At 39.2% G+C, this 72089-nt stretch overlaps 3 protein-coding genes across 8 annotated transcripts in view; 2 read left to right on the top strand and 1 right to left on the bottom strand.

The window, feature by feature from the left end:
* Window positions 1-16279, top strand: part of babam2 (BRISC and BRCA1 A complex member 2) — a 73988-nt gene extending 57709 nt beyond the window's left edge. For both annotated transcript variants that reach the window (XM_088434092.1, XM_088434093.1), the window contains 5 exons: window positions 6427-6526; window positions 14274-14344; window positions 14477-14559; window positions 14655-14808; window positions 15586-16279. In XM_088434092.1, coding sequence (XP_088290218.1) covers window positions 6427-6526; window positions 14274-14344; window positions 14477-14559; window positions 14655-14808; window positions 15586-15649 — 472 coding nt within the window. In that variant the 3' untranslated portion in view covers window positions 15650-16279. The remainder of the gene's footprint in view (window positions 1-6426; window positions 6527-14273; window positions 14345-14476; window positions 14560-14654; window positions 14809-15585) is intronic.
* Window positions 16280-44754: 28475 nt separating this feature from the next.
* On the top strand, window positions 44755-53260 carry fosl2 (FOS like 2, AP-1 transcription factor subunit). Of its 3 annotated transcripts, none has more exons than XM_088433844.1 (5): window positions 44755-44923; window positions 45363-45482; window positions 46699-46953; window positions 48121-48228; window positions 50848-53260. In XM_088433844.1, exons 3-5 carry the CDS (start codon window positions 46714-46716, stop codon window positions 51391-51393), a joined length of 894 nt encoding a protein of 297 aa, XP_088289970.1. In that variant the 5' UTR covers window positions 44755-44923; window positions 45363-45482; window positions 46699-46713; the 3' UTR covers window positions 51394-53260. The 3 variants fall into 3 exon arrangements, with proteins under 3 accessions (XP_088289970.1, XP_088289969.1, XP_088289968.1); XM_088433843.1 differs by lacking the exon at window positions 44755-44923 and adding an exon at window positions 44930-45076; XM_088433842.1 differs by lacking the exon at window positions 44755-44923 and having other exon boundaries at window positions 44930-45482.
* Window positions 53261-55278: 2018 nt separating this feature from the next.
* Window positions 55279-69173, bottom strand: mocs1 (molybdenum cofactor synthesis 1). 3 transcript variants are annotated; one of them, XM_088433690.1, is made up of 12 exons: window positions 68725-68865; window positions 68503-68625; window positions 66329-66437; window positions 65269-65436; window positions 63411-63575; window positions 61960-62021; window positions 60976-61087; window positions 59779-59891; window positions 58398-58508; window positions 58200-58320; window positions 58082-58129; window positions 55279-56781 (listed from the first exon to the last, which is right to left on the bottom strand). In XM_088433690.1, the coding sequence occupies exons 3-12, from the start codon at window positions 66393-66395 to the stop codon at window positions 55820-55822; spliced, it is 1929 nt and encodes a 642-aa protein (XP_088289816.1). In that variant the 5' UTR covers window positions 66396-66437; window positions 68503-68625; window positions 68725-68865; the 3' UTR covers window positions 55279-55819. The 3 variants fall into 3 exon arrangements, with proteins under 3 accessions (XP_088289816.1, XP_088289815.1, XP_088289817.1); XM_088433689.1 differs by lacking the exon at window positions 68503-68625 and having other exon boundaries at window positions 68725-69173; XM_088433691.1 differs by lacking the exon at window positions 68503-68625 and having other exon boundaries at window positions 56632-56781; window positions 58064-58129; window positions 68725-69173.
* Between the last annotated feature and the right edge of the window lie 2916 nt (window positions 69174-72089).

Genomic DNA, 72089 nt, shown 5'->3' with positions numbered 1-72089 from the left:
GAGTCATTGTTGGACACCTAACTGAGTCAATTAGGGCCTGGATCTCTTTAGATGTTGCCCTGAATTCCTTGTCCTCTGGATGGGCAATTGCTGTGCTCTGATGTTTGTATTCTAGCTACTACTGGGAAGGTTCAAAAGGGTTTGTTTTCTTCATTTGTGGATAAAGGATCTCACCGTGGTTTGCTGAAGTTTCAAAGCTTTAGGAATGCCTCCGTAGCCCTTTTCAGATTGAAAATTACTTTATTTCTCATTCGTTTTTGACTTTCTGTGACATTCTGTTGAAGCATTTTGAGATCTTTTGGCTGAATTCATTTTGTTAGACATTGATTTTTTCTAATCGAACAAGTCTGGATGCTAACAGCCTCTGGTGTGGTTAATAAAAATGTCTTGGATTTAATAAGTGCTCTAAATAGGAGAAACAATAAAGTGCACAAACCTCTCCTGTAAAACAAAATGTCACGTTTTTCTCACTAATTAATTCCCATAATAATTAGAAACCTAGTGTACATGAGAGCACAGATTCAAAATTTTAAATAGGATTGTGCTTGCTTTGTGGACATTGAAACCCATCTCCTGAATGATTAAATAAACTAGAAAAAGACATTTAGACATGATAGTGTTCTTCAGGGCTTGTTAGAAAGGTCTTTGTTCAAGCTTAACTGCCCCATTTTGTGGACAGTGACGTCCTTTTGGAATCAATTGCAATGGTTTTTGTGAGCCAGATCCATCTTGGCAAATTGAATTGTGGTCACCCAAATATTCTTTTTGATGAGTGGACCAAACACTTCGAAATGTTTTAGGAAATCTTTACGGAAGAACAAAGTGTGAATGGGAGCACAACTCAATTTAAGTTCCTGTTGTTGTCAAACTCGGATGATACAATACGCTTGCGCAACAATCATCGGTTTGTTTCAAGCAAGCCATCATTAAAACTCTCAAATGGACCAAGTGTTTTTCTCGAGATGGATTGCTTGTGTGGCTCTTGCTACAACTATCTTATGAGCAAACACATCGATCTTTTCATGTTCACGTCTCTTACCTGATTGTACCAAGCCCATGAGATGAGTTGGACACATTTCTCCTTCCCTGAGAAAACCTGCTGTATTGCATAAAAGAATTGAGTGGGCACCGTCTCTGCCCCCAAACCAGATTTAGGAGCCCGGAAAACTCAACACAGAGAGACAGTTTTAGGCTGCAGTGCACTAATGTTTGTGTATCTGCATTTGCCTTCAGGTGCCGGCTCACATGTTTGTGAGTTCTGGATGCTTAGGTGTGTGTGTGTGTGTTTATGTGTATCTTCCTGTGTGTGGGTGAACAGTCTTGTGCGTCCCATCTCCAGGGTCTGTCGAAGTGTTTTCCAGCCTTTGAAAATCGTTGCATTTCGATCAAATATTTTCCAAGGTTTTGTAAACATCTTGACATAGTCTGAAAATTGTCAGTCTGATTAAATAAATTTTGTGCTAACAGCAAACCCATATGACGCTACTCAACGCCGTTGCAGACACTTATGTAGCTCGCTCTCAGCCACTCAAGACGTCCTGTTACTGTCCCTCTACCTTGTCTCCTTGAAAACTTCTGGATTGTTTTATTTTAGTGTCTTTTCACGCAGAGCATTTCGTCATTGCAATACCTTATCAAGATCTCTCTTGAAGATATCTCTCATCAACGTGTTTGTGTGTAATGATAAACTTGGTTTTTGGTGTTTGGTTTTGTTTTTTCCAAATATTCACTCTTTTTTTAATTTAACACCAGCAAAACAACTGGGAAAAGCCTGTACACCATGTTGCATCACCTTTTAACAACATCTAAAAGGTTGTTTGGGAGCTGAAGACCCTAATTGTTGAAGCTTTGTGGATGGATTTTTTTCCTCCCATTCCTGTGTTATGAAAAGCTTCAATTGCTTATCCGTCTATTTTCATATTTTGTGCTTCATAATATTCCGCACATTTTCAAAGGGAGACAGGTTTAGTTGCCCCATGAACAACTGAGCCTTTCAGTAATGCTCCATTTTACCCCAAATATGACTCCCGGCTGTTTCCCAATAACGTGTTTACCTGTAAATTGTTTTAAACAAGTATTATTGGAGCATTCCTTAACCCTCCCAGTCTTCCCTTGTCCCTTTTGTCCCACGTAAGAAGTTTACTTTTCTCCCCCAGAATTTCACATTGATTGATCTCAGGGCCATTTAACTTTACAACTTCTATTGTACTTGAAAAGCGGATGGCTTACGGAAATCTCTCTTTCACAACTCCTTCTGTTTTACAATTTTCTCTGTTCCTGCTTAACACAATTACGTGTGAGACTAAAACCTGTTGTTAACGATATACTAATCACCATGACTAATTAAGCAGCAATCACCCAAAACCGCGTCGCAGGAAATACAGGACGTGAAAAGTTTGTTTCAAGTACCACCAGTACTTGAATCGTAATTGTTTAACTTTACTACTAGGATGAACATTTTCATTTGTTATTATTTGCCAACTGTTAGTCATACAGGCATATGTGATCCTAGGAGGCCACCATAGTTTTTTTAGGAAATGAAGAAGGTAATCTAAGTGGAAATGTTGCTACTTTGAAACGTCATCTGAATTTACTCTTTTGCTTTATCTTTAACATTGGTTGAATCATGATTCATGTCTACCCCCTCTGCAACTGAGCTTTTAACTGCTCTCGCTCTGTCACTGTATGCACACATATCACACACACACACGCACAAATCCCCCCCATAAACAAACAAACTGAGCCTCGTCACCATGCACCTGAGTCACAGAACATAATCTCTCTGGTTGATGAAGTCACAGGCAACACTGTCACATTGAGCACGGGTGTGTGTTTGTTTTCATATGTTCATGCACCCAGCTACTGTAAATATGTCATACAGTAAGCCACATTGCTCAGAGGGGTCGTGCCAGGCACTACGTTTGCATGACTCCAGCTTGTGTGGGTACTGGGGAGAGCCGGGTTACCAGTCAATACAGAAGTGAGGACTCTTAACAGGACCGCATGGAATGTAAAGCGGTTTTCTAGCCACTCATTCTTAACACTCATGTACATAAGGGCAGTATATATATATGATTTTTTTTGGGGGGGGAACATTCAAAATCAGAGCTGTAGTCACAGTCAAGGGGCAACTGAAGGTCCCACATCGTAATCTACAGTTATGTTCATAAATTCACACTCGAGGGGCATGTAAACTCATGCGCATGACTGTATCAGACAATCTTTTCCAATCATCAAACACATACAAAACATGAATGTCAACAGAAGTATTAGGGCTGCAGGTATCAAAGAGTGTTTCCCTCACCACTTCGCGCTTCATCTTTTGCACCCTCAGTTCTTTGGGGGTTTTTTTCATAAAAAAAAAAAAAAAAAAGAAGCTCTATTGCGGAGAGGCGTGCTGGGAAGGTTTCTTGCAAGCCAAACAGACGAGTTAACTATAAACACACATGCCAAGTGCACTCTTCAGACTTCGACCTAGAGCCCATAGTTGACCAAACAATTCAATTTATTACAACTTGTCACATCTTCCCCATGCTCTGTTTATCCTTATATTATTCCTCCCGCCGCACATTATTACTTGCTTGTGAGGTGACGTCTGCTGGTGGCAACGTTGTAAAATAGCTTGGACAAGTCTGGCGAGACAATCACTCTATCAGCTAATGGGCACTCCTACAAGATATGTGATTATCTACCGCCGCAGCATCGACCAATGAGGAGTGGATTACAACGTCTGCCCTCATTGGTCGATATCCAATGAGGGCAGTTTCCAGTCATGGAACCTTTCTGATGCACCGCATACCCCAGTGGCACAACCGCTTTCCCATGTGAACCAGGTCTTTAAAGCCTCATTGTTTCGAATTAAGAATATCCATTTACTGGTGTAATGTGTGCAACATGCGCACTACGGTGTCTCAGAGACACCATACTTCGGAAGCATACGCCAAGCGATTGATGGAGCGAGGGAATACAATTATAGTTCACCATTGGTTTCAGTGCACAATAGCGTAGAAGCTACAAAATTTGGGCAAATATGTGAACACCAGTTAGTTAGCCGGGGCTTCCACAGACATAATCAAGGAGGCCACAACTGGAAGTGGGAGGCCCATCGGCACCGACACAGGACAACTGACACAAGAGCTGCAAAGTACAAACGCTATGGCCAAAATCCTAAACTTCCATACTTTGCTGCGTGGAGCAGAGAACCTTCCTCTCCTTCTTTTATTTAGAATTGGCATACAAAGCCTCAATTTCCTCTATTTACATGTTTTTATTTGCAATTAGCATATAAACCAAACACTCGCTCCGATGCACACAAGATACAAACGGACAGCCAAAACGTGACTTGAATTTCATTGGCAAAAGTTTTCCTCCTTTGGATTTCGTAGCTAAAAAAAAACAGTTATATGAAAAAAAAATGTTGATTTGTAAGAACACATTTATTTGCACCTTACTGAAATTAATAGTGAGTTTTTAAAATGAATACCCGTCTAAATATTGTTCTAAATACTGTTCCTTTAAATGATTATGTTTTCAACAATTTAAATGGTTAATTCTTGTTCAATTTCATTCAAAATTATGACAAAACACATAAGTATGAATGTATTGATTGGCTTAGTCTCTCAGCAAATTAGAAGTTATTACTACGGGGGGGGGGTCATCAAAACAGCAGTTTTTAAAACACAGGATCGCTGTGGCGATGACGTGACCATGTTTAAGTCAACTTAGTCCTGTTCTAAAATTACATGTTCAAATTACACAGAAGTGTCTTCAATTTGTAGCCTTAAATGACTGATGATGAGTCAAGGAACTCTTTTTAAGATGTCACACTTTGATATATGTTGTAATTGGAAAGCCGTTTAAGGGTTTGCCATGTGCTGTATATTTACTTTTTATTCTCTTGGGTTGAAGGCTCAGACTGAAGTGTTTGGTTGGTCTCATTTTAATTCATGTCATTAAAATTAAATATTACAGTGGTTGTTATTATTTCATAACAGGTCATGTGAACTGACCTTGAGTTTGTTTTTATATTTTCATAGACCTCTATTAATCGTTCAAATGACCGCTGTCTAATTAGTCTCCTTTTGAAAGAGGGTTGTAAAAGCAAAGCATATACCCCTTTGACACAAATGAGTGACAAACAAATCACTGTGTATTTTGTTCCGAGGTCTGCATTTCCATTTGAATGATGCAACGCTATTCTTAGAGCTGTGGGTGGATAGATGGGCATTATTTAGATTTTCCCCTTTCAAAGGCTTGTCTTTTCACTGCTGTGAGCAATTTCCAATCGAATGTTGGTTGGTGTATGGCAAATGCACAGGCCAATGCTAATTATATGCACAAAGCCTACTGTAAATAAATAGCGTCTTAGAAATTCTCAAGAAGAGACAAGAAGCTGCTTTCATAGCAGCTTGGATTGCGATTGAAAAAGCCCCTTTAGACTGGGTTGCAAACAGGTTAAACTGCAGGGTGTGATGTGATGTCATGGCAGAGCAGAAGATGAGGAACCAGCACTTTTGACAAAGAGGTGTATTCAGAGTTGCATCAACTCTCGTCAAAACTATGAGTCCACTCATTACTGACCTATTGCTGAACTCTATTACAACATGCTTCCCATAAAGATTTGAGTGATGACGCTAAGGTAAAACAGATGATTCTGCACTCCACCTTCCTCCCTGTACTCCCACAATCATACTTTATTTGTGATACGTTGCAGTTCTCAGGAACTTTGGTGTGACCTCAGGTTTACAGGGAATCCAGATTAGGAAAAGTCTATCTGTGAACATACGGTAATATGCCAATGATTTGCTGATCTTGGGGGAATTTTGCGGGATCATGACTGGCCTGTGACTAACGTTTACACTAACTTTCCTCAAGGTACATGTGATGTGACATTTAGCCTAGTGTTGTTTATTGTTACATTATTACATCCTTCTACAGACCCTTAACTCCAACTGTCCACATTTCCTCAGCTTTATAAATGACATATTCTTTCTAAATGGCCTGTGACCATCCTGGCATAATGAAGAATATGATGAAAATAGAAAGCAGCAGCAGAAAATGCAATAAAAGCCAGTAAGCGGCTCTTTCAGACCTTTAACTCGTCCTCGGGGTATTCCATTTTTATTTTGCCCCAGATGAGAGAAAAATGAGGGAATGACAACCTCGGTCGGTTAGTCATTGGGGAACTACAGCAGCAGATTTCCTTATTAAATGAGCATAGGCTGATTAATGGACACATATGATGTCAGTACAAAAAGAGTGCAGTACAGGGGAAACAAAGGTAGATGCTGAGTCTTTTTCATCCCTGGGTGTTTGTGTCCAATGCATAGTGCTTTATCAAGTGAAATGCTTAAAGTGAACGTCACTTAATGTAATGTAGGAATCCCAATACGTCTAACTAGAGTCTTGTCTTTTTTGTTCAAACAGTGCTTTGGGAGGTGCCTCTGCACTAAATATCCCAGCATTCCCCAGCGGAGGATGCTTGATTGACTATGTCCCCCAGGTGTGCCAGTTACTCACCAACAAGGTAAAGAATGCTTTCACTGTACGCAATATTTTTTTCCTAACTACTTGCATTAGCACTTATTACGACAAATTTGCAAGCACCGCTTGTGAGTCAAAGCAAAATTCTTCAACACACCTCTAGTGTGCCCAGCAAAACAAAATGTGTCAACAGTCTCGCGTAGATTCTGAGATACAAGTCAATAATGGTTAAATAGACCATATTTCTCTCGCTTTCAGTGATTTAAGAAATTCATTTTCGTGAAATGAACATCGGGAAAGGGTTCAAAAATCACTTTTCTTAACAAAAGGTACTCAACTAAGGAGTCAAGTATTATCAATATGGCTATATATAAATAACATTTTCGATATCAAACAATTTTTGAACAAAATAGCTTTTGACAGCTGAAAACGACAAGAAAGTGGACTCTAGATGCTGCTAGAGAAATCCGGAAATCACATTGTAATTTTTTTTTTTTTTTTAGAAAAGCACTGCTAATATTTAGTGCAGGAGCCTTTGTTTGCAATTACAGAGGTCAAATGTTTCCTGTAGTTCTTCAACAGGTTTGCACATACTGCAACAATGATTTTGGCCCAAATCTTCTCCAGATCTGTAAGGTTTCAGGGCTGTCACTGGGCAACACAAAGTTTCAGCTCCCTCCAAAGGTTTTTTTTTTTTTTTATTGGATTTAGGTCTGGAAACTGGCTAGGCCACTCCAAGAACCTTGATCTGCTTCTGCAATGTTTGTCCAATCAAGCTTGTTTTTTGTCAAGCCCATGCTTGTGTTGTGCATTCATGCACGCGTGTCCCTCATCTGCTCATGTGGGCGCTCTGGCCAGCATCCACTGGCCGTCTGAGCGCTCCTTGGTCTCTGTAGGTTGACAGGTAGGTCTGCCGTGTAGACTGGATGTAATGCCATTTATCCCCAGGGGAAGTCAACCCCACCCCCACCTAATGCATAAACACGCACACACAAAGTGAACATTGCTTCAGCTGTATCCTTTCCTGTTTACCTGGATTCCCATGTGAGGGAGTCCCCGAATGACCCGAGTCCCTTTAGCTGTTTTTAGTCCAGCAACATTTGAACTGACCAAGAACACGCCACGATCTGTGGTAACGCTTGTATTGCTATGCAGCATGATTGCAAAATATTTTGTTTTGCAATACTAAAGAAATGAATGTGTTATCAGTGCTCATACCTCAAATTTACTGCTGTCAGAAACAGTTCCTGCCAGGCTATTTTAGCTCAAGCCACATATATACACCCTTTTTTAGTCGTACAATACAGCCCCCCCCCCCCCCAACCCCCCCCCCCCCCCACACACACACACACACACACACACACATGCACACACACACACTCAATTCGTGTGCATGCAGACTTAGCAGGAAGTGAATTTATCTTTACTGTGAATCTTTATTTCTCTTTGTGTGAACGCGAGAAGAGAAATGTGAACAGGATTTGATCAACATATATACCTTAAGACGACAACCATAATAAGCAAACTGTAAAAAGGACCAAGCCTCTTTCTTTTCTCAAAGTTCAAAACCTGTTTCCAATGTTAATGTTTAGCCAGGACCAAAGTGACACAAGACAAATAAGTTAGCCTTTGGTGTTTGCTGGTTGGTTGTTATTGCTGCCTTTGTTTGCCATAGCGTTGTCTTAAAAGCCAATGAAGAGGAATAAAACAGTAAATATAATTTGCTCATTCGTGCCCCCCCTTTTTAACGGTAACTATGTTTTTGTTTTACATTTGTGAAGTGCATAAGAAATAGAATAATAAAATGGGCTGGCCTCATTGTAAATGAAACATCATGGAGGTGTCGCAGATTGAGTCCTTTTTGGCCTCTCACTAGAGCACAAAATGTTCTTTTTTCGAGGAAAGGTAGGAGGAAATTGACCGATTATGAATGTATTCTGCAGACATGACAAGGCATGAAAGAGATTTGCTGTTGGAAAAAATGTCAACGAAGGTGGGGTGTATGACAATACCTTTAAATCCAGTAATATGTAAAAAAGAAAAAAAAATTGTAATAATTTTTACAAGAAGAATAAAAGTACACAGTGTATCTAAATTTACATTGCATTATAAAATACATTTGTCCAGCATTAGGACAGTAGAGTATTTACAGTATTTGTGCTGGGTATTGTGTCTTAATAGTGGCTTTGCAATATATTGCGATACACCAAAGATGGATGTATTCTTATTGTGATATATTGGGCAATGTTTGAAAAAAAATCGATACATTAAAAATGACTGAAAAAGACAGCAGGAAATTATTAGAAAAGACAATTATATTTATTCGTTTTCAGAAGCCACCCATCATTGCCATCTATGAGCACACTTCATTCTTTCTTTTTAAAAAAAAGCATGTCCACATTTTTTTTTTAAATTTCAAGCATGCCCTTGACTGTGTTCATATGTCCCCAGCAGTTGAGAATCCTCTTTTAGATGGCACTCATGTGGCAGGAATACTGAGGTAGCACTTTGCCACATCTGCCAGCATAGGATGCTGGTGAAAGTGCTCATCATCCATGAACAAAACAGATCTCGCACTGGTGAAAAAAAATACAACAAAAATCAAAGAGAAATTGATCGTTATAATTCGTCAAAGAGAGTAAAACCTCAACTTACGGTTGCTTCTGTACAGGATTTTTTTCTTCATAATTACGAAAATATAGCATATCAAAACATTTAAATACATATTAGCATATTAATACGATTAGCGTATAAATTACTGTATTTTTCGGACTATAAGCCACGACTTTTTCCTCATGATTTGAGCACTGCGGCTTATAGTCCAGTGTGGCTCATCTGTTGTTTTTTATTTACTGTATGTTTGCTACCTACCAGGAAGCAAATGTGTGGATCTGTTCGAGGTTTCAATTTATGGAACAACTATGAAATAGAACTGAAAAGATGTGAACAAATGGCTGTGCTCAAAAAGAGTTTTAAAAAATGTATTATTTAAAAAAATGTCTAAATTGAAAGGGAGAATGTATAAAATTGTGGGTAAATTTGGACATGTAAATTTTATATACAGTACCCAGTATATATGATTTTATTTATGTAGTTATGATTGTATGTATGAATTATGTGCAATGTGTATCTATGTTCACTAATCTATCAAACAAAGGGAAATTAAAAAAAAGATGCTTTTGAAGTACTATAAATATCTTGGGACTAAATATGTAGGTATGTTCATTTTGTTAAGCAGAGGATGTTGCTGTTGGCAGACAATTAATTAAATAACAAAAATGTAAATAACAAATTAAATAACAAAAAAAATAGAAACTTCCATGTACCATCATTTTGCGGAAATATCTAATTTTATTACCTGTGGCTTATAGTCCAGTGCATCTTATTCGTGACAAAACAAAACCTGAAATCTCAAAATTCCCATCTGAATTAAACACCACGAGATTCTCCTGTTCGTTAATATGGCTGCTCGTTGATGAGGAGTAGGCGGCGGATATTACTGCGGAACATATACAGGAACTTAGATTTACTTAGAATTACCGTGGATAACTTGAACACTGCGGAAGCCTGAGGTATGACTACAACAGCAAAAACGAAGGAAATACTACCTTCGTATCAAAGTTTCATTTGACCTGTTTGGAACATGGCCTATTCGAAAGATAACATATTGTAACATTTAATGTGGTGTTTTTGAAGCGTTTCGAATGATTCACATGTTAAACACAATTTCTAACGTGACAAAAATCATGATACGAAAGCCACTCCAATGTGGATGGAATTGAAAAAAGAAAACATTTCATATATATATATATATATATATATATATATATATATATATATATATATATATATATATATATATATATATATATATATATATATATATATATATATGCGCCCCAGATCTCACCAGCTCTAACATACTCATGTAAGGACTGTGACGTCAGCTATAAGGTCATTGGTGGTGAGGATTTTTTTGTTTTTTTTTTTGGCAGAGAAATGTCTTCACTCAAAAGGAGAGAGTTCCGGTGGTGTTATTTCTACACACTCCTATAACAGACAAGTGCGCACACACACAAAATCACAAGTACAAACATCGTACAGTCAATAGATATGCGTTGGATGCAGTCATGGGTGCGGGCAGACGAGAATACCTGCAGAACAACATCACCCGTGTTGCGTCACTCAAAGCTCGGGGCAGCCAATAAACCAACAAATCACTATGAGATGGAGGTGTAATTTTTTTTTTTTGGAGTATGGGTGTGAAAGTTATACATGGTCACTTCCTTGGATGCAGGCATATACACAGGCAGTCGCTACAACAAGTCTAGACATCTCTGTTCAAACCTGTTCAAAATGGCAGGCTTTTGTGGCATTAGGAAAATGAAATAAAGATGTAGGAAACAATTTCTGCATTCTTTACACCATTAATGTGACCTATAAGCTACTGTATGCAACTCGACAAAACTAAATAAATTAAGTGAAAAATTCAAATGTACCATTACACTTTCGTTTTAATTATTACTTGTTGATGACATACTGGAACCGAAACTGGGCCAAGGAATTTACTGTTGAGCAGGCGGGGTGCTGATGTAGGTCGTGAACATAATTGTCGGGGGCTCAGCCAAACGACCCAAGTGTTTAAATGAAGGACTTTTTGCTCGTGTGCAGGTGCATGCACAGTGATGTCATGTAAAAGTATTTTTGATCTGCAAGTTATCTGCCATTAACTGTAAGCAACTATTACATTCGTTACCCGTGTTAATGTTCCTCTAAGCCACAGTATTGTTGACATTCTGGGCAGGTTCACTCTGAATGCTACTCAACTTGTATTTTTCTCAGATTTACACGAGAGCCTTTTTGTTTTTTACAACCCTTTACTGTCACTTCCAAGACTAAGGCTGTCAAACTAGTAATAAACATGTCGTAAATGCTCTTTAAATGGCTAGATTTTGTACAAAATACAATGCAAATACTGTATACAAGATTCCCTTGCACATCATGAACTGCTGCTCATTGTTAACTGAATTCAAGGTTCATTGTGACATGTTCACATTTGAATTATGCAAATTTGTGCTGCGGTTGACTGGTGATCACTATAGAATAGGCATGTTCAAACCCAGTCCTCGGGGGCTGCTACCATGCATGTTTTTGAGGTTTCTGTCCTCCCAGCACACCTGATTCAAATGATCAGATCATCGGCAAGCTCAGCAGAAGCCTGATAACGATGCTGATCATTTGAATCAGCCGCATTGGACAATGGAAATCATGCAGATAGTGATCCTCAAGGACCGGGTTTGGACATGCCTCCTTGAGAACGTACCCCAGCTTCAAACCTTAAATCGGTCTTGATGATAATCCTATGATCTAGAATGAGTATAATTGTGGATTTGATTTTACAATATTCATTGGCGGTTCTAGAACGTGTTACCTGGAGTGGCAGGGGGGTAAATAGAGCCGTCAAAGATTATACATACAAACAACTGACCATTTTTTTCTTGAAAGAGGTTTGCAGGTAGCTTGAAAGCGAATGGTTAAATTGGGGAAACATGATACCAATCAGGGTTGGGCAGGAGTTGGGGCGGGAGTAAATTCCAACTCCTGCCCTCATTGGTTGATGGTCGACCATTGGTTGACCACAACTTTGAAAGAAGTCATAAATAACAGCAGTCAGTCCTCAGCAGGAATAACATTGTTAGTGATGTACATGAACGTGAATCTCACAGATTTGTGCTACCTTAATGTTACCTTGTCCTGGGTCTTTTGCTGCATTCTGTGTGTCTTGTTACCACAACTACAAATCAAAGATCAGCCTTACTGCTCAGCTTGAAACACTACCACATTTTAAGCATTTGCTTTTTTTTCTTTTTTTATTTGGCATCTTTAAGTTCTTAACATTTCCCTTCTACTTGATTCAAATTAGTAGTGCTGGATAATGCGGTTTGAAAGCGTATTGCAATATATTGTGAAATATGGGACAGCGTTTGTTAAAAGGCTTTCTATGACACATATATTAGCAATGCCTGAAAAACAGAAAACATTTTCATAAAATAGATAATAACAGAGAAAAATCTATTTTTCTTTTTTATGTCATGCATCATTGACTTCTTATCTATGAGCACACATTAAACAGTTTGTTTGTTTTTTTTAAAGCAGTATGTCCACTTTTTTTTTTTTACATCAAGCATGCACTTGACTGTTATGTCCCCAGAAAATTGACACATATCATAATGAAGATTTATCCTATGTAATTCAGAAACACACATTCTTAACCACAAATACACATCAGCACAACATGAAATGTGATGGTAAATTATAGAAAGTAGAATTTTGTTGACCTTTTTGGTCAGCTCCAGGGCTTTTGCTGCCGTGCTCTCATAGTCCTTCGTTAAATTGTTTGAAAACATGTCCGTTATTGGTAGTTGAATGCTGCCACTAGCATTTCTTTTTAATTTCCATAATATAGTCTGCCTTATTGGACCCTACTTCGGATGTGCATGTTGTGGCTGGATGGTGATGTTGCATTTGCGTTGTCAAATCGGTCCGTCACCACTTGAACATATACGTATGTTCGCAATGAAAACCCACGGCAACCTTATCCAAAATGCTGTTATCAGTCTTTCATTTTTTTTAAGGCTGAAATGTTTTCAAGTGGATGATTTTGCCCTCTCATTGTCCACAACTTCGTACTCGATTTCGTCATGCTTAGCTAGTTTTGCTCTTAAACCAAAAGCAGAACACATCAGATCTGTGATGTCACTTGCATTGGTGAGAAAAAAAAAAGACGAGAACCAAGAAGAAATTGATATTTACAATTTGTCAAGTACTTCATTATAAAGAAAATATTACAACATATTACAAAATAAGGCGTGCTAAAATTGATACACAACATATTGGAAACAGAAAGTGGTATTGTGATACTTAATCGTGTCACTTCATATTGCAATACATCAATATTTTGATATCATCACCCATCTCTACAAATGAGTGTGTCTTCTTCAGCCTTGTGGTAAAGTCGTGTTTATTTGTATAGCCCGGATTCACCATAGTCTCAAAGGGCTTCACTGGTGAAAAATGGAATCATACAGAGCATCACAAATACACAACAGCATCCCCTGAAAAAAAGCGCAGAGAAGAGGAAGAAAAATGTGAAAAACTACATCTGGGAAAAAATAGAAACCGACAAAAGGCATCGCAAGTGGGAGGAGCCCCCTTCCATGCTCAACAGGTTGCACTAGATGCCAAGTGCTATTTTTTTTTTTTTGCCTCCTCCACTCACAAAGATGATGTTAGCGTGATGTGCCTGTGCATCCCTTCAGGTTTACAATAAAATAAGCTGCCCTAGGCAGAGGAATTCTTTGATCATTTGTTCATACCAGAGGTACTGAATAAATTATGAGTACTCAATGGATGTGTAGTCATTTCTGATAGATAGATTTCATAGGCAAAGTAATAGTGGCAGTTGGGGTGGTGAGGCATTGACCCCTCCTCGGATCCATCACAGACTGAATTCATTAATGGGGTTATAAAATGTTGTTCGCAACTATAGATCATTATTATTGTATTGAAAAATAAATTATGTCAAATTCTTTAAGAGAACTGGTTCTTTTTAAAAATTACAATTGTTGCATATAAAAATATTGATATTGAATAAATTATTTAAAAAACCTTTACACGTTTATTTCAGAAGACACGTTTTAGACACTTGAGATCAAATTAATCCTGTAAAGCTTCATCAATAGTGTTGCTGTTTTGCTTTGAAAGTAATCCCTCCGTTTTGTTCTGTAAAGGTGCAATATGTCATTCAAGGCTACCAGAAGAGGCGGGAGTACATTGCTGCATTCCTCAGCCACTTTGGAATGTGAGTTAACAAGAGAGGATCACGTCCTCTACTCAAAGCTTCAGTGGCCATTCATTTGTCTCTGCCTCTAATCTTTTACTAGACTCCATGGTGTCTATATAATCAGTGTGTCTGTGTGTGTGTGTTTTGCAGGGGAGTGGTGGAGTATGATGCAGAGGGATTTACAAAGCTTACCCTTCTACTCATGTGGAAAGACTTTTGCTTCCTAGTACATGGTGGGAGCATCACAAAAAACACTGCACTCGATTGTGGAGCTGTGATACCTCTTCCTTATCAATAAATGACCTCATTTTGTTCTTCTTCTTTGTAGTGGATCTCCCACTGTACTTCCCCAGGGACCAACCTACCCTCACCTTCCAGTCCGTGTACCACTTCACCAGCAGCGGGCAGCTTTATTCACAGGTGCAGAAGTCATATCCTTACAGCCCACGCTGGGACGGCAATGAAATGGCCAAGAGGGCAAAGTAAGGGCGAATGCCATTATGAGTTCAGCTCTGTTCTGCTATGATGGGAAATGCTTGCTTTGAGATTATTGAAACCACGTGGTTCACATGGTTTTTCCACCCTGCATTGTGACATTTTCAAAGAATAAATTACAGTATCTATGTCGTATTTGTTTAACACTTGTGCATGCGCTTTGCAAACTATGCACATTCAATTTGTTTTTCCTAATTTTGTAAATGATTTTCAAGGCGTAATAATTGAAGTTATTTATGTTTTGTTTTGTTTTTCCACTCAAATTGTTCAGTGGCATCAGTTCTATCCATACATATGGTTTAATTTTTACCAGGACAATATAAGGACAAAATAGTGAATTTTAAGAAAAAAATTAAAAGGTTTGGATCAAAAGACATACACATTTCTGTTCTCGAATATCCCATATGACACATTAGATTTTTAAATAAGAAAATAACTCACTATTTTTTTTTTCACACATGCGCATTTTGGGAATAATCACAGTTATAGTGAAAAACTAATGCATTCCATTTTTAAGTAAAATTTTGACTGATGGAGATCGGATCTCAGATTTTGTAATCAATGTATGCACAAATCCAGGTAATTCCAAATGTGCTTGTATTGTGTCAATCCACAAATAAATTCAACACACTTTTATAACCGTTAACTATTGATGGTGTCTTACGGGCTTGTTTGCATCCATTCCATCATTGACGAGTGGTGTTGCGTGTTTTATTTGAAAAAATTTTACTCTTAACCCTCGTCTTCCTCCCTCCCTTCCCCAGGTCTTACTTCAAGACGTTCATCCCTCAGTTCCAAGAAGGAGCCTTTGCCAACGGGAAACTCTAGTTCCCTGGGGCTCTGTTGACATGCCTGTGGTTCTGTGAATGTGTCGGTACATGCCATGGTGTTCCTGTGTGCACGCTGCATAGATAGGTTCACTGAAAATCCTACAGCAACTTATGCCATAAATTGGGTAGATATGTTGTGCTAAAAATGTTGTAATTTGCTGTAAATATATGATCAGCACATCCATCATTAAAACAGTGTCACTTTTCTACTAATTACTGTAAGTTCATGTTTATAGCACTTCTAAATTCTTGTGAGAAAAGGCTCTACAAACTATTATGAGGATTTCCGTATGTTAGCAGGAGAGCTGTAATGAACGTGCAAATTGTACATTTTCTGACTTTGTACATGGGCTAAGCCTGTCTACTCCTTTTCCATTAGTGACCTGCCATAGCAAAGTTAGCCAGAACCCGCTCAAGGGGTAGCAGTCAAGAACGGTTCAGTAGGTCGAACTTTAGATCGATTCATGTTAACCTGAGTTCAGATTAACCTCAAACTACCCCTTTTAACGATTAAAAAGTTCATGAACTAAATATTGTAATGTTAGAAAAAATCATGTATTGCAAAAGAGACTCAACAAAGAAGTCAGTAATTATTTCACAAACTAAAAAGCAATTGTTCAATACCTTGTCATTGTCTTAAGACTTTTCTGTGGCGACTTCTCAGAATACAGGTCGAAGTATTGCTCACCATAATGTCTACTGAATGTGGCGGACATTTTGGCAGGAGCAAGTGTCTCACAAATATGGAATATTTTTTAAAACAAAATATTACTTTGTGTTCTTGCAGTATTTATATTGTGTTGTATGCAGACATATGCAGCACATTCTACCTGCACCCTTGGACTTTTTGCTTTCTAGTTGTCCAAAAACAGAATTTGTGACATTGATCGGGTATGACCAGACTGCAACAGTCCCGGTTTTGAGTCTCATGGATTTCACCTGCTTCATACTTTTGTCTCTCTTTGACACAGGTCTAGTCCTGGAATACCATTTTTTTTAAGTGCATATAGAAAGCCTATTGGGCCAATGTCGTTTCAACTGAGAAAAAAAAAAGGTGGTATCCCCTGCCACAGTGCCGAGAGTTAACGGGATGCAAAATTACTTGCCTGTTTTCGAACACAAAGTGTCACTTTAGTATTTTTTATGTTCACTTTTGTATACAAGGTTTTGAAAGAAAAAATAAGTGCTTGCATTCAATGATCAATAGCTGTGCTGAAAAGCAAAACAAAGCAAGTACTGCACTCACTTGTAATAAGCAGTTGACTCAAGGTCCGTCCAATCATCTGCGTCACAGTCGGGCATCTAAAAAGTACATAGAAACACTCATTCAATGCACCAGAATGTATGAGCAAATTTTAGGGATACTTGGAAATATGTTGTCATTTATTTGATGAACAAAAACGACAACAGCCACACGCCAACTCAAGTTACAGGGGCAGGGGGTATAAATTCTCCTGCAGTGGCACAAAACTCGTAACCCTAAGCCTCCTTGCTTATGCTGCATTCAAGGAAGTTTGGAAGTTGGATTTATCCTCCTCAGACTGTCCCATTTCTGACTTTAAAGCATTGGAGCATCCCCAGCACATCACACTGCCACCACCATGCTTTACTATTGGCATCATGTTCTTTATCTAATGTTTTTACGCCCTATGTAACAAGCTGCACGTCTTCCAAAAAGCCTTTGTGTTCTTTTGTGACAGCAGTTGTTTTGGCCTGGGTATTCTCCCGTGGATGCCATTTTTGCCCAGTGTCTGTCTGTCTGTCTGTCTGTCTGTCTGTCTTTCTTTCAAATGTCTTTTTGGTGATTTTACGAAACCTCAATGACAGAAATGTAACAGGATCATGTACAAATAACGGATTTCCATGTGTGGAAACAAAAAACCCTAATTCCCCAGACAGCATACAATTATTCATGCACACACAACATATTCACACATACAAGGGGGTAATAAATAAAATAAACATACACATATGCATTTATATAAACTTATGCATACATAATCGTGCCTGCATTCAAAAAAGCAACCCACAATAGACGCATACACACAGGCCAAGGTAAGATGTTTATTAAAATAAAGAGATAACAAAAAAATAAATGAAAAGGTTGCTCAGAAACAGCAGTATTAGGATTCTCAAAAACGGTCAGAAAAGGGTGCCAGGTCCTGTAAAATCCATTGGTAGAGCCTGGGACTGTGAATCGTATCTTGTCCAAGTCCATACACAGCATTACATCCCTCATCCAGTGTGCATGAGAGGGGGGAGCCGGATCCTTCCATTTTAGTAAAATACACCTTTTAGCAATTAAGGATAAAAATGAAAGCAGTTTTTTAGAAGAACCAGATAAGCTCAGGTCTGGGGCATCTCTAAATATGGCGGTTAAAGGGTTCTTTCTTAAAGTGGAATCTGAGGCCGGCAGTTCTGTCGATCTTTTTTTAGGTTTTTTTTATGACCTGGATGAGTTGTCATCTCACTCTTTGAATAATCTCGGATTGACCACTCCTGGCAAGGTTTGACGCTCGATGTTCCCAGTTTTCTCCATTTGTGAATAATGGCTCTGACAGTGATTTGTCGGAGCCTCACAGCCTAGCAAATGGCGATGTAACCTTTCACAGTTGTTCCGGAATTTTTGGGGATGCCTACTTTGTCTAACAGATTCTGTTGAGATGAGTTCTTGATTCAGCAAAGGTAGTGGCAATCCATTTTGGGTGTAGCCTGTAAATTTGAACTTAATTTTCCCAAAACTAGTTAGTCCCTAACCTTTTTGTCACCACGGACTAGTCAGCGCTTGGCATTGGCGAATATAAAGTTAAAATTAACAAAAATCTACACAAATTACATTGGATAAATCAATCAAAACTGAATTACAAATGCTATTCACTTCGAAACAAAAATATCATGAAATGCAAATCAGTACTTATTAATGCAAAACCTTTGTATATGCAAACATATGGCAAAGGAAAATATTTGGCACAAAGGAAAATGCGAACGAGCTAAACACATACAAGGTAGCGCTATATAAAATGCTTAAGGTAAGGACTAATACTGCCGACCCCCATGTTACAATGCCCCCGACTTACGTTATTTTCATGTTGTGATGTGGAATACTGAGTTTTTTCATTCCCTCTTCATGATATTTTCCTGGTTTTGTGCCCAAAACAACAGTCATGACCCTAGGGGCTTGGCTGTATTTGTGGTGATTTGTCTTCATCTGCTGGCATTTTTAGGTAAAAAAGTAAGAAGATGATTTATAAGGAAACGATGCTGGAGATAACCCTGATTAGGGAATATGGGTCTAACAAGCAAAGCAAAGGTAAATAAATCCTTTTTTTATTTTTTTATTTATGATGTTTTCTGATTGTATGCATGTATAATATATATATATATATATATATATATATATATATATATATATATATATATATATATATATGCATACAATCATTATACATGCATACAATCAGAAAATTACACACTTACTATACTATTTTGGTACCAATTTTCAATATGTATGTACAATTTTGATGCTTTTACCTGGGGTTCTAAACGCATTAGCTGTTTCACATAGGTTTGGATTGCCCGTCATACAGCGAATTCGCCTTACAACCCCAACTGTATTAGCTAGCATGTTATCCACACGCACAAGTTATTAGAGCAACAAACTAATTTGGGGCATATTATCATAAATGACAACATTCTTACAAAGAAAGTACAACTTACAGACAGTCAGGGACCAGATTTCACAGAGAGACAGAACAACGTGTGTGTCAGAGACAGTGACTGCTCTCAACCAAAGCAACACTGTCCTTCCTCACTACAAAATGTAATATCAACAGCAGCCAGAGGCAGCGCCAAAAATCAGAGATCAAGCCAAACAAGCACAAATAAAGCACATTCTTTAAATGTTAAAAGCTAAAGTAAGTGCCAGTACCAGTAGATCCACAGACCGGTATCGGGGCGCGGATCGGCGGTTGGGGATGTCTGGCGTAGGGAGTAATTATGACATACATGATGAGCAGCATCACACAATTGTTGACATCTTTAGGATGCTGATACAATTTTCTTTTTGAAAATGTCCAAAGGTTTATTTTGAAACATGGGTCACTGTGACTCATTTTGCTGTGGCGGGTCACATCTACATTGTATTGTCCTAGCATTGCACATAATACAGCTAAAGTCATGATGCTTTAGCAGTAGCTCTGACGGATCAGGCTCAACTGGTTCTAGCTGGTCGTAAACAATAATGGGTCTTTGCCGTCAAGGATATTTTTGATCGAAACTGTCATGTGGTGGCATGTAAAATCTCGCTACTTTGCCCTCAAGAGTATCTAGCATTATGGCCGGAAAGAGATATGAAGGCCTGTATGGATTAAATTAAGATCCCTCTTCACCAGCTACAAACGTTCATCCAAAAAATGTTTGTTAGCATTGAGGTCAAGTTCTTCGACGCCAAATTCATTGTATCATACTTTTGTGGCCACAATCATGCTGGCAGGAATAAGGTTTTTCTTCCTTCCTTATAATGTATTTGTAGATAAACATCAATCATCAAAGTGTTTTATGTGCTCCTAATGATTACATAAGGTGTATTCACTGACATGTTGACTCTACCACCGGTTACTGAACAATTTTCACACACAGTAAAAAAAGTTGCATCTGATAGTGCCATTGAGTTCTCATTGATTGATTACTGTAAAATTCAGGCTATAGAGCGCACATACCACACATATGCTGTAAAAACAGGAAAGCACAAACTGCCAATGTTATGATGAAATACGCTATGAGAAATAAACACAAGAAGAAACTACAAGATAACTTTGAAGTGAAAATGAGTGACACAAGAAAAGCATAACTTTACACCATTAATTGTAGTCCTTGTAGCAAACTTTGAAGAACACTGTTCTAATGACTTTTAAATGTAATAACAATAATTGCAATCAATGAATTACAAGCATAATTAAAGCATTATTAATTTAATTGTGTCAATCACACCCTGAAGTGGACACTGGTTGGATGTCATTGTGTTTGCCAAAACCTGAAGGGCACCTGTTGTGGGTGAGAGAGCAGGTTCAGGAGCAAAAGAAACTTGTAAAAATGGAAGATCAATTCAAATATATATATATATATATATATATATATATATATATATATATATATATATATATATATATATATATATATATATATATATATATATATATATTACTTTTTTAATGTTTGGCAATCAATTGCTACCTAAATTTACATACAGTACATATGTATATATTACATATTTAATTTACATACATTCTTATTATTTATTACATATTTATTTACCACATTAATTGAGTAATTTTAGTACTGTATTACAGAAGTAGTCCATTAGTAATTCTTACTTTATTTACTAGTAGTCTATTACTAACCCTAAAGTAATCTTTTAGTATGACTTTAGTACTTCATTCTCTTAGTACCAGCCATTTTTAGCCCATCCTTTAGTCCACGGGTATTAAACTCTAGGCCCAGGGGCCAAATCTGCCCCCGCTCCTGTCATTTTATGTGGTTCACAAAATCAAATCATGTAAATGTCCATGACCCTTGCTAAACTCCGTTCCAAAATTTGAACTTGTAATGTATAATAAACTACAGTCGAGATTTTGCAATATATTTTTGTTTTGTAACCTCAACAATAAATCAACAAACTGTTATACTTTACTTCTGATTTCCAAACTACTAATCCATCAATTTTTTATGTACAATAATTATCCTATGAGACGATCAGTGCCCAATGAGGGAAGTTGTAGCTTCCCGTGACAAAAATGAGTTTGACCTCCCTGCTCTCGTCAAACACTTGAAAACCATCATAAAAAATACAAGCACCTTGGATTGAATGCCTTGAAAAACATAAAAGCATGTCTTTTGGATTGAATGAGTCAATTGTTCATTTCGAGTGCAATTTACTCTATGTTCTCATAAACATTGCTCTTCCAATGTCTAAAGGTGTACTTCAGTGTGTACACTTAAAATCCACCAACGTGAGTGGAGAACTGTTCTTCTCAAGCCCTCAAGTGCATTTGTTTAATAAGGCGCAGAGGTTGTGTGTGTGTGCGCATACGCCACGTGAGGCAGAGTGTGCGCGCTTGCTTGTTTTCGTCATTAAATATGAGGGTCATAGTTAGGGGTCCTTCCTGTCCTTAGGCGCAGCCTTTTGCTATATTTATTGTTGTAATGCAGCAACTGTCAAGTCTAATTGAGAACTATAGGCTGAATGTTTGTGGGGCATTTAATAACATCAAGGCTCTTAATAAAAGAATTAAAAAGCAAGATTCTTTTTGTCTTTTTTACTGCCCCGCTCCATGTTTCTCGCTCTAACCTTTGCTGGCCCGATTACAAAACATCGCCTTTGTCAGCCGAAGGGACGGACCGCTCGGCTTTCGGGAGAGTCGGCTTTGCCACTTGGAGGGGAGTTCAGAGTGGGGTCAGGGGGTTGGGTGCGTTTGACTTGACAGTCGACTTCAGACGTCGCATCACAAAAGTTAGCATCTCATTTGCAATACTGATAAGTCCACAACCTGAACTTAGTAAAAGTCAATCCAGGGTTTTACGTTGGATGAAGGAGGAGTGATTCAGGCTTTAACGTTTCTTTGTGTACGAACTGACTTTGCGCTGCGAGAACTTTGTTGGCCTAGTTCGTTTCGTAAGGGTGGGGTGGTGGTGGGGGGGGGGGGGGGGGGGGGGGGCTTTCTCTCTTAAAGTTCATCGCTGAGTTTGACGTTGAGCCAAGGTGACATAATCCCTTTAAGTAACTTGTAAACAATCCCCTGCAAAGTGTCTTTAATTATGTCACCTTTGCGACGCTTAAGTCACATTTGCTTAGCCTTCCTCCCTCAAACGCGGATCACCTTTTTTTACAAACGAACACGGATTCATCCGCTGTAATGATGCTGCGGAGGTGCAGCTAAAGTTACCTTTTGAAGATGCCTCCCAGCCCCTCCTCAATTGCATTGCAGAGGTCTGCCAGCCCTTCTGGCTAATACTCCGCAAATCCATTAATCCAGGCACCTTTAACAGATCTCGATGGCAGTCGGATGGAATCATTAAAGGCTGGAATAATTAACTTGGGATCTTTGGACGTGGCCTGATTAAATTGATGAGCGCGTGTGGTCTGTCAGACTTCACGCTTAGTTGGGCCCATGGAGGACGCGATGGTCATTTTCCCCTTGAAGGTTGCAAAGGAGATTTTGCCCTGTTTTTGTTTTATGTTGCGAGACTTCCTCTTCTCTTGGATGGCTCGAGGTGGAGAAGGCTTTCAGGCTGGTGGAAGGAGATTCCAACAGTTAATTAATGAGTGATGTTTTGCAGCCCAGAAGCAGGTGTTTTTATAGCTCAAGGGAAGTGGCGACGATGAACATTAGCATTAGATGAATTTTAAGTGCGCTGGTGACAGCGCTCTAAGCAGCTAGCTTGGAGGCAGTGAGGACCTGCCAGCCTCAAGTAGTGACAAGTGTGTGAAACAGGATCACTTCAAGCTCGGGAATGAGTAGCATTCTGTGCAACAAGCCGACTGTTGGCATCGCTCACCCCAGCTTCACCCCCAAAGTGGGCTTCAAGGTCTCACTCCCTGACACTGCTCGACCTCCAATTAGTAATACGTTTACGGTATCACTCAAAGTTTAGCTCTCGAAAACACAAATGGCTGGCAAAATGCTGATTTTAATTCAGATTTCTGGCTAAAATACCAAATTTGCATGTTGTCTTTAACTTAAAAAAATAGGAAGAGGCAAAAACAAGCATTTTTGTTTCCAATCTCTTTTTTTGAGCAGATTTTGCTTACCTCTGATTCCAAAACTCGGTAAATATGTGACAAATACGCTTAAAATTTGACATCACGGTCATTCCATTTCTCTGACAGATAAACTACAATGTGGCCCACGATAAAAATGAGTTTGACACCCCTGTATGCAAGTCAAAAAAATAATCAGCAGATTAACAAAAATATGCTATGTTAGAATTAGTGGGTGTTTCCAAATTTATGACTGGTGTTCTGTACAATTTTCAGGAAGGAAGAATAATCCAGTCAGCACATTTGTTTCACAGCTGTGATGTGCCAGTCTTGGTTAATTGAAGACGCTAACTCAGCGTTGTCAAACCTACGGACTGCGGGCCCACAAATGGAACAGCAAACTGAGTGCAACTTAATTTAGTAGTAGTGCGGTTCTCACTCATTTATATTTTATAATACTGTAAATAAAAGAATATACACCAAACATAAGTACCATGTACCATATGCAATTTCACGTCTTACCAAATGTACACAAACTGTGTAGATTAAATCAACCATTCAAGTGAACTACCAATGATATTCCCTTCAATGCAAAATGAGGTACAAACGAAAATGCTAATGAGCTAACACGAAAATGCTAACGAGCTAACATATACAAAGCAATTTGCAACACTAAATAACATGCTGATTAAAACTAACATTAGCTAGCATATTATTTATAATGACAAGTTGGACTCACAAATGACTAACTCTGGGCATATTAACGTAAATAATATTCCATCAAAGAAAACGATTAGTAGGCACTCGTGGGCCAGCTCTCGTAAGGACAGACAACAACGTGTTGCGTTGACACGAACTGCTCCCAAATGGACTACTTGCCCATCTCAAACGCACCGCCAATAGTGGCCAGAGGTGGTGCCAAAAACCAAGGCACATGCCTCTCACTGTTAAACAATTCCAAAACAATATTACTTATTTTGCATTTGAAATAATGCTATTCAAACATATATGTGGAGGATGTTGGTCAGTTTTGAGTTGTAAAGTTAGAAGTCAACCCCCCTATATTGCAAATGAGGGGAAAAAAAACTCGACTTGTACTCGGAGAATTACGGTAATGCAGTTGACGCTTACAGAGCTGAAGTCTCATGCACTTTTCTCTGATCAGTTTGGACCCTGCAATGTTCAAATTGTACAAATTTAGTGGATTATTTTTCACTAAAATGTTCTTCCAATTATAAAATGGAAGTCTCCGAAGGGATTCAAATAATGCAGAGATGTATGAAATGATACTATAGACAGAGAGGAAGTTTGTGAGTGAAAATCCTGAATCACCTTAAGAAGGTTAGACGGTAACCCATAGAGAAGGAGGTAATCAGCGGGAAACTGGGAGCGTCCGAAGGGCCTGAATATGTCGACTTCATCTAGACTATTTACGTTTTTGGGGCCTCCGTCATTGCGTCCGAAGCCTTCTAGATTCCTCCGTTGAATCCCTCATTTTGATTTCATTTCATTAGAAATGACAAAAGAGCATACATGTGAAAGAGGAGGCTGCAATCGCAAACTCTCGTGACTGTGGGGTACTTTGTGTTTTGTCTGGATGTATAAATTCAGAGTGACATATGGGGAATTGTGCCCCCCCCCACCCCCCTCATCTTTTACCCCTCACTGAAGAGAAGTGTGTGTGTGTGTGTGTGTGTGTGTGTGTGTGTGTGTGTGTGAGGAGGGGTGGATTTCTGAGGCTATGTAGCATTTGCCATGCAGCGTAGGGTTGTTGATGCGAGCCATGTTGAGGATGATGGAGCTGAGAGGCTTAACTAATTTTGGAAGAGAGAGCAGAAGGAGGAGGTGGGGGGGGGGGGGATTTGGGGTCTTTTGTTGCTGTCTGTTTGATCTGAGAATTTGAAAAAAAAAATGGCCCAGAGATGTCATGAAAATGAGAGAATTACTGCTCGGGTCCCTCACTCTACTTTTTAATCAAACTGAAGTAGCACAGGAAGTCTAATGCACTCTCAAGTCAAAGCGACCACACACACATATGCAAACTCTGTCTTGCTTGCAGATAATAATGTGAATCAAGCTTAACGCTGATGCTTAATTGCTAATTAGCCCTCATACACGAGAAGCCAGGAGAGTGTAGCTAAGCTGATCTAATTGCTCTGCACTCTTTTACCTTGTACTGTAGGTTTTGCTTTTTTGTACTAGATGTGCTCACCGTTGATGGCTTTTAATGAGATAAAGACAGATTTTCGTGGAAAAGGGCAAAGTGGGCGGGGCTTTGTCCTCATCTTCCCCTTGAGTCTGATCACAGGCGCTTGATTCTAAACCTTTCACGGGTTAACTTAAGCACATCCTGCAGGTGTTTTTCTCTGGAATGCAACGAGCTTGCCGCATCGCTTTTATGTGCTTGATTTTCATAAAGACAAGATTTTTTTTGCCTGGAAATTTGAGCAGGCTACCTTGGAGACTTTATTAACAGTTGTTCCCCCAGCCAGTGACCCAAGTGAGGATAAGCAGCTATAGAAAATGGTTGGCTGGATGGATACACACCGGTATATTTGATTACTTATCCAAATATTAACTTGTATTTTGATTTTTACGTTTTGGCCCATCCGTCCAGTTTAAAAATCAAACTTGGACCTGCAGCAAAATATTGGTATCGTCCTTTGCTTCCTGTAAGCAGTGCCTTAATGAGCCTGAGTTGTCTTTCGTTTCTTGTCGCGTTTTCTCACTCCTGCGGCGCAGTCCTCTCGCCTCCAACACCGGCGCCCCCGCCCCCACGCCCACACACCGTCCTCCCGCTACCTGAGGAGCTGTCAGTCTGGATCGAGGTGCTGTCGGTTCAGCCTGTCAGACTGAGAGACGTGTTCTGATCGGCCGCGGACACTGATAGACCTGTCAGGTGAGATGACAGCCACAAGTGGAGACATGCACCGACAGGTACATATAATGTGACAAGCCTTCTCAGCCCTCCACCAACACTGCTCCCTCCTCCTCTCCTTCCGAATAATAAATATCCATGCAATGGAAGTTAGGACGAGAGTTGAAGGAAACTTTTGATCTGAGCACATGTGATGTGGCCACGTGATTCCAGCATCCGTTTGGCATCCACTTTAGAAATCCAGGCATTCAACTTAATGCAGGAGTTTAGAATCATTTATTTATTTATTTCAATCCATGATCTTGACCATTTATTCTCACAAGGGTCGCTGGGGTGCTGGAGCCTATCCCAGCTGACTTCTGGGAGTAGGCGGGGGACACCCTGAACTGGTTGCTAGCCAAATTGCAGGGCACACAAAGACAAACAACCAATGACACCCACAAAGACAACCAAGGGTAATTTTAAAGTGTCTGATGTGCCTACCATGCACATTTTTGGAATGTGGGAGGATCATACTACCCCAGAGAAAACCCATGCAGGCACAGGGAGAACATGCAAACTCTCCACAGGAAGGCTGGAACCAAACCCACGACCGCTGCACTCTGAGCTGACTGTGGTACCCTACCTACCTACCTATCAACAATAAATATTGCGGTTCCATATGTGTTCACCAATCAGCTCCTTTGCCCGTTCACGTTAGACCAAAAGTGCCTTGTTGTCCTCATTGTCTGATAGTATTTTGGCAAGATTTACACAACATGGTTCAAGTGAAGAAAATCACATAAAGTAAATGTAAACTCAGCGTAAGCATGGATAATTACGTACATCTGCTCTAATTATGGTAAATTAGAGTTCTGTAATAAAGCAAAATAATTGCCAAGACTGGCCAGAGGAGTGATGTGAAAGATACTATAATATGAGGCAATGGGTGAAACCGAATGTTATAAAAAATACATTTCAACTGCGTTATTTTTGTAATGCCTGATGTTGCCTCTTGTGGAGTTATAAGTACCATCAATTTGGACTTTTGTACCTGTTGGTTGTTTTGTGTTCCAAAACGTATCGGTACAGTGTGTCTGCATATGACACAGTATACACATACAGATATACCGGTACATAAATAATATATGGTATAGATACTGTAAAAAAAGAATGTAGTATGGATTCGCAATAGAATTATTTACTTGAACCTGTAGTGCAATGCAACCATGCAAGATTTCCTTATCACAGTTCAGTCTTTGGCTATGTCTAGTGTTTCAAAAGTGCCTTCAGCACACATTCACCTCCATCACACTCCAAACTTTGTTCTCTGAGATTATTTTCCAATCAGCAAAGTTTTCTAAAGACAGCTAACTCACAATGACCATTCACGATGAAAGCAAAAGTCAAACCAGTTATGCTTGCTTTTCCTTTCCCTAATCTGCACCACAATTGTTTCCTGAAGAACCATATACCCGTACTAAATATTGAGTAAATATATAACTACAACACATTTCTTTTCAATTATGTCTTTTTTTCCATAAATTGACCTAAAAAAAATATCATGAGTTTATTTAGGACGGAAAAAGCTGAAATTCTTTGGTTTCCTGACTTCAGAAGACATCGGAAGCTCAATGTGGTTGTCCCAGGCTGGTTTGGTCACCTATGATCTGTGATTTTTTTTTTTTTTTTGTACCGGTCGGATGTAATGACAAATTTCCTGAACAGCTTTGGCTTATGGTTGAGAAATTAGTGTTGAATTCATGGGCAGCTTTGGTGGAAATTCCTGTAGTCGGCATGCGAATTGCGCACTGATAATCATGCTGAGAATTATTCATAAACACACATTTGTGTACAATATTTGAGAGGAACTAGGCCTTTAAAGTAAAAGCAAGATTTTTTGCTTTGTTTTGTTTTTTGTGTCACTGTGGTTCAAGAGGTGAAGCGATGTCACCTCACTGTCGACAATCAAAACCAGTCAGTCGTCTGACCAAAGCTATCCAAGGCATTGAAGTGAGGTCAAAGGTTAGATATGTGGCTCCATGTTCATTCCCCTTACAATAGATCATCAGGAATAGAAGGATTATTGTTGTTTTCCAAATATAAAGCTAACTGCTTTAGAAGATAGCTGAGGTCAGTTGGAAGAGAGAATCGAGAATCAAGCCCCCGCCAAAGGTCCCGAATGGTTTTTGAATGACAATTTATTTGTGTTGCATTGTGGTTAGCTTAATTACTCGCGACCCCTTTATCACAAATATTTGCCATCACATTACATCGGTATCAACATCAACACATCACCATTCAAATGCATTCAAATGGAGTTCAAACTCAAACAGAAAAAGGAAATTGATGCATTCAACATGAATAAATGTCAGAACAAAAACAACAACATCAATAATAATATTAATCATAATAATAGGGTAGCTCGGTGAAGCAGTACACATCCACCTCACAGTCCAAGAACCCGAGTTCAAATCCACCTCAGTCCGGTCTTCCTGTATGGAGTTTGCATGTTCTCCCTGAGCCGCCGTGGGTTCTCTCCGGACACTCTAGCTTACTCTCACATTCCAAAAACATGCATGGCCGGTGAATCGGACGCTTTAAATTGTCTCTAGGTATGATTGGGTGTGTGAATGGTTGTTTGTCTGTGTGCGCTGCAATTTGTTGACAACCACTTTAGGGTGTCCCCCGCCTACTGCTTGAAGTCACCTTGGATTGGCACCAGCAGGCCTGCGACCCTTATGAGGATAAGCGGCTACAGAAAATATATGGATGGATATTAATAGTAATTGTTTATAATGACATACTATAATTGTTTGATTAAAAAACAACAACATAGTTTCAGGTTTCTGGGATTAACCTGCAAAAAATTAGTTACCTTCCAAATTAAGTCAATGATTCACAAAACCGCTCTGCAAAATAAACAGAGAGCAGAGCCTACTAATGAGGAGCAAGGTATCAATGGATTATTGATAATAATTGAAAAAAAAAAATCAACCCGTGTTTGTCATGGATTTTAAATTGTGTGAATTGGACAGTCTTCCAACAAATTTTAAATTCTGAGATAATGCAAGCAGCCATACACAATAGAAATGGCGGCTGCTATTTTCCACATCTTCTACATCTCGGTAGAGATGATCTCTACCTGCTTCTGCAAACCACCGGGTCATACCCCTAAGGAGGTTGCAGAAAAATGTAAACAACAGTCAGTCTTCTTGTGGCATATTGAAAAAAAAAAGGCAAAGGTTGAGATGTGTGGGAAGAGGGGGGTTACGGGGAGGACCGAAGGGTGGTGGTGGTGGTGGTGGTAGAAGGTGGGGGTGGGGACATAGGGGATGGCTCGTGCCAAGTGACACAAACCCCCCTTGGCAGCCTAATTAAATTTTCCACTTTTCCACACTCACATTAAGCCTCCATTGAGCTGGAAGGAATGGACGCAATGAAGGATTCCACCCCATGAAGAAGATCAAGCGCCTTTTCCCTCACCACTCCTCGCTGCTTTATTTTAACATTGAATCCTTCAACTGCTACAATATTTGCTATATCTCCAACCTCGAATTAATTCAATGACTGCTTTCTGTGTGGTGCTAAGATGCCATCTTGTAAAGAACGGATGTTTTCATTCAGTTAAGAATGCATGTACGTATTAGGATTCACACTACATCACACAAGTGACAATTTTTGGGGTTTTTTTGGAGGGGGGGTCACACACACACAAGCTTATGTCACGGACATTAGTTTGGAGTTCTTGAAAAAATTATGGATTTTCGACAGAGATGCCCATTTTGGGGTTTTTACAAAACAACATCCTCAATGTCTCCACTTTCATTTCCCAGCAGCCAAAAGGTTCAAATTGTAATTAAAGTGCACGAAAATACAGGCTTATTAGATGATGCACACCATTAAAAGATCAATGTCCCAAAATAGCGTGTTTTTCTCAAAACTTGGGTTTCCAATTGAAAAACTGATGTAACATTTTTGTTTTGTTGTAACAATTTTTAAGACGCATCAATATACTATATATTATTTTAAAGGGGTTTAAGTGTAGAATTAGCAGTGGTGGGACGTCAGGGCCAGCAAGGCCTTCTCTACTAGCCTAAAATAACCTGATATCGTCATAACTATAATGAACTATAATAATTAGAATAACTATAATAAAATTCAATTTCATTTTACAATTATTTTTTCTAAATATATATATTTTATATATAAAATTATTCTCTAAATTCTGTTCTTTTCATGTCATTTTATATCCATTTGGTTATGCTCCTTGCAGTGCTCTAGTTTTATGTTAGAGTTTTTAGCCAATTAGAATTCAGCCAACTTGTGTCGCTATGCTGTGTGAAATCTGCCTTTGCCAGACGCCAGGGCATTTGCTTCAACTCTGCGCTGGACCAGATGGATATGTCAGTGGCCCTAATGCTTAATAGACAGCTGTAATAGTCAGTCGAGCCATAAGTTCGCCATCTAGAGGCCTCACGTTGAACGTGACTGGGTGCTTACTGCACGAAGGCAGTGCTATATTGAGCCACCATGTTTAACGTTGGAGGTAGTTCAATAAAGTTATTGATTAAAAAAAAACAAAAAAACATGTTGCTCAACTGTAAGCTAACGGCAACCATGAGGCATAGCGAAGCCAGGCCCGCGGACATTTAGCAGAAAATTCAAACCTATAGACAAACAAAACGGAAATTGGACCTACGCGACTTTCCGCATTGCCATCCCTGTCAATACAAAAGGATTTATTATTGGAAATGAAACGCAGAAACTCTTCAAGCAAGTCATTGAAGTCTTTCTGAGGAAAGAAAGAAGAATGGATTTTGCATTGAAAGAAGTGGGACACACGTTTTGGTGAGTCAAGCATTTGATTTATTTTTTTTTCATTTTTAACATGTTTTCGTAATTTTATTTTGTTCACATTCAATTAGTGTTAAAGAAATAAAATGATGTTCTTATATTAAAGTGCGATTTGTAATTTAGCGTACAACCTTGTTAAAGCTTGCCTGCTTTTGGTGTCACGTTCTGTCTAAGTTTTTCCTGTTGTGGCTTTGTTTTGTGGAGTTTGACTTATTTTGCTTTTGGGTTTGTGTTGTTTTTTCCTGGCGTCTGTCGTTAGTGTAATTTGTGTCACCCGTCATGAGCGTGTTCCATCTCTAGTGTAGCTCTAGTGTTTCGTGCTTCGCACACCTTCTGCGAGTAATAAATGGTTTTATTGAGCCCATCTTATCCTGCCTCCCTGCGTTTTGGATCCACCTTCCCACATCCGTCGCCAACATGCCGCACCGACATGACATTTGGTGGACTTCATAAAACTTTGTGGACAAATAATTTAAAATTATGATGAATTATTTTTAAGTTCTGGCAGTATCATGTATGATGAGAAGTTTCAATTGCTGATGAGGGTTTATTGATGTTTAAATGCTCCGGATAATCACCTGTGTAGCCCGGTAATACGTACGTGTGCTTCTGAGCAGACTGAATCACTGAAGGCTTTAGTCTGAAACGCTTAGACCGCCACTGAGAATTAGTATATATCAATAACTCAATTTTTACTTTGTGAAAATGCACACACACACACACATATGTATATATATATATATATATATATATATATATATATATATATATATATATATATATATATATATATATATATATACGGTGTATATATATATATATATATATATATATATATATATATATATATATATATATATAAGGTATATATATATATATATATATATATATATATATATAATATTTAATAAATAACAATAATGTAAGTAACATATGTAAATGTAAACCAAAGCATTTTAAATATGGTTACAGTCAGTTCATTTCAACATTTTTGGTGTTTTATTGTGTTTTGACATATATTGTCAAAACATTTGTAAGTACTAATATCTGACATGCAGAACATAAAATGACCACAAAAAAAAGAATATTTTGAAAGTCCCAGAATAGAGAAAATAAATTTAACAACATCAAAATGGACAGTAGAGAAAAATATCAACAAGTTTCTTGTCCTTGTCAGTTTCTCATTGAGTTTGATTGCTTGCGTCCACCTGTGCTTGTTAACCAGGACCCTCTTATCATCCAATCAACTTCATCTAACTCTGTGTGTCTTGTCCAGGTGTTCCTCATTAGTTCCCCGTTAGTTGACTTGTCTTCAGTATGTTGCTTTTTTTCATTTCTTCTCGGTTCTTTGTGGTTTGTTCTTGTTGTCCTGATTGTGTTATTGTTGTTCCTTACCAGCGTTAATGTTTCTTACTTTTATTCTCTTGTTGTTTTGGACTTTTGTGTTCTAGTGTTTTTGTTATTCCAAGTCCCTTGTTTTCTTTTCTTTCCTGCGTTCAGGTTCTTAACTTCAACACCCGACATATTATCAACTGTACGTGCGCATGTATGTGTAAGAGAGAATATGTACAGGAGCAATTGTAGAAAAGCTCTTGAATCCATATATACTCTGGTTATGCTTTTCAGGGTTCAATTTACAATTAAAAAGTCAGTTGGTTCTGTTTTGTTTTTGCATTTAAAGATGACCTGGTTGAGAGTTCAAGTTGCAAAAGGCAGCTGATTTTAATGGAGGAGAACTCAAGCAAAACCAATTAACATTCCAAGCTGCAAGACTCTCAGAACAACAGACTCGTAAATTACATGGACAACCTTGTTGACGATGTGAACTCAACTTGCCTATTGTGTGTGCGCTGGGAAGCGTCATTGTCAAATGTTATTCCACTTGCTGTGGGCTGCGCATAAGGAAAACAAAACTGAGAAAGTGCAGTGTGTCACGTTAAAGCTCGTTTCAGTCAGGAGGTCGGCATAGTTTTTCTCTAATATTGGTGTTCTCCGCTTTTCTTTCTTGACAAAGAAGTCAAAACGGAACATTAGGGTCTTGTTTATTTGCACGTTGCAAATGGTGATGCTGACCACCCAGAGAGTGCTTAGAAGTGCCCCAATCTACCGGACTTTTTTTTTGTTCACTTCTTCCACATTCTCCAACATTTCCTCTTTCTCTCTCCGCACTGATTTCCATTCTTCTTTGTTTCAGAACCACAGTTGTGCATGTGACACACTTCCTGCCATTGTTTCATTGGCTGATACCTTTTGGCTTGTGAAATTCACTTCTGAGACCAGAAAGGTGCTGCGTGTTCAGCACAGGTAATTTCATGTTTTTTGCAACTGTTCCATTGCAGCCATTTGGAGTAAAAGAGCTGTTAGATTATAAATTACAACAATATGGCGCCCTGCTTCTTTATAACCTCTTGGGACACGATGTCTGTCCCTTGCCCCATATATATTGTCGAAATCTTGTGCGCATCAGTTGAGGTTGAGGCTCAGATGAGGTCATTTGGTTTATTTTCCCACTCTTGCAGCCTATGGGCAAAGACACATTTTGTTGCCACATGATGGCCCTTAATAAGATGTTTCTACTCCTAACCACCCAGCTCAAAACAAATCCAGGCCTGCCCGTTGCTTATTATGCTTTTTATGTTACATTTACGTTATGTTCCCAACAGCCACGGCAGCGCCGCTTGCCTCCACGGGATTTGGGCAATACTACTGTATAACAGGCTCAAGACTTTGCGTGTGTTCTAGTATGACACAGTTCAAAGTGTTAAATGGATAACCCCGCCTACAAATTAATCGCCGTGGCCTCCATGTCACGTGACTGTGTGCTTGCGTGTGCGGAGGTTCAGTTGAGAGTATGTTTGCCATGTGGTTGTTTGCTTGTTCAGTCGTACACGTCGCTAAACTCGGTTCAGAAAAAAACTAAGTCTTTCGTGTTCTCTGTTGTGTTTGTGTTGTATGTCCATTCCGCGTCCTTATTTTGAGTTTAGAAGAGAATCGCGGGTTTAGACTTTTGTTATCGTTGAAGACTTGTGCCATTGTTGTTGGCCGCTCGAGGTCCCCACAGACCATATACAGGGGTTGGACAAGACACTTTTATGTACTTTATCTTACAAATCCAGTTTTATCAAAAATATTGATCCAAGTTTTATTATATTGGTATATACTTCATGTGAATAGGTTGTTCTTGCTACTCAATTGTATGTTTTCCATTATATACCCGATTTATTTGATATTCTGAACAACCCCTGACCCAGGAGCTTTGACCACCAAAACTACTAAACTTTTGGGTTTTTTGAGAGCTACCACATCGAGGACGAGGACACAATTTGAAAAACAAGGGAAAGACCTTTCACAAAAGGAGTTCGGCGGTCCAATCTCTCATATAGAAATCGACAATCATTAAACCGCATTTTGAGGAAAAACAAGCGAACTATGGTAACTAAGTTGAGTGTAGAGTTAAAGCAGCTCTAGACAATCGAGTTTCTACCAAAACCATTCATTGTGAGCTCCATGAGGCTGGATTCGATGGAAGAGCCACCATCAGGAAACCTCTGCTTTCTTCTGGAAACCTTGAGAAGCGGATGATGTGGTGCCAGGACCATAAAACCTGGTTTCCAGATCAGTGGAAGCAAGAAATAGTCTCTGATGTTATTTTCAAACTGTGCCTGGATCATCTCCATGTCTCATCTTTGTGTATTATCTACCTATGTATATATCACCTGCCATCATTTAACCGTCCTAAGTCAACTGACCTCCCCAAACCAGAGTAAAGTCTCTCGACCAACACCTTTACCTGTATTCTTACTGATACACCGTCCTGTTCCCGGTATACACCCCAAGCGATTTTCTCACGGTGGAGCTGAAAAGACACACTATGAATTGTCCCACGTTTGACCATAACTGTCAGAATGTTCTTTCTTGGCTTATCAAATTAATGCAGGGGTCTGTCTTGTTCTTCTTCAGGTCTAATGCATTTTTCACTTTCCCCTAACGCCTTCCTCGGACATAATGTAGAAAGCAGGCAGCTTTGGAACATGTTAGCGGTCCAAGCAGAACCAAATGAAGCCCACCTGCCAGGGCCACCTTAATTCGCCACCAACACCAGACTGTGCGTTGCGTCAAACCACAGTAGAACATGATCTCAGTCTCGCACACTTCTCCAAAGAAGAGGAAATGCATGCTTGTTTCAGGCCTTTTGTTTTTACTCAAAGTCAGTTCGGTATTATATCTATAAACGTTAAAATGTCCAACCTGTGTCCTTTTCCCTTATGCTATCATAATTTATCATGCCAAATACAATTAGCATAGACATTACTGTAGTTGAGCATTCAAAGTGCCACAATGGCACATGCAGACATACAAACTGCTGTAACTACAGCAGTGTGAGGATGACATTTTCTTTAATCTGTAGCAACTACTATTTAGTCAAATCCAGTTGGGGACTTTTTGTGCCTCTTATTAAGTAACTTTTCTAGTACACCTCGGTTACTCATTATATGTTGATGCCCAATAAAAACAACACTGAAAATGTTTGTCTCTAAATTTGGACTCAAGTATGCTGTAGAAACAAACAAAAACTATTGTTTAAATATATGTGCTATAACAAAGGTGTGAATACCGTGTATGCTGTATTTTCTAACCATCATGTGCTTAAACTCGCATCAAAGTGCTGGATTTTTTTTTTATTCTTGTAAAAGTACTTTCCCAGGGAGTCGTGCAATATAGCCAGAAGCACTTGTACACAGCAGAAGGATTACCTGGAACACAGGTAAGTTATTTTCCAACTCCATCAAGATTGAACTTGAATGACACATGAGCAAACCAATCCTTTGCTGGTAGATGGATGTTACATTTACAGGCTCGGTTTCCTCGTATTGAAAACAAACTTCTTCGAACTAAGGCTTGTCTCTGAGATTAACATGCATGACGTTGCTGTATTGTCAGAACTAAATAACCTGCGGTGGATATCAATTGTCAGCACATCCCTTGAAAAGAATTTTCAAGGCATCCAAAATATCCTGCAATGCTGTGAAGACTAGAGAAGCAGCTGCAAATATGGTGTGAAGATTTTTGGCTGGCAAATACATTTGGATGTATTTGCAGGTACAGTACTTTTGAACATACTTGGAAATACAATTGTACATACTTGGAAATACATTTGAACATACTCCCATATCCATTTGAGTGTACTTGTAGGCTGAATGTGAAAAACTATACAAACATTTTTGCCATCATACGCAAGGAAATTTGGCCTACATAGAGCATAAACAGTGGTGGGCAAGTTACTTCAAAACTCTAATGCATTATTTTTTACTTATTACTGTCATTTCAACGCAATTTGTTAGATTACAATATTATTGTATTTGAAATTGTAAGGCATTACAATATTTTTGCATTATTTTTATGTTACTCTCATCAACATATCTGGAAATATGGATTTGCCATTTCAAATGTAGCTCATTACGCTCATTACACATCTAGTGAAAGGTTGTCCTAAGAATAAAAACAGTACAAATCATTTCATCTGTATTGTATCGTAAACCTTGAAAGACAAGATACAAAATCTTTCTTTTTTGTATTTTAATCTCTGTATTACTTAGCTTCACAGCATAGTGATGCATTGTTTATGCTTTAGGCAGAACTACTAAAGAACTTTAGCCACAACTATTTCTTGACTATTTTTAATAGCAATTGTGCAGTGAAAAACACTGTTAGCTTACCCTGTCATTTTTGCTAGTTGCGACAGGGATCTCACTGACAAGGTTTTGAAATGCTTATGAATCCACTGTGGAAAGCAGCACCTTATCTTTTACCTACAACATACTCTGCCATGAGTCTCCTAACCTCTTGAGGTGGAAGTGGCATCCCTGGGTGAGATAATGGTAATTTTGTCTGCTTCGTTTTATCCTCACTCTCAATCCTCCGCATGTTTTCTTTTCGTTAACTTTACATTACTATGACTCCGCTCTAAATGCTTACTGGTGCTGTTATGTAAAGAGGACAGCTATTTAGGTGTCGCGCACAAAGTGCACCTAACAATAATAATATTCTTGTCTTTATCTGTGATGAACTGAAAGTAATGGGTGTATGTATATAATGAATATTCAATTTGTTGTGTGCTGGTGCTGCACTTATCTCTGCTGTAGTACTAGCTAATAACAGAAACTAAATGGACTTTTCTCCTCCAATTTTGCAGTGTTTTTGGCGAATACAATGCTTTTTTCCCCCAATTATTTTTTTAATAGATTTTCAGTATAATAGTGAGACTTGTATTTGTAATTATGATAAAGTCAAGTGCCAGTTTACACCACAAGTTTGTCAGTCAAAAATGTCTACTCCACATTAGCAGCCCCATGCTTCCATAGAAGACAGCTATCATCAAGTGCAATAAATATAGAACAGTGACATTAAGGAAGAACCAGATGCACTTCCAAAATTGTTGAAAAAAAAAAAAAGCCAAGAAAAAGAATTATGAGAGAGGCTGAAAGTGGTTGTTAGCAACACTGAAGGGGTTGCAAAAATTTCTGGCATGTACTGGTTGTTTACTACATGTGGCAAAAATCCTGTCTTCTTTCCTTGGCGATTGCTTAGGTTAGTGGTCCCCAACCATTTTATCAACACGGACCATTCAACACTGGAGATTTTTATTGCAGATGGGGGATGGTACAAAAATATACACTAATTACATTAAGTCAATCATATAACTGAATTACAAATGCTATTGATTTCAATACAAAACTTTAATTAGATGCAAATAAGTTCTGATCAATGCAAACCTTATTTTTTATGCTAACATATAGCAAAGGGAAATACCAGGCACAAACGAAAATGCTAGCGAGCTAAATACATACAAGGCACCACAATATAATATGCTGAAGATAAGAACTAACATTAGCTAGCATGTTAGCCACATTCGCAAGTAATCGGAACAAACAAATTTTGGGCATCCATATTATCATAAATACCAACATTCTTACAAAGAAAGTACAATTTACCGACAGTCTTGTCACTTAACCGCTCTCAATTGAAACCACACCATACTTCTCACTACAAAATGAAATATTAGCAGCCAGAGGCGGCGATCAATATCAAGCCAAACAAAGCACAAGTGTAGTTGACAAAGCCATACACCCAAATCTAGCTACATCCAGCACTTCAATCTTTTGAAGCACATTTGTTTTACTCTTTCTAATGTAAATTCTATAGTTGTATTTATTTTTCTGTTTAGAGTTGTCATTTGGGAAACTATTCCTTTTCACAGCCGATTAGCACACGCAACAGTTTTGACAAGCGGTATCTTCTAATCACACATTCAAATCTAATGTGTGAAAACAGCAGCAAGTACCATCAATAAGAAAGCAATTGTTAAACCGTTACAACCATGGCCTCGCTCAAGAGATTCCTGGTGTTGCCTTTGTTTTAAAATGACACTGATGTTAAAATGAATTGTTTGCATACAAGACAAGCTCATGCTGGCAAAAGTCCCACCAAATCTGCTTCCTGTGACATGAATATAAATGTGCAATGTATTCTTTTAATATGCTGTCTAGACATGCTGATATATAATAAGAAGATGTTGACAAGTGGCTGCTTTGTCTCATGCACACCTGAACGTGATTGGCCTGACTGCATATTCTTCTCTCCACAATCCTGCACTCTGGAGGTCAGGCGGGATCAAATTATCTCTCCGTGCTGTTGTGTTTGACTGCTTTACATGGGTTGCCATGGCAACTAGTCACACGTCGCTGAAAGATGGCTATTTAATTCACAGGAGCAGTCTGCCAGTCTGGCACGCAGCCGCTGTTTAAAGTGATCTTCCCACAGTGGGCATCCCAATGTAAGTGCTCATTAGAATTCTATTTAAAAGCCAAACTTGCACAAGACCACGGAGTTGCGTATTGCTGCCACACACATAGAGAAAAAGCACTTTTAACATAATTACACGAAAAGTTTATTCAAATGAACGTTTTCCCTTTTCATGTGAACTTTCATGATAGGTGTCCTACTTTATAATGTGACATTATTTAAATGTTAAATGCTGAGGCATAAATGTGTTTTTTTTCTGTGTGTGTAGAAACGATACACTTCAGTACAAGACGGTGTGACCAAAAGAGGAATTATTGTATTTGCAATACTTACTTTATTCTTGAGCACAGTAAGGAGGAGTTTGTTTGGCAGCAACGCCGTCAAAACAACGGGCTGCATTGACTGTTAATAGGCCACAAGCACAACAACAAATCCCAGTGTCAGTCACCCTGATTGTTCTTTAACCCACTCACTATACCTCGTGTCAGCACTTTGGTGCCTATGTGCGTCCTGGTGGCAGCACCTGAGCTGACAGATTAGCCACACTGATCATGTGGAGCTATTATCCAGGTTAGTGAGGGTATTACATTACTGTATTCTTATGACATGATTGTGAGTTGTATTAGCATGCAACTCAAGGCAAGGTTAAAAACAATACATGCAGTGATGCTTCTATGAATTGCGAATTTCGGAGAGGAGATTTGTATTTTCCAATTGATACGGCAAGCTGATACAATGTACAGTGTTACTTCTACTTACGAACGCCTCTTGTTATGAAAAATTCAGCTTACGAAACGCCTCAGTTGAAAAATATTGTCTCTAGTAACGAGAGAAAATTTAAGATATGAAAGGCGACAAAGTTGGCAATATGAGACACGAGACATCAGCGCGCGCAACAACATGACTGTCATGTAATATTTGATCAAAACCTGTGATGTCTACCATATTTGTTTCAGTTTGTGATAAATTTTGATGATTTATTAATATGCCGGGTTTCCCACAAATGAGACACTAGTTTTTGCATTGATTTTTATTGTGGTCTTCCACATTTCATCTTTACTCATTTCATTCACATTTCCCATCAACAATTTATACCGTAGCGCTAACAAACATTATTCGACATTAGCTATGGCTAACATTGTACGTATTCACATAAAAACACATATGCAATATACAACTTTGGGCTGTCGGGCTGCGTTGTTAGCACTTTAGCAATGAGATCACACAGGAAGCACTTTGCATGACCCCAAACTAAACTTAAGTAAACTTACAAGTTCAAAATAATCCAAAAAAGAAATATTATTGCTCCTGGATCAATGGAAATGTAAAATAAAAACGTACAAATTAATCATCCTAAAAAGGTGTCTCTATCCCTCCCTCTCTCTCTTTCTTTCTCTCTCTCTCCCTCTCTCTCCCTCTGCCTGCATTCATCGTCAACACACCAGCACCATCTCAAAGAAAACAAGTAACCTCATTCATTTTGTCAACTGCTATAAGTAATATGAATACCAGTAATTTAAAGGGATTAGGGGCATTTTTTTTCTTCTTTAAATGCTATATTTTGATTATTATGCACTAATGTAATACATTTGTATTTGTTATTGTTTTTTATGCATTTTTATAATTTAACACAATTATAATAAAAATCAATTTCATTTTGATACATTTTTTTTTGTCCAACTGGCTTATAAGAAGAAATCAATGCAATTTTCTTGCCTTTAAGGTTGATTGAACGTTTTTTTTTTTGTTTCAAATAATGCTAAGAAATTAGTTTCTATATTGTTGAATGATTGCTGCGTTTCAATGAAGATGATTATTGTTTTGTTTATGTAAAGGAAAGGTTTTCCCGGTAGAAGTACTTCCGGATTTGTAGATGACGCATTTCCGTTTCCAGGTTTGCAGACAGCCGCGCTAATTGAACAGAATGCTATCTGATGCCATCCTCAATGAATTATCAGACAGGAATGCCATACGTTTCATTTTATAATATTTCAAACAAATGTGTATCGATATTTTTGTGGAAGTACTTTGCAGTTTTGCAGATAATGCATTTCTGGGTTCGAGCTATTATTTTCTATTTGTGTGGTTCAATAAACATGCTTTAGGCATGTCAATGAAGGTCAGTGTTTGCATTTTTTTTTTTTTACAGCAATTTTTATTCTTTTAATGAAAATGAATATTGGCTCCAAATATCAGTTATTGACCTCCTCTTCAACTAATAATCAGTATTGGTCCTGAAAAACCCATATCGGTCCGATGTCTTATATACAGTGTATATATATATATATATATATATATATATATATATATATATATATATAATATATATATATATATATATATATATGCTTTTATTGATGTATTTTTTATTTTGAACATGTTTTTGGCATTTTATTTTGTTCATACTCATTTAATAGTAAATACATAAAATGATAAACTCAAATTTGTAATTTAGCATACAATCTTGTTAAAGCGTGACTGTTTTTGGTGGACTTAGTAAAACTTTGAGGAGAAATAATTTTAAATTTCCTTTTATCTTTAAGCTTTGACAGTGTCACCTACAGTGATAACTTAATTGCTGATGCGGATTTATTGATGTTTAAATGCTCAGGAAACTAGCCTGTGTTGTTCAGCAGATCCAACGCCCAGTAATGCGTATGTGTGCTTCTGTATATGATTCGGATGAGTTAGACATCACTGAAGGCATAAGTGTGAAACACATGGACAGCCACTGTAATTTAACAATATTCATTTAAAGGGTTTAGGAGCATTTTGAGGGGGCTTGGAACAGATTAGATTATTTACATGTGAAAAGCGGGTCTACTTATGAAAGATTCACTTTCAGAAATTACCTTCAGAACAAATTAATTTTATAAGTAGAAGTACCACTGTATATTGGCAGTCTTTTACACGCAAAAGCCACAGAGTGCTTTAAGGGATGATCCGCATGATTTGTTCTTGTAAACTTTTTTTAATACCGTGCTAAGTGGCTGTTGTCAGATAGGTCCTTGAAGGCATCATGAGGTCAGTCAGTCTACTTGTGTCTCTAGCACCAGTGGATCAAGGCCAGGTAAGCCTCTTGCTTACAGTCTGCCTAGTGGATGCACACTGTGGGATGAGATGTTCTCTTTGGAGATGATTCCTTATGATGTGTGATAGGGAAAAGCTACTCGACCAACATGTCAATACACCGCCTGACCTGAACTTACCTGATCTCATACACAATAAATTTCATTGAATTCATTGTACTCTCAGAAATTAATCGGATCCAAGTCTAAACAACAAAAATAATATTCACTCAGAAGTCAAATTGTCACGTCGTGGCATGGCGACGTGAGGCGGTGGAGGGAAAGGGACTCAAAAACGCAGGAGGACGGAGAGGGTGTGCTCAAACAAAAATGCTCTTTTAATAATAAAACAAGGTAGAAGACAAAAACTAGACAAAGTAGCAAAATAAATGAGGAACGGAATATAACTCACGAGACTTAATGGGACGACGGGTGAGAATGGAGGGCGAGTACACAGGCACAGGGAACACAAATTGACAAGGTACAATAATCCGACGACAAACACGAAAAGGCTGCAACTTAAATACATGAGGCTACTAACAAGACAACGCGAAACAGCTGGGAGAGACAAGAGGCAGGGGAAGCTGATTGGGTGACACAAAGGCAGGAATGCACAGGCGACAGGTGGACAAGATAAAACTAATGGACAGAAAGGAGAGGCAGGCGCGGGGAGGAAACTATACAAACTAAATGGCTAAAGAACCAACCCAAAATCTCTACAAGAAAACCCATAGCAGAACGTAACTCAGGGAGAACGTGACACAAATATTCAGTGTAAATTTCACTTGGTTTGGACTGAGAACAAATATAAACTTTTAGAGTAAATATGCTCTATGATTTTTTTTTCATTTGTCTTAGTACCTTAAAAATCCCCTGAATTAAATTTGTTCACCCTAAAATCAACACAAACTTGGTCATTTTGACAAAAAAAAAACAACAACAACATTTGGAGAAGGCGAGCCATAATGTCCCCCCATTACAGTTTGCTATCCACATGTGGAGTGGTTTTGACACATTCTTCTGAATTCTGAGCTATTTGTGGTGTGAAAATGTGTGATAACAAGGAAAAATGAATAAGGGGATTTTCTGTAGATGCTGAGATAGCTCAAATTGTATTTCAACTTTAGAATGACACACATGATTTATGGATCATGATGTATTCATTGCCAGTGAGTGTAGACTCACTTGACTTCAGTACAGGTGGTCATGAGCCAAGAACTCTGAATGGTTGTTATTGATTGATTGGCAACTAGTCCAGGGTGTCATATATTTTGCCAAAAATTCAGCATGGATAGGAAAAAGCGCTGGTTCTACTGTATATGGCTGATGGATGGATGGATGGATGGATGGATGGATGGATGGATGGATGGATGGATGGATGGATGGATGGATGGATGGACGGACGGACGGACGGACGGACGGACGGACGGAAGGAAGGAAGGAAGGAAGGAAGGAAGGAAGGAAGGATTCTTTGCCAAATGTAAAATAAATGAAAACTCCAGCCAATATGAAGCAAACTGGAGCAAAATAAAAAAAAAAAGCAAGGGTAGGATTGAAAAGTCACTGCATGCGGTGGGGGGCAGCAGGGTAAAATTTGGGAGTGTTGCCCGAGATGGCCCCAACACCCACCCTACCCACCTCTGTCCCCCCATGACTCCGACGCTGTTAAGAACATCAATTACATAGCTGATTAAATTTCTCCAAAGCATTCTAAGCAGAAACTGTGTCGCCTAGCAACAACAAATCTGTGCCGCCAGCAGCTGATAAATAATATTCATTAATTAATATCATTTAACAAAAGAGAGCTGATTGAACATGTGCTATTAAACCAAAAGCCGGAGGCAGTGTGTGACAGAAATGACACATTGGAAAGGTTTGACTTGTTTTGATGTCCAAATGAGGCTTTCTTGAAATGAGTCCTTTTTAGAACCCGCACCCCCGCTCGCCTCCTCCCCTCCCCCGCGATGATTATCCCCCCACCCACCCCTCAGTTGGAGAACTTCCCCTGCTGCCGAAACTTTATTTGACAACTCTGTCTGGCAAAGATGCGCGCGGCAAACAGCTTGAAGGGGAGCTGGGCACAACCGGCAGTGTTGATGCAGATTAAAATAGGAACCATAGCCGATTGGATTATACCTAATACGCCATTTCATGTAGCGTAACGTGTCATTTTCTGGGCTCCGTGCCCTTGTTTGTGTAGTGTACATCCGAATTACAATTCAAGCTCAACTGCGGTCCAATTCTAAAAGCGGCGAGTCGCTTTATGTAAGGTCGACTACACGCTTTGACTAATGCTTTAAATGAACTCGCAATGCACAATATTTCAATTGTGCATGAGACATCGGACCCATATTGTTCATTGACACCGACAGACGCGGATGATCGTGTGCACAGGTGATCGTTTGTATCCGCTGGTTTGAATTGTGGTGCGAGCCACGTGACTCGCGCGTTCGATGAAGAAAAAACGAAAGTGGATCAGAATTCGAGAGCACGCGGGGCCGGCTCACCGGAGAGTCCGAGGAGCGTCGGTGCTCAACGGGGAGGGAATCCCTCCAGCAAGCCGAGCTGTATGCTTTCGCAAGGAAACCCACACTGTGCGCTTTCTGACGCAACTGCCCATTTTAGGAAACGTGCGTCAATGGACCCAATCAAGTGCGATAAACAAGCGTGGACCTCGCATCTGCTTCTGACGTCCGGAACCGGCCCAGAAATGTCCTCGTACGTTTTGAGGAGTCTATTTCGGTTGTATCCAGGGTGTAATTCTTACGCCAGTCTCTACCGGAGGAAGCATTTTAACATCGCTGTCTATTTGGCCACTCGAATTCAAAAGACGCCCCCCTCCCGTCCGGCTCGAGTCGCAACGCCCATGCGTGACGTGCGTTCTTTCGTCGGTGTTGAAAAGCAGTTGCACTTCTCGATAGTGCCATTGAGGTGAGTCATCTCTAGGAAGTGTGGTTTAAAGAAAAAAAGAAAAAGAAAAGGGAAAAAAAACGAAGTGTTCCGCGAACGCCACCGACCTCGCGTAATCGGCAAGACAGTGGAAAATACAGAGAAGGACCGACGGGCCAAAAAAACGACTTTAAAGTGAGTGTCAACCCGCGTGGATCTTAACTTAAAAGTTCAAGTTCGCGCACCTTGCACCTCTCGAATAAAAAAACGGACAGTCGCCTCCATTACTAAACATCGCCGTGGTGTTTTAAGTGACGACAAAACCACGACTGCCATCTTTTAGCAACTTTTTTGGAAACAAGCAGTTGAATCGGAATATTTTTTGTGCCTTTACCGTAATACTAAACGAGGATTTGCTACCATCGACTCCGCACACAAGTATCCTTGATATTTTTTTCCCCCCTCCTGGACCATGTACCAGGACTACTCCGGGAATTACGACACGTCGTCCCGCGGCAGCAGCACTTCTCCGGCCCAGCCCGAGTCCTTCACGAGCGGCAGCAGCACCATCGGAAGCCCCATCTCTACCTCAACCTACCAGGTAACGCTCCACAAGCCTCACCCATGCTGCTGCTGATGTTCGTGCGTGTGTGCGTTGTCGTTAAAACAAGTTGCACCCGTAAATGTTTTTTTTTTTTTCGGTTGCGCCCATGGATTCAATTTTTAACCGTGGGTTGGTGTGAATTCAGTCGACAAATGCACAGTGTGATATCTACGTAACACATTTGTGGACGTTGGCTACAGCGAAACAACTCCTGCTGGAATTTGTCGCGATCGTAAATGCATTTAGATTGAATTGAATAGAATATTTGCGGATATTGAGCCCAAGCTAGAGTTGTCCACACATATCGATTTCAATGAAATCTAGCACAACAGCGCAACAGGCACGCATTGGGCTCTACAAGTCCTATTTCGTTGGAAAGCCCCCGCTTGATAATGTTCCAGTCTCATGGAATATTAGTGCATGCGTGGAGGCGGCAGTCACACATTTCGGCTAAATGACAACGGAATCGAAATGACCGTAATGATTAGATAGCGCTGAGCTTTGAGTGGCTTTAGCGGTCCGGATAACAGATGTTTCGTCATACAGCCAGGAAGTCGTTTTTACTTAGGAAAAACAAATCACGCAAAGAACTCAGCAGCGTACGATCTTTAATTTATTGCCGCGCTGTTAACATTGAAATCTCTTGCATACCACATCACCGGGAGATTTATTTAAGTTAGATTTATTTTCAACACGTTCGCTTTCTGTTTGGCACGATGTCTCAAGACAATGCTCACATTTAAAAGGCGCGTCTTCCAAAATTGCGGCATGTTGCTTCCCGGTTTACTGGAACTGACCGCGTTTCACACGCACTGAACAAGTGAGTCACCAGATAAACAAAAAGTTCCACAAGACTGCCGGGATATCCGACGGAAGGTTGGGAATAACTGGAATAGAAGGACGTGCGTAAATAACGCATGGGCGCGTGATTAATCAAGCAGCCTCTCCCCAGCCCCAAAAGTTGTTCCTAACACCTGCTTGCAATCATTTATCTTGGGGTTTCTTTGGTAAAGACGATTGATAACGGGACACCTCGGGCATCCCCACAACATGATTCACAGTTTGTGTCACTCTCCCACTCCACTCTAGTGTAAGTGGACTGAATCACTATCATCATAATGTTGGAAAATGTGCAACGGGGCTCCAACCAATCACAACTTATTAATATATGTTTTAACCCCCTTTTACCATATGTCCTGCGGCTCTTTTACAGAAATACAGGGTTGACATGCCCGGCTCCAACAGTGCCTTCATCCCCACCATTAATGCAATCACGACAAGCCAAGACCTTCAGTGGATGGTGCAGCCCACCGTCATCACCTCTATGTCCAACCCGTACTCGCGCTCGCATCCGTACAGCCATCACCTGAGCAACGGCCAGGGGCTGCTGGGCCACAACCCCCTGGCCCGTCCGGGGGTCATCCGCTCCATCGGGGATGCCAGGGGCCGACGCAAGAGGGACGAGCAGGTGAGGGAATGTCTGTTTGGGGGGGGAGGGAAGGCTGATAAAAGGAATACAATTGGGATTTAGTTGTCAAAAAGTGTGAGTTCCTTCGTGGCAACTGGCATGGTGTGAGTAGACAGATGTTTGTTGGAATTTTCTGTTAAAGTTTCAGTAATTTTCCCCGAGGACTCAATTGAATTTAATGGAAATTTCATCATCCGACAGCCAAGCTAAATAGATAGCTCACACGAGCAATAGGAGAGGGCATCACCTAAATTGTTTTAGTTACACAAAGCAAAAACAAAAGAGCAAGCTATCGATAGAAACTTGACTAACTTGTAATTGGGGCACATGTAAGTCAGTGAACTTGAATGAAATCCGGTTTAGTAGGGCATATGGCAGAATATACTTTCCAACATAAATTATAATAATTACACCACTTATTTTGATTAAAAAAAAACATTTAACATATACTAAACGAATTGAAACACATAGAATGTATCGGTATTAAGCAACAGCAATGTCCCTCTGTGGTAACGTTGACCAAATCCTGTTTTTGTTTTTTCCAAACTAACAAAACTTTTAAACTCACAATATACACAATAATCATGGCCAAATATATGTACTTTTGAAAAGGAACTTAGAGTCGTCACTTTCTCTTGTCTTAAAAGCATGATTGCAGCAGATGACATTCAATCATCTTCAACTAAATTCACCCTGTGCGAAAATGCAGTAATGTACTTTGGATTTGGTCTAAATTTACATTCAAACTAAATATCTGTGCTTCCATCCAGTGGTTGACAGTGAAATGTCAGTGCACCCATTAGCTCAAAATAAGAGTGTTGTTGTATAAAAGAAAGAAAAAAAAAATTCAATCGTGGGTCCACACAGATGGAACCACAATGGAATTACTGTAGTCCTGTTTATTCTCCTAAAAAGTCTGAAAATGCCCGGAATTTCGCAACTCTGCTTTTCAGCAAAGTGCACACTAAACTTGGACATCACTCCCGTTGTATTCATACGAAAGTAAAAATGCAGCATCTCAGTGTGAGCGCGGAGTTTCCCTGCAGGATGAAATGGTGTTCTTGTAAATACAAACACATCGATCTTTGAAGCATTATGCCTTCAGGCTGGATATGTATACATGTGTGTTACCAACACACTACCGCATTCTTGGCTTTTTACTCTCAGCTAACCCCAGAAGAAGAAGAGAAGAGGAGGGTGCGGCGTGAGAGGAACAAGTTGGCCGCCGCCAAATGCCGAAACCGCAGACGCGAGTTGACTGAGATGCTGCAAGGGGTGAGTGAGAACCCCAACGGGTCAGCGGTGATCATACTGGACATGAAATGACAGCTGTACAAAGTCCAGCCAAGTTGCATGTTTTTATTTTATTGGCACGCCACAATTCTAATCACACAATCTGAACAAGGTCTGGACTCAAAGGTTTTAAAGAGTCAACATTTTGAAAGCGATCACAGTTCCTTAAATTGATATTAAAGTGTGGTAAAAATTGACTGCCTAACAGAATTAGACACAATTTTTAATATTTTCTATGCAGAGGTCCAGACTATATTTCTTATAAACTTGCGAGTACAGTAGCCACTATCCTAAAAGCATAGATATAAAGTTAGTATGTATTATAACCATTCATTTTCACTGTTATTACTGATAAAGAGTTAAGGTTGCCGCAGAGGTTTGTCAGCAACAACAACTAAACTCAAGAATGTAATTTCAGAAAAAAAATCATCACACTTACTGGTTGCACGAGTGTAAGATTAACTTTTTAGTTGCAACTGTGTCAATTTTAAGAGCAAAATGCCACAATTTTGGGGCTGTTTGACCCTACTGCGTTAAAAAAATAAAATATATATATATATATATATATATATATATATATATATATATATATATATATATATATATATATAATATATTTTATTTTATTTATTTATTTATTTTTTTGCATCATAATTTGACAGCTCAGTTCTCAGTACCTTTTTTGACCCTCTGTGGAAATAGTTTGGACAGCTCTGTAGATAGAGCTCCTTCACATGCCTTTTAAGATGTTGATGATGCCGCTGGAGCTAAAGATGTGTAAGTGGCAATGAGTGCTGATGAGGACAGGATGATGACGAAAACCATACACAGCCTGGCGGCAGTACAAACGGTTGATGAGTGATTGTATTCCACACCTCAAGTCACAACCAGCAATACTGGTTTCACCCCCCTGGTCATTGCATAAAAAGCCAACAGAAGTACACAAGCTTTCTCCTTGTCAGGTGTGGACAGACGCATGGCCCTCTTAGTGAGGCGCTAACAGAATAAAGCAATTAGCCAATGTTCTCAAGCTTGTTGAGACTTTCAAAACTCCCAGGAATGGAATTTGCTGTAGGCAGCTGTCTCTTGTGAATGCAGGACAGTGGCAATTTGAATGTATGAATTCTGTGAGCTGCTGACACAAATCAGCAAACACAGCTTGTTGCTTTCATAACGGTAAGAAATGCCTTTCTTTCGCGTGGCCTTTTTTTTTTTTTTTTTTAAATAATTCCAAATAAGGGAACGTCAGTTCTCAGTCACACAGTGCGCGCTGATAGCACACCTCCTCTTTGTGCACCTCCTTGGAAAACGACTTCCTCATACCTTTGCCCATGAGTCAAAAGTTCTCAGACAGCATGTCATCTTATCTCGGCTGTCTGTCTCGCATTCGTGACGAATTGTGCGTTATGGTCCCTGACACGCACACGCAGATTCGCAGACGCACACACTTAAAGCACACACGTGCGCACAGGCTGGTTGAACGGAAGCAAACAAAATTATTTGTTGCGATAACCAGAGCAATACTGCCCTCCTATGGCAGACTCATGTACCTGCTCCATTTACCAATTTAACAAAACCAGGTAAGGGACACGCCCCTACCCATGTATTTAAAATACAAGAACATGTAAACATAGCTGTATATATTGACAGCTCGCAACCTAGCTGTTGTATAATCGTGGTGATTCGTAAAGTACAAAATGTGTTTCAAACAATACCTGTTACATTTTTAGAGCTTCACTTTTTTTCTAATGACTTTTATCATGGTATTTTAGCATTTCCACTGTTGAATCGATGCATATAAATGATCAAATTTTACCTTTGGCGCATTGGCAATTTAATTTCTTATGAAGTTTGAGTTTTCTTGGCAGAGATATTATGAACCATCTCTTTGACAGAATGTGTGCCTCTCATTGTGTGGCTGCCGTGCCACACAGCAAACATAACATTGGGGTGTATGAACTTAAAATAGGAACTTGATTTTACACCATCAAGAAACTCGAAAGTAGTTGTTAACAGTTCTTTACACTGAAAAATGTAAGATGTTAGTGGCAGAAGAAAAATGACACTTCAAAGCAGTTTTTATCGATCGTTAAGTGTGCTGTATAAATTCATCCAATGCACATTCTTCATTTATATACAAAGAAGGTAACATGCGCTTAAACCTATGGCCTCTTCATCGGGAGCAACTGGGAGAACTAAGTCAGCTTTCCTTTGTAATTTTACGTCAAATCCGCTCTTGTGTGACGACCACAGGCGCCTGCTGGTTCTCCGGCCGTGTGCTCCTAAACACACATTTTTGCCACGTTGTCATGTTCTGCAGTAAAGTTTTTAACGAATAAATGGAATGTTGTTTACTTGGCCGACTGTGCTGCATCTCTCCTCCCCAACTTGGGAATGAGAGCGAAAGGCGCGATTTACTTGTACAAAGCGTACAGGGGTCGGTGTAGAGGCAGTAGGGCCTTCCTCCTCACTGTGACGTGCAGAGAGGTGCGAGGACGCAAGTCCCTTATAAAACGAAATCATCTAAAACTCAAATCTGCGTTTGCCGACTAAATCTTTTATTTTTGGTCCTTCGCCTAAAGTTGGATTTTGTCTGAACAGGAGACTGAGAAACTGGAAGAGGAGAAAGCAGACCTGCAGAAAGAGATCGAAGGCCTCCAGAAGGAGAAAGAGAAGCTGGAATTCATGCTGGTGGCGCACAACCCCGTGTGCAAGCTGCCCACCGAGGAGTGCCACCCGCTTCCGGCGCACCACCAGAACCATCAGCACCAGCAGTGCGCCCCGTTGCCCTTGACCATGCGTTCCAAGATAGCGGCCCGGGCCCACGTGAACCACGTGGTGGTGAAGCAGGAGCCGGACGACGCGGAGGAAGCGGCGGGCAAAGCCCAGCATTCCGTCATCAAGCCCATCTGCCTGGGCGGGATGTACTGTACAGACGGCGACAGCCTCAACACGCCCGTGGTGGCGGCGTCCACCCCGGCCGCCACGCCCAACGCCCCTAACCTCATCTTCACCTACCCGAGCATGCTGGAGCCCGACAGCCCCTCGCCCTCCTCCGAGTCGTGCTCCAAGGCCCACCGCCGCAGCAGCAGCAGCGGCGATCAGTCGTCGGACTCCCTCAACTCGCCCACCCTCCTGGCCCTGTGAGAGGGTCCGCCGGGCACAACGCTGTGGCCCAAGGCGCGTTTGGACGGTCCAGGCCAAGCTAGCTGATCATGTGAGTCGTGCACCCCCTTTTGGCAGGGAGACCCCACAAGGGCTACGCTGCGTGTTCCTTCTTCGGTGTGTTCGGTCGGACTTGTGCAATGTGTGTGCGGCCATTGTTAAGGCGTCGTCGCTTTGCCATTTCAAATCTTCGGTGTCAGCTTGTTTACTTAAAGACTCTTTACTCCCTTCAGATCTGGCCTTTCGGAGTTCAGATGATATACAAATGTGTTCTTAATATATAAATATATACATATATATATCTATATAAATCTATTTTTTAGGAGAAAGAATGAAAAAGCCATGACCACTTGCACTCTGCCAAGACGAATCAACAGAATCACTAAAAGAGGTCACAGCATTAGAGACACTGAGAAAATAGTTTTTTTTTTTTTTTTTAATTCATTTAAGATGGTGTCCTGTTAAGCCCCACCACACACATGGAACTTGATTCATCTGTAACTGTATTTTATGTGCTGAAAAGTGTTTTTTAAATATTGTCTTCTCCCTCATCTGCCTGTAGAAAAGCATCGCGGTCTTGGGTGTTGCGATATGATGGCGCCTTCATCAACACGTTTTTCGATTTTGCCAATGTGGCGTGACTATGTTAGTGTTGGTGTGCTTCACCTCAGTGGTTCTGTACCTGATCTTGACAACATGTTTCAGACAAACGTGTGTGTGTGTGCGTGTGTGTGTGTGTGTGTGTGAATGAGTGTTAGCAAGCTCTACATTGATGCCAGGGCAGAACGCAGGCTGAGTGACTGTCGTAACCAAATAAACAAATGTGGCGCCATTGTGCAACATCAGGAATTTTTCAAACATTTCAAAGATGATGTTGATGTTCTTACACTGGCTCTCACGTTTGCCCTTTTTGCTCAAATTGTGGGAATACAAAAAAATAGGTCTTACCTTTGTCAACACTGCCACTCAGGGCAGGTCAGGTTTAACAAAACCAAAAAGGGTTGTATGACACATATAATCCTTTTCTTTGTTCGTCTTTGTGTGAGAAAAAAGGAGGGAATTTTGCTCATATGGAAAAAAGCCACTGTGGTCTAACTAGACTGTCACCAGCTGCCAATGATGTCAACCCTGTTTATACTGTGTTTGTAAAACTGTCTTTTTATATATATAAATATATATAAACAAAAAATAAATAAATAGCAAAAAAACAAAACAAAAAAACACGAAGGTACTTTGTACCTCTGTGGAAGCCTGAAATGGCATAAAATAATAGATCGTATAGAGTGTTTTGCAATACAGAAGGAGAATCGTAATAAGACATCTGGCCTAGTATGAGGATTTTTCTCGCGTCTAACTTTCAGGACAAAATACAAATGATGATTGCACTGAGAAGGCCAAAGTGGTGATAGCCAAGGCACCAATATACGCTTCAAATATTCCTAAAGAATTTTGTTGGAGCTAAAAGTTAAATGGATGGATGCAGACAAATTGACGTTTTAATACAATATGCTGCTATCTCAGCGGATTTTTTTTTTCCTTTAATGGCAATATTTGGGTTTCATGCAGATGCAAGAATCTGAGTGACCAAAAAAAATAGACTGAACCAAAACGAGGGGTCAGTGTCTGTATGTCAAGATTGTCTGCAGCTTCTCAATAATAGGAAAGCCATTGCCAGAAATCTTCTACTGTACATGTCATCTACTGTCTCTTGCCTGTTTTCAACTATTATTGCTTATTTTCCAAATGCTTTAACCGTTCAAAAATATCAAAAAAGAAAAAAAAACAGCAATATGTAAATAGCAGTGTTTGTTAATTTAAATAAATCATAATAAAAATAATTTCCAACCTGGGTGTTGCTTTTTTTTATTTTATGTCTTATTACACGATCTTTTACAAAAAGTACTCAAATAGCGATTATTCTTACAGATACTTCATTAAAATGAGAGTTCAAGTGCACTTTCTAATCAAATCTGCAGAAACTAGCCTTTGACGGCACCGATAATCCCTGCGATGATCCCTGATTATCAGGAAAACATTGATGAGACGCTCTTTTGTGAATGTTTGACACCACCTCGTGGTCATAGTGTAGGCCTACAACATTGGTGCGTGCTCCAGATTAGTTTGTTTTTACAAAGAAAAAGGGAGAAAATATTGCCATTTGTTTTTGTACACACCATCTACGCCTTTAAATCTAATTATAATTGGCTGTTATCCTCAAAGAACCATATTTTCTAACGATACTGCAATTGTGCTCATGTGACTTTTAAAGGTAACTGTACTTGAGTATTATTGCTTGTTCACACATATTTGAAAGCACAAATTTTCTGCCACTCCTTGTCAAAAGAGCAGTTAATTTTTTTTTTTCATTTGTTTCAGTGAAGTGCGCACCCTGTCAACTCTACTGGGTCGTGTAACAAGCCCGTTTCATTTTTGCTCGTCTATGTACACTGTTTAGCGGTGAGACATTTGAATTGCGTAGAGTTTTGCTATTTTGACAGGATACCATTTTTTTTTAACTTTTGCACTCAAGATTGGCATGTTATGTATCGTTTTACCTAATTGTGTTAAGTAAACTTTTTGGGGGGGACTTGCGCTACAGTAGCTACCGTGTCAGTGCAATTTTGCCAATCGACAATTAAAACGCGATTACAACCAAAATTACATTAGTGTTGTTAAACTATTAAAGTATTTAAAGATAAAATATTTAAAGAATATTTTTGAAGCATGAATGCAGTCTTATGTTCAAACTCTTGATTTTCATGTCCTGTTGTGCTTTTTGTTTGTCAGACCAAATTATTTCTTTCTGTAACTAAAGGATTCAGCATTCAGAACAAAGCGTTCCTGATTTTCATGTCGTTGCTCCAACTTTCCAGTGGGCGGGGCTGCTTGAGGGAATTTACGTCATTAGTTCTTTCGGACGTCACCATGGAGATTTTTGGCCTAATGTTCGTCACCACCAGCCACAGCTGGTGGTACTTCTTTCCTTCACAATCTCATTCGATAAAACATTAACCAGGGTAAAACGGTTTGGGGGTTTTCAGTTTTATATGATGTGTTTCTGATACTTTGGACCTTTTCTTGAAAAAACAACCACACAATATCCTGTATTCAAGATGACAACTTCAATTGATATTTTACAATCAGCTGGTGCAAGAGCAGAAGACTGCAAGTCTTAATGTTTGGGAGGGGGTGCATAAAACTGGTTGTGATGTTGGAAAGTGATGAGACACAAATCCCATGAGACGAGAAGTCCAACTTGTTGAGTTCCCGAGAACGAGATGAGATTTTGACCAAATTTATAAGATCATGTACAATCATAATTTTTCCAGTTTTCAAAGTTTTCTTTTTATTGAGCAGACAGCATGAAAATGGCCAATCTAATGTGGCCATAACTATAAACACAAGTCACATTTGTTAAAGGCTCATTTTTCAGCTGCAGCTGAGCTAATTTAACAAAATGCACGCAATTTATGTTTAGCTTTGGTGGTTCATTTATTTTTTTTTATTTTTTTTGCAGCTTGTACAAACTACCTGATATGCTAATCAGTGGCGGGCCGTGCATTTCAAAATGATACTAGTGGACTATCCGGAGAGCTTAACCAACCACAGGACAAGTATGTGCTGATTTCTACGTAGGGCCATTTAGCTTCCCCTGAAAGCGCAGTCCTGCGAGATGATTGGTCTGAGCTCTGTAACCTGAACAGGCTGTGTTCCTTTCCTTACAGTGGGTAGAACCTTTTCATTCGTGGGCTCTGGCAGATTTCAGGATACCTGGCAACACTCGCTAGCTGAAATGCGATTGGATAAATCCAACTTTTGAAATATATAGCACTGGTAGCCCTGCAAAAAAGCAGACATACTGTAATATGTCATACAGAGAACTGACGAGGGAGAATATTTTTATTTAAAAGTATTTATGAATAGTAGGCCTGCAGAGAACCTTTAATTTCTTTCATATTTGACTCAAACCTGGTGTATTCAAAAGTGATCAGTAACAACAGCATTTGCATTAGAATGTCAGCATCAAAGTGTGCAGTCAATTCTGTCTATTCAACTGTGAGAAAAGTAATCCAACTACTCTAGGGGGCAAGTCGAGCACTGCTAGCAAGCAGCTAATTTATACTAAGAGTTTCGCTAAATGCTGGCAACAGACGCCATACATTTTCCGCGTAATCAAGACATTTTATTAAGTCCTCTGAATTTGCAATTAAACGTGATTTCAGAACATTGTGTTGTTTACACGACTCAGTCCAAGAGGGACTTTGAGTGGTAGTCCGGTCACCATTACTGTGACATGCCTCTGGGAAAAAAAAACTTCAAAATAAAAGCGTTTCAAGGCGTTTGTGGTATGGCGTTTGGCGCCCTTTGACTTGAAACCTCAAAGGAACAAATCGCACAGTATGTTTTGTCACGAAGGACGTAGAAAGGCCCTCTTCCCCCCAGTCTTACTAAGTAGTTGTATGTCAGTAATGACGATGTCATGGCTCACAGCTTTGCACATGTCATAAATGGTCAGCGCCGCTATGGAAACCGCAGTCAAAGCCTCCATCTCCACACCTGTCCTGCCGGTGGTGCGACAGGTTGCCGTGACAACCACAGCGTTGCGTTGCTCATCCAGCTCCAGGGTGACTGTCGTGTGGTCTAAAGGGAGCGGATGACAGAGCGGGATGAGGGCCGAGGTCTGTTTGGAGCCCATAATGCCAGCCAATTGGGCCACAGCCATGGCGTCACCCTTTGCCAGCTGGTTTTTCTGCAGCAGCCCAAAAGCTAAGGGGCCCAAAAGTACGGTGGCACGGGCCTCGGCCGCTCGACGCGTTGGGGTTTTATTGCCAACATCCACCATGCTTGCTCGACCGTGGGCATCTGTGTGCGTCAGTCGGGCTTCTGGGGCACCATCCAGGTGTGCGCCACCTGTCTCACTAGTGGACTGGGAGATGTGTGGGTCTTGGCTAGAAGTGTTGTGACAGTGTCTCAGGATATGTTGTACACAGCTTACCTTGTCCTTCAATAAATGTCTGGGTAAGCGCTTATGCCTATTTTTTGTTTGGGGGTTGGAAGTCAAAGTGTTGATATGATAAGAGGGGACATTTGGACCACCATTAAAGTCAGACAAAGGGTATTGTACTTCGATAAAGGGTTCTGTCTGTTTCTTCTCAGTGAGAAGGGAGCCGCCACTCCTTGCTTTTGCTGAGCAGAATTCATAACATGCCTTTGCTGAAGCAGTGTGGTCTAAAAGGCACATAAGGCGAGCGCTACTAAGGACTTGCTTTCCACCTGGCAGGCACATATGAGAATTATTTTTTATACGCCGAGTGACAATGTAGGGAGACTTCAGGGTGCGTTTTGATGAAGGTATTTGGAAATTGCTCCCTGGAAGATACAAAAAAAAAAAAGGGTTGAGGATTATCTTCAAAAAATAGTTTACTAACAGTTCACTACCAACATCTGTGCATCTCAAAAGTGGTTACAGGTACACCCGGGAGTACATGAAGACACCACATTGAGTTTGTGAGAATATAACAGGGTTTCTGCAGCTATCAGCAAATCTAATTTCATGGTTTTTAATGTTGTGAGGGGAACAGTTACGTTTTTCAAATTAAGAGCAAATTAAATCACTAAATAGTTGTATGTCTTTTTCTTGGTAAGTTTTATGCACGTGCACATTTTCATAAGTGATGAAATTTCCTTGCAGACAAGCCAGAAGTAAAAAGAGGATGTTCCGTAATCTAGTTTCTGAATGAATTCTGCTAAATGAAATACGCCTTTAGATACCACGACAAATGTAGTTTGAATCCAGATGGCACAAAAATGCGTAGGGGTTGCATCACTGAAAAAGGTTGAGAACCAATGCATGACCTGACTGATGCTGGCCCAGCTAGGCTGGTCTAAATTACATACAGTAAGTGTAATGAAATCAACATGTTCCTGCTTTCTAAATTGATCTGTCATCATAACTCGCTTTGAGATACTGTACAGTATAAATCCCAGAAATGTCAAATTGCAGCAAAATCTCATCATGATAAAAAAAGTGACAAGACAAAAGCATTATTTTTCTCAAAGTTTTAAATCGTAGAGGATATTGATGCTAAGTATGAAAAAAACGTAAACTGTATCGCAGAAGCTCATGAAAATAAAAGTCTAGTGCCATTTCTGGCAGGGCCTCCACAACATGGCCCAACACAGCCACTGCCCAAAAGGCTTTAAGTAGGACCCTGGTCTACCATTGTGACCTACTGCTTGCATTGCACACAATAAGATCCAACACAAAAATGAAATTTCACAGAGAATATACATAAATGATCATTCTGACTGACACTGAAAGATCTTAATTTTAAAATGTATTTTATTATTGGGGTTGAATTTTGTGGTGGTTTTAAACTACTAACAACATTAGAGTGAGAGCAGTTTTTAAAATGTAATATTTTGGTAAAATATTAAGACATTTGAAAAGCATTGCAGTGGGCTTTACGATCTCTGTAAAAGAAAATATTTTGACACAGCTCTTTTACCAGATCTGACCAGATTGTATAGCTCCGATAGGTAAATGAGCGTATAATGTGCAAAATGTGTATAACCTGCCCCTGGTCAACGGTTTGGAAGGCGCAACACATTTTTACTTTTTGATCGCGACAGTGTGAGACTTTGTACGTACAGCTGCAGTGTCACCCACCGATGAGGATCATAGGTCGGTTCTTCATTTGGGAGATATTGAACATGCCTGAAAAGCCGTCACTCTGTTAGCACAAACGCAGTAATGAAATAAAAAGGTCTTCGATACATAATCATACCTGCATGTTGTTTTTTCTTCCTGCCCACAGCAGCACCAATTATTTGTAGTAACTCTTCATCTGATGCTCCGGAGCGCAACACATCTCTGAGGGACACTTCAGAGCTACCGAACAAACACACCTGAGGACCCATGGAAGAATGTTCTGTAGCATGGCATGACATGACACAAAAACAACTTAGCATGTTTTTAGCTTTACCCTGAGGTTGCCATCCGCTGTGATGCGCAAACGGTTACACGAGCCACAGAAATGGTCAGACATGGAGGTGATGAAGCCAACCTGTCCTTTAAAGCCTGGTACTTTGAATGCCTGTTGGGACATGAAAACCGACGTTAGTGTCAGGTGTTGAATTGCCAAGTGATTGCATAACCGATGAAGGCCCCACCAGGGCTGCTGCACACCCCGCCTATCCCCGCATGGAGAGAACGGTGGCCACTCTGATTTTTTATTTTTTTTTTAATGTTCTGAACAAACATGATGTCTCACAGGCGTACAATGTTTGTGTTACATGATCTACTGTCTTTCCCCAAATATAAGACGCATCCTGTGTAGAGGACGCATCCTTAATTTTAAAGTCAAATTCTGGTATTTTCTATTTTGACGTGAATAAGACGCATCGGAATTTGGCAACAATGTGAAAACTATAGCAAAACATACTAAATCTTATCTTCCTAAACCCTTCATATTTTCTTGTGGTCATATATATTTGTTGTGTATTAAGTGAGTATCTGATTTCCCACATTGTGAGTTGTCAGTGAATGCCTCACCAAGGTAATATTGAATGCGCTCTGATTGTTTTTCTTTTCCTTCACAATGCGGCTTGAATTAATTTTACCATAAATACCCGGTTGCGAACCGTCTATGTTTCACCAAATTTATGATTGTGTGTCTGTGCCAAAAGACCGCAATTAATAAACGAGTAAAATGGAATACCTTTTCGTGTTCTTTAACCGTAACAACCTAAGCTAACACGAGCTGCTCTCAGCTGCTAACAGCTAACTGGCTTCCGTCTTCTAGCACGTCCCGTTACAGTAATTATTGTAAGTAAAAATACGGCCGATATAAATATTTTATTCTGCGCTTTTGTGGCTCAATTTTCCTCGAATGTTTACGAATTTAAAAAATGTTTTAGTTGTTTAAGTTACTGTAATATGACGCACCCATTCTTTTGGCCTTCATTGTTGTGAAAACAGTCTTATATTTGAGGAATTACGGTACTTTACATTATACAGGTCTGCCTCTTGCCATACAAATGAAGTTTGAGAGCTGGGAAATATATTGCAAAGTCGACCTGTAGTTGACAAAATGACCGCATTCGTCAAAAAGCTTTATGATGTGACGCTTTGTAAAAATAAACTGACTGAGAAGCACCGTCTATAACTGACCCCAATTGGCGGACGTTAACTGTTTCAGTCAGTACTCAGTCCATATATGTTTTCCAGGGCTTCACATCATAAACCACACACTGAAAATGCAGAAACCAAAAATTTCCCTTCGCAGTTTCAATGTGTTTTAGGCGAAACATGTGAATTTTTACGCGCAAATTGCAATGTAAAACCACTTATTTCAAGCTTTGGACCTTTGCTGTCTCAGAGTGTCCAGTTTGAAGCGTTTCCAGGTTGGGCCACTGCTGTCTGATATGATCCAACATTTCCTGGTAGCTCACCATCTTCTTAAAGTTCCATTTGTTGCCTGGACAAAGAAGACACAGTCAATAGGTAAAATACATAAAATGCTATTCCTTAATGATTTTATTGACCAAGGGGTGAAAAATACAGACCTATCTGAAATGTAAAAAGGTAATTCTCCGTTTCTTGAATCACAAAGCCGACATTAGAGGCTTGTTTGCATGAAGGCATGCCCCCCCCTTCACCAGCGCAGAGTCAGGATTTAGTGTAAAGGTTTTCAAACGCCTTTTTGTTATCATGTACTCTGATAATGTCATGTAAAGAATGTAATGTCTTGTTTTTAACACTGATGTTTACTGCTGATGACACACTAGGTAGTTCATTGACAAAACTGTTTGCAACATGATTGAGCTACCACTATAAAAGTCCATTTACTGTATATGCTCGATTCTGTTGGTGCCAAAACACCGTTTGTACCCATCTTCATCTGTTGAGACATCCCCAGATTTTAAAGTGTTCAAATGTAAGAGGATGTCCTTACCTGCTATTGGAAGTTACATACCATTGGTCTTTTAACACTTCCTGAAGGTTTGAGGTCAATATCTTTTTCCTAAGCTACTGATTGCTCTGGGTCTTAGAAAGATGTATGTGCCTAAATTTTAAACACATTTTTCTCAAAATATGGGATTTCAACCAGACAACATTCAAAATGCCATGACTGTTATTTTTGGACCAACACCAAGTATTATAAGTAATTTAAAAAAGAATTGAATGGATTATTAGAATACGTGAATATCTAAATTTTTTGAGACACAAGCCTGATTCCAATTCCACTGCAAAGTATACTGTGAAAGAACATGACTATTTGTTATAATAAAATTTGATATTAATTGGCAGACTCACTCAAACAGCTCATGCAATGAGCAATGAAATTTAATACGGTACTGTATATAATGACAGAAAAGTTCAAAAGCTATAAACAGTTGTCAGAATTAGAAAATACCGTGGTTGTGATATCTAATTTCATCGACCTCATCAAAAATGTCGCTGATGGATCGGCAATTTAGAACATTACAGCCGATCACAAAATGTATAAATCCAAACTCGATTCGAAGCCAGTCAATCTGATCATTGTTAATTTAACTTACCATCAAATGGCATGTATTCGATGAAGCGCACTTCCAGAGGCTTCTTCTCTGTCAGGCCAACAAAATCCAGCAGTTCGTCTTCGTTAAGGCCTCGCATGACCACACAGTTTACCTACAGCAAGAAGCGCACAACAGCAAACAAACAGTTAAATGCACATCCAAACCCAACTGTCTTTTTCAGTTACAGTATGTTCCATTTTAGTTCTCTGCTCTGTACATTAAATGGATTTCTTTTTCAGTGCAATAATATCAGTGAGTTTGTCCCTAAACAAAATAGCTGAATTTGCTTATTTCTTATTCAAATCCATGTGTGAGAAGGTAAGCGCAACTGCAATGAGTCATGTGTCCTTTGTGCCTCATGCAAACATGCACAGGTAAAATGACGCAGGCAGTTAATGGGGCAGACCCTCACACAATTGCAGTTTCTTCTGATCATGCACATGCTGATGTTCATAAGTGTCTCTAATGTATTAAAAGCGCACTGCCACTAGAGGGAGGCAGAGTACCGTGTAAGCTTTTCCACTTAAAGTAACGGTTGGCTTCAATAAATACGACTTGTTTAATTCTTAACTGACACAGATTCGTCTGTTGGAAACATCACACATGTCATTACGATACCAAAAGGTCGGTAATTGTATAAACACTAATGGGTTAAACAAAAGGCCAAGAACAAATGCTTTTTTATTTAAAAAAAAAAAAAATCTGAAAAAAAAAACAACAATGAAGTCGACCGTTACTTATGCGTTTGTTTTTGTTTTGGTTTTTTATATCACATTGTTGAACGTGTTGAAAATATGTTTCAATATGGTCAAAATTTAAGTAAGCTCTATTTTGACTCCAAAGGATCTCGGCAGTCATGGACATCACTGTATATCATTTTCCATTATGTTTTCTTATTAGTTGCTCTTTCGTCAATTTGTTCCCTTTCAAACATTATTCTGTCTGACTGCATTTAAAGCAAAAAGAAAAAGGACTACTAGATACCTTGACTGGGTTGTAGCCCATTTCAATGGCCTTATCAATGCCTTCCATGACCTTGTGGAACCCTGCGAAAAAAAATATTAAAGATTAACTGGGGGATAAGTATAATATCTGATAAGATGTATGGCATAATTTATATTTTCGCTTCTTTAAGTCTTGTCGTGTTCTTTACTCAGTTGTGAACTCTTTGGTGATTAACAAAAGGAAGCCGAATATTTCAGACAGTTTCATTTTTCACAACCCAGAACTTCCTCTTTCCCTTATATCTCCATCTCAGTTCTCCATCTGTGCATTCCATCCGTACGCCCACGAACCAGAGCTGAGCCTGCTGTCACTTTGCCGCCTCAAAGTGAGACTGACCCACATCAGCCAGACACTGTTTATAAATGAACAAAGTGGATTACATCTGTCAGCTAGCCTAGCATGAGCAAATGTTTCCTCGTTCATTGCGGGGCTTAAGGTTCCCAAAAATACCCAAAGAAATAAAATCAATCTTTTTGGGTCTGATAGATATGATCTTATTTATTTATCTATTTATTTATTTATTCGAAGTAAACTGGGTTCCAGAAAAAGTAGGGCTGTAAGACAGGAAATACCCGAGGCAAGGCCTGGCAATTGGCGAAGCAAGACCAATGGGTGGAAAACATCCAAAGCAAGCCGGCATGCCAGGATGGTGCCTGATCTTAGGACACAAGAGTACGCGCGCCTCTTCCCCGAGCTACGTGCAGGAGAGGAAGTCAGACTTTCTGACTTAATTGATGAGTGCCTCGGCCCTTAGCCTATTGCAGTCATTCCTAAATATTGGGGTGTGATGCGATGGTAAGGGGCTCGTCGCGAAACGGGATTTCCTTTAGAGCTGTGTAAGGTAAATCACACATCTAAGGCATCAGGTGGTGCAGCGGCACTCTCATTGTCAAAGTGTGTGGTAATTCAAAACTTTTTCAATTGCTGTCGACACATTTTTTTCTAAATCGAATTTATAATAAATTAGCACAATGTTTTATAACATTACTTCACGTTAAATTTTTTAAGTGTGAATCTGTCAGATCAATTTACATTTCTCATTATTTATCCTTTTTTTAGCATTAAACTGTTCAGTTGGCCGAAAATGTTTCTACTTTGAATTAGGGTTAACATTTTTTTTTTCATGCACTTTAACTATTTTTTTATGATTCAGAATAAGCTGTACCCAGTATATACCCTGCAAAAAGTAAACGTGCTGAAAGTTCATTTAAATGGTGTTTTAATTTTATTAATGTTAAGGATGCCATTTTAGGTATACTTATACAACTTTCATAAATAATGATCTTATTTATAGTCAATGCAAAGTATAGAGTGATGTAGCAACTGTATTGAAAAATAAAGCAGGGCGTCACGGTGTAGGCTGCCCCATTTAGTCTTTAATATTTCACCATTCCAACACTTGAGGTAAAAATTCAGGCAAAATTCCATACCTTTTCGCCTGACAATGAACTCAAACTTGGCAGGTACCAGTGAATCCAAACTGATGTTGATCAGGTCAAGGCCCGCATCTTTGAGTAGAGGCAGCAGTCTGGCAAGGTTCATGCCGTTTGTTGTTACTGCAATGGTCTTCAAACCCTCCATTTTTCTCAATTCAGCTGCATTGGCAAGAAAGTAGAGTGAAAGCGTGGGGGCGAAAAAACAGAAAAAGAGCTACATCAGTAATCAAACAAACACACACTGCCTTGCTTTCACATTCATTTAACAGCCGGCAAAGTGGTACTTGGTACCATGTGAACAATTTAAGGTCGCATTTTCCCCACATTTTGCTTTTGTGTTTTTACAGTAAACTTAACTAAAAACAGAATGCAAACCATGACATATATTATTACTACATACTTTTGATTAACGATGATTTAAGGTCCTCCAAAGGCAAATGCGTACTCCATGGACACATATATTTCATAGAAACAGTCCTGCCAGAGCATCAGCAGAAAGTGTACTTAAACATTTCATCCTTTTGCCCCAAAATGTACATTATGTGATCAATTTATATAATGTGATCTAGGCTATGATTATATTACATTATGTTTAGTTACATTTTTGTACAAAATGGCATGATGAGAGTGATGAAAAGTTGAAAAGTATAGTATTTAACTGATATTTTTTACCCTAACCCTTGTCTAAGAAAAGGTCAAAAAATGGCCTGTATCAAAAGAATGAAAAATCTAACGTAATCGATTACTTAACGTATTTGGCAAATTATTTAAAGAAATCGTTTACTGTATTAATAAGGTGATTTATTACTTTAATACTTAATTCATTTAGCACCAGCCAGTTTTAGACAAACCTTTAGCCAAACACTTGAAAAAAAAAAAGAATACAAATAAGTAAAGGATTCATGTTTGGTATCAGTATCAACAGTGATAAGCAAATATCAGTAATGGTTGATTAGTTTTGAATGCTCTGGAGCATAAAACATAGTTGTTATCAACCTTCTTGATCTGGCACTTATACAAAATACTAGAGCTATGTCTCATTGACTTCCTGCAATAGTGTTTAGCAGTACAGTACTGGACAAGCTTTAAAAGTGAATCATTGTGTAATGCCTTTTGCAACACTTTAGCCAACAGAATAAGCGGACAAGTCTTTGAGACAACATAACGCTTGTAATGAAAAATAAGTGTTCGGCCCGTATTAGAATAACATGTTGTTGTTGGCTGACCACCTGGTTTTGTTAGTACAAAGACCCTTTCATTTAATTTACATAAGAGCTATTTGTGTGGCGAAAACGAAATGACCTTGACAGATAAGTGACTTCAACACGGACATATTATAGTGTGTAGTTTTTGCTTCCTTCCTTGTGATTAGTTCTACTCTGCTGACGGATAAGCAAGTTGAACAGAGAAATGTTTCTTATTTGTCTTTTCACACTCTTACAGAAGCTTCAAATAAATAGAACTAAAAAAAGGCAATTTCTTTTCAAGACTATTTTACTGATCTTATCTAAATCCTTAAAAAAATTCCACAACATGCTCCATGACATCATCCAAATACAGATGACTACATAGTTGCCTTGATGGTGAATGTTGTGATTCTATGCTCCACTTTCCGTATTTGCCCACCTCATTAAACTCTGTAATGCTTTAAAGTCAGACAAAGCTCTGTGACCCATGCAGCCTCCACACTAACTCACGCCATTAATTTGTGATACATTAGACAAAGAAGATGTGTTGTATCGAATCAGTTCCCCTTGCTGCATATTTCTTCACAGAATGGATCACATGTTTCATCGGTGAATGTCACACAGGAATGTGCCTCCAATTACGTCAAGTTCTCAATGTGTTTTACCAATGATATCCAACACATCCGGTCTTATGAGGGGCTCTCCTCCGGTGAGACGAATCTTCTCCACGCCCTCTTTGACAAAAAGACGAGCGAGGGTCAGTATTTCTGTCGTGGAGAGAAGTTGGCCTCGCGGTGTCAGCTTGACGCCCTCCTCTGGCATACAGTACTGACCTGAAAATGACCACAACAAACACAAAAATGGAGGGTTGACTGTGTAGCCTGAGATACGTTGGGATCTTTTTACTGTGTAGGCCAGTAGGGCATGAACCCCCTGAAGGGTTTGGCATGGATGAGATTAAGCCGCTTGTTTTCACCTTTTTTTGGTGTTTGCTTTTTTCTTCTTGTTTGTGTCTTTTTTCTTGTTTGCATCTTTTATCATTGCGCCTTTTCCTGGTTGCTTCTCTTGTTTTCTTCTTTTTTCTTGTGTGGTGTTCTTGTAAGGTGTTTTAGTTTTCTTGTTTGCAATTAGCTTTTTTTTGCTTAGTTTTTTTGTTTGTGTGATTTGCACTTCAGGGACACCGTAATTCACAGTTTATCAGTACAATTTGAGTACCCATTAAAAACAATTGTAACAATTACAATTATAACAATTTTAAACATAATAAACGGTGGCAGTGCCTTTGTGTACTAATAACGCTCATGTGGATAAGCAGCTATAGAAGATGGACGGAGGGACGGACAGATGGATGGGTGGGTGGATGAATGGACGGTCAGACAGACCGGCGGGTGGATGGATGGATGGATACAACGAGCTTGCTCTAAGTTATTTGGTTGAAATGTTTTCAACTTCTATGAACGGTTAATTCAGTTGTTTATCTGAATTGATGTATTAGAAATCCAGATTTTTTTCTTTGGAATCAAAAACGTACTTAACAAGATACTATTTTCCTCAACATTTCTTTCAGTTAACCTTTTATGAAGTTCATTTACAGTTAATTTCTTTTTCTTTTCTTTTTTTTTTTTAAATTAGCACCTATCTCAGCAATTAAGTACCGGTAAATTGAAATAGTAACTCAAATGTCAGAAAGATGTCAACTTTAACAGACATGACAGGTCAACTTACAGCGCAGGTTGCATTTTTCAGTCAAGGAGATGCGTAAGTAATTGTGTCTCCGGCCAAAGTTGTCCATCAAGAAGGATGAAAAGGGAATGTTGTGATCCTTGAGCTTCTCCTGGAGAAAGTGAGATGATGGGTCACATGTTAACACATTCCGTACTTTTCTATGGTTAAACCACCTCAATATTTATTCTAAACTCTAAATTAATTCATAATTAAACTATATTAACTTAACTGTATTCCTTTTATACTGTTTTGTGAATTTAACAAACACTATATTGTACTCGATTGCTAACAATGTCTTTGATGTTTTGCTTTACTCCTAGTCCTATGGTATCTACAGAAAAAAAAACATAAAACAATGATACGGCTTTCTGAAACTAAAATTGTCCAATGTACTTATGACAGCTTGTGAGCTAAAAAGCTGGCTAATCATTTAAACTTAGTGAAGAGGCTTCCCATGAGAGCCACATTGCAGCACTGCATGGTCATGGAAGGATTATGACCTTTGCCTGCCAATAGTTATGCTGCTGTGCTGAGTGTAAACGAAAGCACAAGACTTGGTGCCACACACGCTATACTAAATCCCAGAACTTTGGACTATTTCTCCTTTGTTGACTACTTTAGTACTTTTCAAAAGCACAAATAATTTACACCAAATGTTGAGTCTGTTAGTTCGGGTAGAACAAAGACAAACTTTCGAGTTCCACTTTGACTAGTACAGTAATAGATTCTGTAGTTGCTCAATCAACAGGAAATAAAGTGTGGTTGCTAGTGTGGAAATGCTGAGTCTAGGATTTATTTTTTTCAAGTTCAAGGTGCTATTGCTTGGCTTGTTCAGAACAACTCAAGTACAGTAGGTGCAGTTATATTTCCCATTGTTAAAATTGAATGGCTCCAAAATATAATTTTCTGCAATAGAGTTAAATATAAACTAAACAAAATTCAACAAAAAAGGAAAATTAATGGCAGGATAGCTATTTCTTGATAGAGCTGCAAGATCAGATAATATTGCTCTGTGTCTTCAGGAAGCAAATTCTCATGGGTTGCACAAATAATTAACATCAAATGTTGAGTCAGTCAGTTCGGGTAGAACAAAGACAAGCTTTCAATAAAATAAGTTCCACTTTGACTAGTATAATAATGGATTCTGTAGTTATACCAAGAACAGTTTCCCAATCAAAAGGAAGTAAACTGGTTGCTATTGTGTAAATGCTGAGTCTATGATTTTTTTTTCTTCAACTTCTAGGTGGAATGCTTAGCTTGTTCAGAAAGACTTGAGTACAGTAAGAAATTTGGTGGAGTTTTTTTTCCACAATTAAAATCTAATGGCTCCAAAGTATTATAATTTTCTGCAATAGACTTAAATATAAACAAAACAAAATTAAAAAAAAAGAAAAAAAAGAAAATAAAATTAATGGCAGGACAACAATCACTTGGCAGAACTGAAAGATCACAGAATATTGCTCTGAGTCTTCAGGAAGCAAATTCCCATGGGTTGCTATGATACACAATGATACGGACAAATTCATCAGCATTCTCCTTTTAAGTTTTGTTGTTCCAGGTCAGTGTCCACAACTCAGCAATTACACAATATTTTGAAGGAAGTGGTTTGTCTTCTTGTGTGGATGTATATTCATAAATAATCATTTCTAAACTCGGCAGGTGGCTCAGTGGCGCAGTGAATAGCACGTCCGCCTCATGGTTCAAAGGTTCCAGTTCAAATCCACCCAGCTCCATCCTTCCTGTGTGGAGTTTGCATGTTCTCCCCGAGCCCACGTGGGTTCGCTCCAGTTCAGGGTGTCCCCCGCCCACTGCCCGAAGACAGCTGAGATAGGCGCCAGTAAGCCTGCGAACCCTATGGGGATTAGTGGCTCAAAAAATGGATGAATGGGCATTTCTAAACAATCAAATACAGGCTATATTAATATAGTGCATGTATTGGTATGTTAGTAACTCATCTATTTCAAACTGTTGGATAGTGTTTTGTTTAAATTAAAACTGATTTAAAAAACAAAAAATAACTACCGCTATACAGTATTTATATATTTATGAACTTATATTAACCTTAACTAGACATAGTGTTACTTATGCTTAAACTGATTTAATGGTAAATATACTTTCACTTATATAACGCTTTTCTACCTTAGGTACTCAAAGCGCTTTAACTAGTCATTTACCTACTGATGACGCAGCATCAGGAGCAAATGGGGGTTCAGTGTCTTGCTCAAGAACACTTCGACATGGTCTTGATGGTCGGGGGATCGAACCCACAGCATCTCAGCTGGAAGACGACCAATATGCTGCCCCACACATCTCAAACGTTTTCAGTTCCATTTACGCCAGAAATTGCAATAAATAAATAAAGGTTAACTATAAAGATAAACTAGTAAAACAATTACCTGTCTTATCAAGGTTTTCGCAGATGTGTTCAAGTCGGCGGAAGCTGAAGTGGAATCCCCAAATTTAAGTTCGTTCTTCTTGTGAGTTGCACTAGAAAAAGGTCTCCGATGAGCTCCACTCAGGCTCTGAGACAAGAGTTTTCTGACACATCTCACACTCCTGTGTGTCTCCTGCAAACCACAGCGCAGGTTAGAAGCCATGGTGTTATTTTTCTGTTGTACCCATCTGTTGACAGAACTCTATCGTAAACGTTTCGAAGAGATAAACACGCCTGTAAACTAGGACGGAAGAGCAAAGGGCGTCGTCTTTGGGAGCCAATGGGGCGCTGCTGTGTCACAGGAAAGTGCACCCTGGGAAATGTTGTGCATGTCCGAGTGAAACTTCAGTCCACTACAGCAAAATAATTTTATTGTGCCTCGACGCGTATACACCAATGGCAGACGCTCGGACGACAACAGGCAAGAGTCTGAGCGGGACCAGAGGCGTCTCTACAGAGTCGTAAATATGCAGGGGCGGAGCTATGAGTGGATCTTACCTCCTCATTCACCTCTGGCCACCTTCGTGGCCACTCCCACAACCGGGAAGCGGGGGGCGGGGGAGTGCAGGGAGGAAGTAATTGATATCAGCGTTTTTATCTGCCATTAACACCCGGGTACATATAGATACGCATTTTTAGACTCCTTGGTACTGTTACACAAAGTTATTAACATTACCTGCATATTTAAAAATCAATATATAATTGATCTCAATCCCTGAAAAAAAAACTGTCGCAAGAAAGGAAAATTCTCTTTTTACATTCGTCAATAAAGTCCCGACAAGCGTTCTCTTGCCCAATCAACCAAGGATAGGCTTTAGCAAACTAGGGAAGAGTACATTAGAGTTTATGCTTGCGTCCACTAGATGACAGTAGATCGTTTATTTTACAGCATTTTTGCAGGCTAATGTAGGTACGTATTTGGCAAAATAGATCAGTTCATCAGCTTGTGAGTATCAAATTAAGTTTACATTTATGCGAATTGAGTAAAAGACTTCATCTATGGGTGAACTGGCTGCACTTAATTCTTGGTTTCTGTCTGTCTGTCTGTCTGTCTGTCTGTCTCTTTCTTTCTTTCTTTCTTTCTTTCTTTCTTTCTTTCTTTCTTTCTTTCTTTCTTTCTTTCTTTCTTTCTTTCTTTCTTTCTTTCTTTCTTTCTTTCTTTCTTTCTTTCTTTCTTTCTTTCTTTCTTTCTTTCTCCCTCCACAATGTGACAGCTATCTGTGTTTTTGTGAAATCTTGCATTCTCATGATTATTCATGTGGCGGGAAAAAATACATTCTCTTATGAATATTGAATGTTCTACGAAATGGAAATTGTGAACTTTGATTTAAGATTAAACGCTTGTTTCCAATGTAATGGATAGTTGAAGAGGTTAATGTGCCCGTACTGTGTAATGTATTCTTGTTCTTTTTCTTCAGTATTGATGCACATTTAGTGGTACAAAAGGGCACAGCTGAGGATGTCAACAGATTCCTTATACATTTATTCAATTTTGACGTGACTTTAGAATGGAAATATTATATGTTTCCTGTGTTTTCTTGACACATCAAGAATCCACACTGCTTAATACAATACCAAAGTACAATATCTGCTTACATTTAATGATGGATGGCTTGAGGTCACCCTGTCTACCATTATTACAAGATGCAGTGTAACCTTAGTTGTACTTTTTCCAACAAATAGCCCTATTGGTTGTCCTAATCCGATATCAATCACAATGAGTATCTTCAAAGCAGCTATATATATCATCCATCCATCCAAGCCGCTTATCCTCACAAGGATCGCAGCCATATCCCAGCTGTCTTCGAGCAGTAGTTGGGGTACAACCTGAACTGGTGGCCAGCAAATTGCTGGGCACACCAAGATGAACATCATATGCACAAACACACTAAGACACGCTGTGAATGTTGACAAATAATAACAAGAAATGCTTAGTTTCTTCATGTATATTTATCTTTACATGTCACAAGTACATCATTAGCCGCCAAGGTTAATGACAAGCAGCACAAGTCTGAATCATAGGACTGACAGTGCTCATTATCACATCATGACATTATAATTAAATAGAGGTATTAAAAGCTGTTGCAACATGTGTTAGAGCTTCTCTGTATAAGACTCAGTTTAGAATTTAAGAAGCAGACTATGTTAACTTCTTCATGCAAAAACAAAAATCACATTGGAACACAAGTTAACACACTATGGGTTTTATTTTAGTAGACAGTGCATATGAGTGTGGGCGTATAAACTGGTGAATCTTGATTTTCTTGCCAGCGCAGGTCTAGTTTAGCATTCTTGGGAATCAGGCAGACCATGCTGTGTTATGCTGGGCAATTCGACAGTATAAGGGTGTTTTCTTTTGACGTGTTTCCAACACTTGACAATTTTGTGGCTGAAATCAGACTAAACTTTATACTAACTGTAAAGCAGGTTTACGTTTTAACATGATTTTGATGGCAGATTCCAAGCTCCACGGCTATGTGTGGTAGATGTAAATATTTAATCCACAAATATGACAAAAGCGTGCATCGAACCCAATGAATCGTTGGAAAAATCGGCTCTTTGAATGTATCAAATTACCCTCCTTGGCTATAGGAGTTGTGGAAGTGTTCACACGCAGACATGAACAATTGGCTTGGAAGGCTGTCTCTATGTGCCCACTTCATTGCGATGATCAATGATCGCCCTTGGAGGTCCGCTTGCAGTTTATTATAAACGTACATCGCACATGTTGGTCATCTGCAGGGGTTCTTTGGTGTCTGTTTTTGATACATGTTCATGTACTGTACATAGATGGATGGATGAATAGCCTTTATCATCATTACACCTGCACAAGTACATGGTATGAAATTTTGACTAAACAAGCTCGAACCGTACGCAAAACATACAATACATTTATGATTTATATTAACAATATATTATATATATTACATTACAACATAATAGATGGAGAGACTGACGACAAGGCCCGTTGGGATACGCTACAATGATATCTCCGAGATCCATGGTGAAAAAAAAATTGTGTGCATCACCAAAAAGACAAAAATCAAAGAAGAAGGGCTGTCTTCTGAGGGGGCCGATACCCCAACAATTCCAACAAGTCAGTTTCTGCCTCTGCAATGTCAAAGACTGCGTGTCTCCCGCATGCCGTTTTTCGAAAGAATATGTGAGGGCATTTCAATTGGCTGGGAAGCAAGTTGTTTGTTTCCACGGACAATGCCAAAAACGGCCATTTTTAACTACACTTGTCTGTGAAAGTACGAAAAGGAAAAGAAAGAACCCTCCACACTCCACTCTTGCGCAGACCTCATTTTGAGCAAGACTTGTGTG

Source organism: Hippichthys cyanospilos, chromosome 14 (genome assembly GCF_059441005.1).
Source record: "Hippichthys cyanospilos isolate Australia breed blue-spotted pipefish chromosome 14, RoL_Hcya_1.0, whole genome shotgun sequence".
Classification (NCBI taxonomy): domain Eukaryota; kingdom Metazoa; phylum Chordata; class Actinopteri; order Syngnathiformes; family Syngnathidae; genus Hippichthys; species Hippichthys cyanospilos.
This window is presented reverse-complemented; position numbering and strand designations above follow the sequence as displayed.

Coding starts and splice junctions, on each gene's coding strand:
- mocs1 (XM_088433689.1), bottom strand. CDS start 68,925: ATGGCTTCTAACCTGCGCTGTGGTTTGCAGGAGACACACAGGAGTGTG. Junction 58,321..58,397: donor CAGCGGATGGCAACCTCAGG/GTAAAGCTAAAA, acceptor ATGGGTCCTCAG/GTGTGTTTGTTCGGTAGCTC. Junction 56,782..58,081: donor CCGACCTATGATCCTCATCG/GTGGGTGACACT, acceptor TGTATCTTCCAG/GGAGCAATTTCCAAATACCT.
- fosl2 (XM_088433842.1), top strand. CDS start 45,354: ATGTACCAGGACTACTCCGGGAATTACGACACGTCGTCCCGCGGCAGC. Junction 45,483..46,698: donor TCTCTACCTCAACCTACCAG/GTAACGCTCCAC, acceptor GCTCTTTTACAG/AAATACAGGGTTGACATGCC. Junction 48,229..50,847: donor TGACTGAGATGCTGCAAGGG/GTGAGTGAGAAC, acceptor TTGTCTGAACAG/GAGACTGAGAAACTGGAAGA.